Below are 72,089 nucleotides of genomic sequence, written 5' to 3' on the forward strand. Positions count from 1 at the left end.
AATTAATTCTTTATTAGATTTTACCTAGATAAGGCCAGGGAAGTAATGAGAAGATTGGGTTTTACTCCCAAAATTGGGGTAGGTCAATTAACTATCCAGAAAAAGCTAGGGTATACTATTTTTCAAAATAAATGGACTATTGTGGACAAAGGAAAATAAATAGTTGAGTCCACCAATGATGTTTTGGAGGAGAGACCTTTTGAACCCTCCCTAAAAAGGAAAAAAATAATAAGGGAAGAGAATCCTCATGTTGAGGAATACTCACCCTCACAGACCCCTATGAGAATTGAAGAGGAACAACTCACTGAAGAGCAAATTGAACAATTGGGATCACAAGCAGGAGCTTTTGTTACACAATTAGAAATAGATTAAGGAGATCCCCAGGAGCCTCTAGTGCCAAGTTTTGAGTTGATAGTTGCAGATTACAGAGGAAAGAAATTAGACCCTATATTGGAACAAGCAAGTCAACAATTTTTATCAGATGACAATTTTGTTAAATCTAGGGCTTTTTGCCAATTTGCGTGGAGAGCTAACATGAGAAAATTTGAAGAAAGATGCAACAAGCCGAGGACAAAGCATCCTAAGCTAGAAGAGGTAGCCCTACAAAATCAAATAAAGGAACAGATGATTCAAGAGTTCCAGAACATAACCCTTGAAGAGAGGAGGCAGATGGTCAAGGCCTCAAACATTTTAATGTTACCCAATTGGAATATTGCAAATGCATTAATTTTTAATTCTATTTCAAACTAGTTGGATTTCCAAGATCCAAATAGGAAGGAATTCAAAGGCACTACATTTAGTGAGGACTAGGCTACTCTAGTTATATGGTCTTTAAGGAAGGGGTCAAGAGCCACCTCATCAGAACCAGATGATTCTAGTTTGATGGGAAATATAGTTGTAAGAAGAGTGGATAAAACCTCTCATGTGCAAGCTGCACACTAGAATGTAGATTCACTCAATTTTTTTTTGCCACTGCTACAAATGAAGAAAGTGCCATGTTTGAATTATAGAGAAAATATGAAAGTGTCCTAGAAGCTTATAATAAGGAAGTTCAAAAGAGTATTGAACTTGAGAATAAATTAATGGGGAGGTCTACAAGACCAAGAATAACATATCCCCATCCCCTAGTGGAGCCTTTTAAATCCACTCCTCTCATAGAGATGCTAGATACCCCATAGAGGCCATAGTATTACACTACTTAAGACTTTGAAGAAGAAAAGAGCAAGCAGTGGACCTTACATGTAGAGTTGAATGTAAAATATGAAGATAAATTGAGAAAGGCTCTCACATATTTGGGGGACAAAATTGAATGGGCATTAGTTTATGATTAGGTGGCTAGAGTGATAAGCATCTGGGAAGAACTAAAAGAAAGTGATGATTGTGAATAAGTGGGTAGGAAGGAGGAAAGAAATAACATTTTTATGTTATTCTATCATAAAAGTCTCATATGATCAAATTGAAAAGACTTATGATATTGTTTTTGATCTTCCTAATTTTTATAATAAGAGAATTCATCTATAGAGAATAATAGTTGGCTATTTAAACAAATATAAGAGCCAAAATTTTAGTTTGTTTCCTCATGCCCTAGATAGAAGAAATAATTTGAAAAATAAAGATGAATGGGCTAAGGAACTTGATGATTTATTTTGTCTAAGGATGAATAAAATTATCAACGAAATAGGGCATGCATGGTGGGCTACCACAACTAAGGAAATAGTGAAAGCCCAAATATTCTTTGATTCTTTGAAACAAGAATTTGTTGATATTAACAGGGAAGTAGAATATGTTATCAAGAAACAATAGAATATTCTGCATTTTAACTAGAGAGATGATGCACTTTATGACAAGTGGATGGTGGATATTACTTCTGGTGAGCAGCTAGAAGAAGTTGAAAGTGATGATTATGAAATGCACAAGGATGAATTACAAATCATCGAACCACTTCCATCAGCACCTTAAAAAGAAGAAGGGTAGGCATCTCATGTTAAAGATGCAATGGATTAGTTAGATGATGCAACAAATATAGAATCAAGAGTAATTGTCAGATTGCTAACACATGATGATATGAGTGAAAATGCTAGAGTGGAGGTGAAGCTACATGAATCAAAACCTGACACATCACTGGCAATTCTAGTAGCCGCATATGCTGAGGATTCAAAATAGCAACCAATCAAAAAATTAACAATATAAAAGGATATAATAGAAAGGGACCCACAAAAGGAATGTTTAATGTACAAATATTTTTGTTAATTAGAAATTTGTCTTTTTGTGATAGGTGTATGTAAATATCTCTTGTAATAGACACCTGTTAGTTCTCTATGCCTGAAGCTTGTTGCATCTCACATTATACAAGTGAGATTTCAGGGATAGAGAATGGTCCAATTTCTAATGCATTTTAGTATTACACTTAGAATGTTTTTGGTCCAGTCTTTGAGAAACTTTATGATATGTCTTCTTTGCATATTTTTTGAGAATACATCAATATGGAATGATCTTTGTGTCTCTTTCTAAAAGTCATTCTAAGTTTCTACAATTGTATACAATATTCAAAGAAATTAATACAAAGTTTGAGCTATCCCCATATCAGTTCTTTCTGAATGTTGTCTCCTTTATTGTTGCCTAGTTATTTTGAGATTGTATGAGTAAAGTTGGTGCAATTGAATGTAATTAATTTAGGTTATATGTCAATTCATTACTACTATTAATTTAATTAATTAAGTAAAAGCTTTGATGAATTTTATGAGATGGCTATGGTAATAGAAAGGATGTCTATAAGGATGAATTCAAGTGAGAATTGCTGATAAAAATTGTTGTAAGACAACAATCATATCCATAAATTTGTAGTAGACTACGAATCCCAATGGAATAGGAATTGATCTAATATATCTAGTCTGTAGAGAGAGATATCATAAATGAGTATCGAGTCTAAAGTCACAATCAATTTTACTTTCTTTTTATGAAGATTTTTAAAGATGGTCAATACTTGTTTGCATGTACTATTCTTTCTTTAGTCAGCCACTATTACTAAGAATACTTGCAAATCTATAGAAGAATTTATGACCAAATCTGCTATATGGGATGTATTTTATTGACAATGTCAAAATTAGGTATGTGTTTGAGGAGTGAAGATGAGAATCAGAGTGAAACTAATATAGTTCTCATACAACAATAGGAAAATTGAATCATCCCTTAGGTATACCCACCTTGGTTTTGTAGAGCCTAAATAGTAGAAAGCCAATTGTGGTTTTGTTGAAGTTGGTTCCAACTAGTTTACATACATAATTGTTGATAGGAAATAGCTAACCCTTAGACTATGTAAGTATTATCAGTTTGGTATTGAGCCTTTAGTGTCCAATAGTTTTAAAACACCAACAAGGTCATGATGGTGTAATAATGTAAAGTTTCTAGCTTCATAGTGTCACAGGTAAGATAAATGTCAAAGCCCTAACCATGGTGCCATTGCAAAATACCAGTTTCATGTTGTCACCTAGTTGTGAAAGTTAGGAGAAAATTTTAAGGGCAAGCTGGGAAGCATTGATAAAAACACAAGCGCATCATTGCATGGATAAGTAACAATGTTAGATGTTAAGTCATGATGTTGCAATGCTTTCAATTTTATAGTCAAGATAATATTTCACCCAATCATAGGCATTTCATGTTATGAAGATAATGTGATGTTAAGAAATGAAATGGTGATTAATAGCTAGTTTGATGGTGCCACAACTTTGCTAGGTTAAAATAGTTATTAAAGATGATGATGGCGAATCTATGGCTTAGGAAAGGTACAAGTCAATAAGTTTCAATACTGGGATAAGATGGAAAAATGATAAAATATGACTGGTTGATGTGGCAAAGCTTGAGGATTGACTCTAGTTGACTAATGACATGGATGACTTGGTGTGTTGAAAGAAAGAAAGAAACAACTCTTAAATGGAAAAATTTGATCTTCTTGACTATCCACAACCACTCTTCAACATTCTTCATGCCTAATAAATGAAAAGGGATATTCCTCTCACCATTTGATTATCCATATACTTGGTTAAGGCATTAATGGCAACCATTTCTATCTTCTCAAGGTTTTGTTGGCTATGAAGGATAAGATTTTCTCTTAGATTTGTAGTGATTTTTCTCTGCAACCTTAAATGTAGTTGTTGAGTCTTGCCTTAGGGTAGAAGCTATGTGAGTTATGGTTGAACTATAAAAGAATATTTATTAACCCTTCTTAGTTTCGATCTTTTCTCTGATTCTATAATGTTATATGTCTATGCCTTGCTACTATAATTTCCTTTTTTTTTGGTTAAAATATTCTTCTATTATATCTCTTTCTTCCATGAATATACTATGCAATAGCTTCTTGCCTTTGTGTTAATGTATTTTCTTTATTTTTCAACTATATTATTGTATCTACTTGGCTTTTATGAATGATATAAAGTGAAGTCTTTTCCTTATAATAGTCTTTTGGTTTCTGATCTAGATATAGTTGTTGGATTAAGAAAGGATTGAATCTATATACTTTGAGGTTACATTGATGAACTATGCATTTTTGGGTAGAGATAAGGTTGAACATACTATTTGGTGTATCACCTCCTCTTATATTAATTAGGTAGTTTTCTATCATACATTCCTTCTCCATTTTCCTCTCAAGAAATAGTTAGGTGTATCCTACTACTAAGGAATCTAGCCTTCTCTAGAGATTCAATCTCAAGTCACAAAGTCCCACACTTTAGAGATTGTTTCCATGTTACACAAGGCTATCTTTAGGTAAGACTTTAGGCAAGGGTGAAATCTTTTGTGTCAATAGTTTTTGGCACACCTGATGGGATTCTCATTTGAATCATTCTAAGTTCAATGGTGTCAAAGAAAGGAACTTCAAATACATGCTAAGGAGATAGTTCCATTCTCAATATTTTCAAGCCTTCAAAGGCTCATTTTCAAGTACTTGGTGAATCCAACTCTATATTCTTATTTCTAGACCAAATTTGTTGTGATTCATCCCTAGAGCTCATACAAGAGAATCTTCTAGAGGTAATTTTCAATACACTAAGCTCTCATTTTCAAACCCTAGAAGAAAGAGAAATAGATTATCTCTATCACCAATTAGGACTATAGAAGAAATACATAAACCTAAAAAATCCCTCTCCACTCATAATGTTGATATATCATACCCTAGGTTTCCATATTTTCATTTAAATAGAGAATTATTCCATATGGCACAACGTAGAGCACATACATTTGCCACCTTTAATGGTGGAAGTCCTCTCTTATTAGCTCAAAAACATGATATTCTAGTATCAACTCTCAAAAGTATACTTGATTTTATTGGTAAAACTTCCATCTCTACTATAGAGCATATTCAAGAGATTTCAAATGTCTATAATATACATGGTATTATAGAGGATGATGTTGTGGTTAGGCTTCTAGATTCCTCCTTAAAGGGAAAAGCATTACAATAGTATAGAGGTTTTCCTCACAACTCTATTACTAATTAGAATGGGTTAGGAGTAGGACTTTCCAAGAACTTTGAAGACAAAAGTGATCACCTATCACTTTTAGAGTAGCTAACAACTATCAAGAGAGCACCCCATGAATATATGACAAATTTTAATCACTAATTTTAGAAGATATGGGATAGAATACCTACTGCAATAAAGCCTTCCCCTGGTAATGCTTTCTTACATTATCTTAGAGAATTTAATAGTGAGGTAGCTACCATAATGCAAACTATGGGAGGGGATACTTTGCTAGATGCTTATGAAATTTCCATAAAGGAAGAGAATATCTTGATTCAAGGAGGGAAGTTATGTCCAAGGCCTCCAATGCCTTTCTTTCTTGACATGCCTAATCATCAACCTACAATAGCCCTTATTCCTACTTTCTCTACAAGTTAATCCCTTGTTGTAGTCCCAATAGCTTCCACACCTTCTAACAGAGTTGATAATATTGAGGACATGATGCAAACATTGATATCAAATATGGACAAGAAGGTGTAGGATCAAGAAAAGAAGATGGAGGACAATAGTGCAGTGATAAAAAAAAAGAGAGTAATGAGTTGATGAATATGAAGAGGCAACAAGATCAAAATAATAAGTCTCCCTAGCTCCATTATCAAGGTCCTATGTATAGTATGCTTCCAAATCAAAATAAGATTAATATTCCACATAACCAAAATATACCTATTGGTACCACCCCTATTGAAAATATAAACACAAATAGGGTTTTAGTCCCTCAAAAAAATCTTGCTCAAGAGCAAGATTTATGTCCTTGCTACTATCCATATGTTTTTTGTATGTGCCAAAAGACCAAATATATCCTCACCCTAGCTACACAAAATTAAATAGTAGGAGAAAAATTTAACTTTGGTTAGCCTACTGGTGCTTCCCATCTAAACAATAGGGTAATTGTTCTTTTATGAACCATTAACCAAAGGAGTATTTCCATACCAGCCAAGATGCTATAGCTCATAACACTAGAAGCAAGAGAAGAGCTATTGAAGATTCCATCCCTCGTCCACCTAATCAAACCTTAACATCAAAATTTTCTCCTTATGTTCCAGTGATGAATATACAATCAAATGATACACATCAATAGAGACATGACATATAAGGCAATAGGAAGTCTACTAAGCTTCAAACTTCTCAAACTCAACCACCAATCCATTCAGCTCCCAAGGTCTCAACCAAAGTAGTAGGTGCTTCTCTCAATATTGTAAACCAAATGAAGAAGACTATTGTTAATCTCTCCATTTTGAATTTTTTTGTTGCTATACCATCACAAAGGAAGTTTTTGCAACAAGAGTTAGAGCACGTAGAGATAAAAGGTCAGTTATCTAGAGAAGAAGATGCAACAAGCCTAATGCAGCCAAAAAAAGGAGAAACAAATAAGAAAATTAGACTCCCTCCCTTCTATGTCCTTTTAATCATAGGGGATAAACTAGTCCATAATTGCATGATTAATTCAAGGTCTAGTAGTTTTGTAATGCCTAGTTGTATAGCTAACCTCCTTGGCATCAAATATGAACCAATAGTGAGGGATGTGCTTTAGTTAGATGGTAGCTTTGTCAAGACTATATGAGTCTAAAAGAATGTAGAGCTGGCATTGTATGCTTTCCTTGGTTGTATTGTTAGACAAGATATATTAATAGTTGAGGTAAAACCACATTTTCTACCTACCTCTCTAGGGATTTCACTACAAAAATAGGTGGTTATATTGCATCTAACTAGTCATATGTTTTTTAGAACACGATATGAAACAAAAGCTTCCATAAGGGCAAAGCCCTTGTCCCTCAATCATATCAAAACCTACACCCCTATTCCCATAAACATGAACTATACTATTCATAAGATAGATGGGGACATAGAAACTGAGCTTGCTACTTCCCTAATAGAGGTGGTTGACTACCTTTTGGATGAATGGGCCACTGCCTATCAATTTGATCCAATATAAGAAGCTCTAGAGATAGGCCTTGGCACCTATTGTATATTTGAGAAAGAGGCCCCCGTTCCTAATCTCATGAAAAAAATATAAGTGGTTTGTATAGTTTTTCCTTTAATGGGTCAAGAAATAAAAATGGATCAGGGGATGGTGTCATGCTCATTCTACTAAATTGGAGAAATAATATTTCTCTTATAGGCTCCAATTCAGTTGCACTAGTAATGTAGCAGAGTATGAGGCTTTGATTTAGGGACTTCAACTGGCCTAAAGGAGAGGAATCAAATCCTTGAAGGTATATGGGGATAGTGAGTTGGTCATTTATCAAGTTAGAAATAAAAATATTACAAAGAAAAACCTCCTCAAATCATACAAACATAGGGTTTGGGATTTTCTTGAGGTCTTCTAAGCATTCAACATCCAAAGCATCCCTAGGAGAGAAAATAAATATGCTAATAGGCTTGTAGCAATTAGTGCTTCTTATGATATACCAAAGCATATTGTTGATGAAAGGGAGCAACACATCAGAAATGGTGTAAGCCTTCCATTCTTGATAATTGTACAAATTGGTAGGTTTTTGACTCTAATGTGTAGATTGTCAATTTCTCACAATATGAGGTAGAGTTATTTGCTAAAAATTAGTCTAAGCTCCAAAGTTAGTATGGGAACTAGATTTTGAGCCTAAACTCCAATAAATTGCCTAAAGGTCTAGTCACCTTGAAGGGCATTTTCAATCTAATAATCAAGATAAAAGAAAGGGTTCAAATCTAACTACAAGTATAGATGATCACCCACTTTTCACTCTTGTTAATGGAAGGACTCTCAACTTGGGAAAGGTATGCACTAATATTGAACAAGAGGTCTTCATTAAATTATGTCAAGAATTCATTGATGTTATTGCTTGGACATATGAAGATTTAAAGGGTTTTGACCCAAAATTATCTCAGCACACCATAGATTTAGATGATAATTCCAAGCTTGTTAGGGAGAGTTAGATGCTAGTTAACCCTAAGATTGAACCACTAATGAGAAAATAATTTTCAAGGCTCATAGAGGCCAAAATTATTTTCCTTATCAAGCACTCCTCATCGGTATCTAAGCTTGTTCCTATTAGGAAGAAGAGTGAAGAGATTAGACTATGTGTAAACTTTAGCAAACTTAATAGGGATTCTCTTAAAGACCACCATCCCCTCTCTTCCATGGAAAAAATCCTTTGCAAGGTTAGTGGTTTAGAGAGTTTTTTTTCTTAGATGGTCTTTTAGGCTATAATCAAGTGTTAGTATAGGAATTAGATAAAAAAAAGATAACATTCACCACCAAATTGGGAACCTATTCTTATTATAAGATGCCTTTTGGACTAACCAATGTAAATGCCACATTTTAGAAGGCAACGGAGATGGTCTTCAAGGGTGTATTAGAAAAATGTGTGCTAGTATATCTAGATAATATAACTATCTTTTCAAAGAATGTAGTAGATTATTTTGATCATATAAGATAAGTATTTGAAAGATGCAGAGAGTATGGTGTGTCCGTAAACTCCAAGAAGTGTGTATTTTCTACTAACCAAGGAAATATCTTAGGGCATATTGTGTCAAGAAATGGGTTAACAATAGATCCAGAGAGGGTAGAAGTAATTCTTTTTCTCCCACTTCTCATCAATAAGAAAGGATTGCAAAGCTTCCTTGGTAGGATCAACTTCATAAGGAGGTTCATCCCTAATCTTAATTTAGTAGTAAAGCCTCTCACAACTATGTTAAAAAGGAATTTGGTGTTCACTTGGACCAAAGAGGGAAAGGCTAGTTGTGATGAAATCAAGTAGTCAATTGCATCAAACCCTACTCTTGTCAACCCCAATTTTGATAGATATTTCATCCTCTACTCCTTTGGAGGAAAGTAAAGCATTTTAGTTGTTCTTACATAGTTAAATGATGCAAATTTGAAATAGGCCATTACTTTCTTCAGTGAAGGGCTTAATGATTATGAGGAAAGATATAATTATGTAGAGAAATAGGTCCTTACTATTGTGAGTGATCTCAAAAGGTTTATACATCTCTTGTCTCGTAGCAAAGTATAGCTTTTAGTTCCACATGAAAGTGTAAGGGATTTCCTCTTAAACAAGGATATCAATGAGAAGAGATCTAGATGGATTACCAGAGTCATGGAATATGACATTAATATTGAGATAACCAAGTTGATAAGAGGTATGGGACTATATGAGAAGATGACTTCATATTTTGAGACACATGAAGAGACCACCCTCTTGATCCAAAATGAGAAACTAGTGGAGAATGAAGATCAAATTGATTTGTTTCAGGACATGACTACCTTCTTCATAGAAGGAAGATGCCCCTAGGCCTAGACAGATCCAAGAGGAGATAGTTTAGATTGTAGGATTTTCCCTATGTCTTGGTGGATGGAGTATTATTTAGAAGGGAATCTAATGGATTCCTACTAAGGTGTATATAGATAGATTAGGTCATTAGGTTGCTGAAGGAATTCTATGATGGTCTTGTTAGTGGTCATTTCTCAACTAGTCACTATAATGAAGATAATGAGGGCTAGCAATTATTGGCCCACCCTATTTAATGACTACCATAAGTGGGCAAGGAAGTGTGAGAAATGTGATTTATTCTTAGGAATGTAAAGATTGGCTACCCTTCCCCTCCATCCCATTCAAGTTGATCAACCCTTTTCCTAATGGGGTTTGGATTTCATTGGTCCAAAAAATCCACCCTCTAGTGCTAGTCATAAATGGATCTTGGTAGCCATAGACTATTTCACAAGATGGACTGAGGTAGTTTCTTTGAAGTATGGATTAGAGGCCTCAGCAATTGAATTTCTTGATCAAATTGTGATAATATTTGGTGTTCCCTCAACTATCATATTTGATAACGCCAAATTTTTTGTTGGAGCTCACATATGTTCTTAGGCTCTAGAATATGGGATATATTTAAGCACTTTCTCAAATTATTATCCCCAAGACAATGGCTTGGCGAAATCCTCTACCATGAGCCTCATTAGGATCATGAGGAGGACAATTGAAGATAATCAGAGGAGTTGGAATGCCAAGTTGAAGACAACCATTTTGGCTAATAGAATTATACCCAAGATAGTAGTTGGGAATTCACCTTTTATGCTAGTTTATAGAAGGAAAGCTAGGCTTCCTATTTCATTGGAATTCCCCTCTCTTGAGCTATCTCATCAATTAGAGCTAGAGGAAAATGAATCCATGACAATTAGGTTAGTAGAACTGATTAAATTAGAAGAAAAAAGGCAACAAGTTATGCATACATTTGAGGCTCACCAACAAAATGTCAAAATAAGTTTTGATAGAAAGGCTACAAATAGAATTTTTAGGGAAGGATATCTTTCCCTCAAGTGGGATACAAACAAATCCAAACTAGGTAGGCACTCTAAATTTGATGCTATATGGAGTGGGCCTTATGTTATGACTAGTTGAAAATAGGCCAATACTTTGCAATTATCCAAGCCTAATGGTGATGTCCTACCAATTCTAGTAAATAAAATATACCTAAACCCTTCTTTTAGATTGGGTTAGGGTTTTTTGTATATATTAGGTTAGTTTATTATTTTCCAAGAAGTGCACAAACAAATATTATCTCTCTGTAACATAGCCAAGTTTTGAAATTTTGCAGTTGCAAGCAAGATAGAGGCAGAGTTATGGTTTCACAAAGCCTATGTTCCATTTTATGACTCCATATCCCAATGAATGCCTAAGGTTTCTAGTCATATACTTAGCAGGCTAGTATCCCCTTTGAGTTGCCAAAATTGTTAGCCATTTTTTCTCTCCTGCCAAAATTTGAGTTTTTCCTATCAAGCATGGCCGACAGTCATATCTTTTCAAATTTTCAAATTTTCAAGTTTTGCATGATATAGAGATATGCCAATACCTTGGTTTATCTACTATATTCCTAATTCTTCAACCCTTTATGTTTAAATGTCTCATGCTTTTGATTTCAAGTCACAACCAGGCGATGTTTCTTCATCTCTTGGTCGCAAAGTATCATGCCTCAACTATCAAATAAGCTTTGAAGGGGTGGAACAACTAAATGTATAGTCAACATGTCTTCATATAATTTCATGCTAGCTTGTGTTTCTTGGTCATGATGATGTAAAGTTAACTCTAGTAGATAGATTTCATAGCTTCATTACAGGGTTCACTAATACATTTGGTACCAAATTGCAACGGTAGTGCCATTGCAATTTTTCTATCACAACTTTGTCGTTGTCATAATTGTGATGGTCTACTATCACAATTGTGACAACGATAAGGTTGAGACAGAAAAACTGCAACAACACTACCATTGCAATTTGGTACCAAATGTATTAGTGGTTGCAATGAGTTAAGGGTTAACCATGATCAAGGTGATGACATTACATTTTCCTTTGCTCTACACATTCACAAGGTTAAAATCATTACATGGGGTTTAAGTGGTGATGGAGTGATATTCTCTTGTTCACATGGTCACACTAAGTTAAAGATAACCTTGGATTAGAGTTATAAAGTGGCAAAGAATTGCATGTTGCATTTTTACTGAGGTTAGTGACTAATCCTGGGTCAAAGTCATGGAGTTATGACATGGCACCATATGGATGAACTCTAGTGATGTGGTAGTTCCTAATTGGTCAAAGATATAAACTATGTATGAAGGGTCATAGTTGAATTTTGATTGTAGGATCCAAAAAAATTAATGGCTTTCATTATGTCACTTTCAAGATTTTCAATTCTACTAACCAAAGTGACATGATGACAATGCAACACATGCCTTAGTAGGCCTGAGTCATGACAAAATGTGGCAGTTAAGTTCATTTCTACATGGTCATAGACATTTAATGCTATTTGGATATTAATTCATGATAGTGTGATAAAGTAAAGGTTCTAGCTTTGTAGTGTCATAGGTAAGATAAATGTCAAAGCCCTAACCATGAAAATGCTGTGAAATGCTAGTTTTAGGTTGTTTCCTGGTCATGGTAGTTAGGAGAAAATGATAGGGGCAAGTTATGAGGTAGTAATAAACACACATGCCCGTCATCGCATGGATAAGTGACAAAGTTAGATATTATTTCATGATGTTGCAATGCTTTCAGTTTGGCAGTCAAGATCATATTTTTCCCAGTTGCATGCATTTCATGTTATGAAGACAAAGAGGTTGTGAGGATGTGACTAGGGCATTTCATTGATCACACATTATCACATGGTTAAAAGGATGTTAGGCCCAAACAGTGACAATGGTGTGAAGGATTGTAAACACATGTCCCCATGGTCATGACAGTCAAGGAGATAATGCAATTTTAAGTTGTGAAATGGTGATTAATGGATAGTTTGATAGTGTCATGGCTTCATAGGGTTAAAATAGTTATTAAAGATGAAAGTGGGAAAGATGAAACTTAGGAAAGGCATAGGTAAACAAGTTTAAACACTGGGATAAGGTGGAAAAATGATAAAATATGATTGGTCCATGTAGTAAAGCCTAAGGATTGATTCCAGTTGATTCATGAAATGGCTAACTTGGCATGCTAATAGTAAGAAATAAACACTCTTAAATGGAAAATCTAATCTTCTTGATCATGTACAACCACTCTTCAATGTTCCCCAAGCTTGATAAATGAAAACGAATATTCCTCTCACCGCTTGATTATCCATCTACTTGGTTAAGTCATTAATGGCCACCATTTCTATCTTCTCAAGGCTTTGTTAGCTATGAAGGATATGATTTTCCTACATTTAGATGTGTACCAAGATCAAATTTTCTCTCAGATCTATAGTGATTGTTCTCTACAACCTTAAATGTAGTTTTTGGAGTCTTGCCTTGAGGTAGAAGTTCTCTGAGTTATGCTTGAACTATAAAAGTAGATTTTTTAACCCTTCTTAGTGTCGATATTTTCTTTGATTTAGTAACATTGTATGTCTATGCCCTGCTACTATAATTTCCTTTGCCTCTAAGTTAATATACTCCTCTATTGTATCTCTTTCTTCCATTAATATACTATGAAATAACTTCTTGCCTTTATGTTAATGTATTGTCTCCATTTCTCAACTATATTGTTATATGTACTTGGATTTTTTGAATGATATAAAGTGAAGTCTCTTCCTTATAGAATTCTTTTGGTTCCTAACATACATATAGTTGTTTAATTAAGCAAGGATTGAATCTATATAGTTTGAGGTTACATTGATGAAATTTACATTCTTGTATAGAGATAAGGTTGAACATACTATTTGGTGTATCGCCTCCTCTTAGATTAGATTAGGTTGTTTTCTTTCATGCATTTATTGTCCCTTTTCCTCTCAAGAAATAGTTAGGTGCATCCTAATAGTGAGGAAGTCAGCCTTCTCCAAAGACTCAATCTCAAGTCACAAAGTCCCACACTTAAAAATTATTTCCATGTTATATAAGGCTACCTTTAGGTAAGACTTTAGGAAAGGGTGCAAGATTTTGTGTCAAAAATAACTTGCAAAACAACATATGATGCTAGTAATATAGCCCAGTATTCTTCAAGAATGTAGTCAAAATTCATGGATCCTTAATGGGTATATTATCAAATAGGAATTTCAAGTTTATGGGGCATTTTATGAAGACCCTATGGAAAATATTGGGAAAAAACCTAGCCTTTGGATCATCCTACAACCCAAAAATAGATGGTTAGACTAAGGTGATAAATAGAGTGCTAGGATACCTACTTAGATATTTGACTAAATTGTATGAGAAAGTATGATACCAATTTATTCCTCAAGTAAAAATTTCTTAAAATAATAGTGTAAATAGAACTATTGGTTAAATCCCATTTGAAGTGGTCTATGGTGTCCATCCTAGAGGTGTTTGTGAGATTAGAGAGTTGAAGAGTCAAGAAGGGATCAATGGGCATGCAGATGATTTTACATAATCAATAAAAGAGGTACATGAATAGGTTAAAAGATATTTATGGAAGTTAATCAAAAAATAAAGTCCAAGGTTAATGAGATAAGAAAGGAAATTTAGTTTGAATTAAATTATTGGGTGATGTTAAACCTAAATAAGGGTAGACTCCAAAAATATTTACCAAGAAAGTTGTATATGAGAAGAGTAGGACCATGCAAAATTCTAGCTAAATATGGGAAAAAAGCATACAAGGTGGACCTTCCAAAGGAGTTATCCATACCTCTTATTTTAATGTTCATGGCCTCATTGGATACAAATTATTTGAGATTAGGGAAGGAGAGAACAATAAATATGTAGAAGAGGATATGAAGAAGCTCAAAGGACTTTCACCAACCAAAACTCAAGTTGATCATATCTTTGATTCTAGAGTGAAGCAAAATACTAGGTATGGAGTACATATGGAGAATTTGATCAAATGTAAGTACCAACATGAATCTAAAGCAACTTGGGTAGAAAAGAGTGACTTCAAGAAGTTGGGAATCATCAAGGAATTCTTAACTCCAGATCCAAGTTGACTTCTTTGTTGCAAGGGGAGAATGGTTTAGAATTACTTAGAGACTTGGTTAAACTCTATCATAATTTTGGCTTGTAGTGTTATTGGTCAAACCACAAGTGAATGAGGGATGTTTCATAGTCTTAAGTGTGTGTGATTCATTTTTGTAGGTGTTCCATCAATCATTAGCACAAGGTTGCTTAGGAAGTTGCTAAGGTAAGCTTGTTATTGCAATAGTTGTCTAGGTGGTTCAAAGGTGGTCAAACATTGAATTAGAATCCAAAATTAGAGAAAAGATATTAAAAGGTGTTTAGTGGTTGATTTGAACTAAAAATGACTCATTAGAAGTGAATTTGAGTCTAGAGTGCATTGGAATGCAAAGGATATAAAAGATGGTCATGGCAACTCTGTAACTTTGCAAGTTGTCATGAAAATATTGAAAATATTGGAGAAACTTACCTAAAATAAGCTAGAGGGGCATACTAATGTTTTCCACATGTGTAATAGAGCTATACAAATTCATTTCAGACCTATGCGAAGGGTTGGAATGCCATTGTAGATATTTTTAAAGCTAAATGCAACAAATTGTCTTGGGTATTTTTATCACTAGTTTTCTTGCAACTCGATCCTCTCTATATGTTAGAAATATTCAAGACTAAGCTAAGTTACTGATAGGGGAGGGGTGAATTAGTAATTCTAAAACTTCAACAATTTTGAATCCTTAATCCAACCATTTAATTAGCATTTAATCCATCATATAAATTCTGATCTAATTGTATGCATAAGAAACTGAAAACATGAAAGCATTCATAACACTGAGACACAAAGATTTGGTGACCCATAAACCTTCCAAATAGAAATTAAAACTAGGGTGGGGATGATAGCCACAACTTTAGTGTTGCAGTATTAAGTTAGCCTCTTAAAGCTTACATTGATCACTTTTAATGATCTACCCTATTAGGAGCAATAAGGACTGCTAGGTCCACCTTGTGAAAGGATTTACAAACATACAATTAAGTATGCACTTGGTAAAGAGAAATATTAAAGATTGTTAGGTCTACCTTGTGAAAGGATCTGACTAATTCACCTATTAGGATGAAATAGTAGATGATCTCTAATTTACAACTTGGCTTTCTGAATGAGATTCCTTTGTGTATTGATCACCTTTCTATGATAGATATGTCTCTGCTGCTCCTTATGTTGTTATGGCCTTTACAATTCTCTCTTCTTCTACTTTTCTTTGATTTAGTTCATATTCACATCTTCATATTTTTCACATACATACATGTTTTGGATATGATACAATACATTACATATATATCAATCTAGTCATAAAAATTACAAAGTCATCCACAATACAAGTTACCACAAATATTACAAAGTTAGCCAACATAAAAGAAACTTGGGTTCTAAAGATCGACTTGCTGAGGTTTTGATACTCATCGTCCACTATCACTGCTTGGCATCATCATGTACTTGGTAGATGTAGAAGCTCAGTCCATACTGATCACTTCCAAGTAGTCCTAAACTTGGTCTACACTGGTGACTCGATAGACATTGTGAAACTCATCATATAAAATGAGTTTTTTGATTTATATTGTATGACTCAGTAAAAATTATCACCTTGAGCTCAGTATAAACTAAGTCACTTGGTTATTACTAGGAAGCTTGGTTAACACTGGACTCTCATCACATACACTATGAACTCAGTGAACACTACATTGCTCGATAACCACTAATAAACTTGACATCAACTAAAATGCATAGTTTACACTACTAGTCTTCACATTAACTAAATATGCTCGATAACCACTGATATTTTTCCAAAGGACTCGATAGCAACTAAATTACATGGAAAACACTGTGAACTATACAATGAGCTTAGTAACCATATACAATCTGAATAAGTGTGTGTCACTAATAAAAAACTTGATTAATATGTTAAAAATCTCCCCTTTGGCATTAGTGGCAAAAACACTTATTAGCCAAAACTGAATACCTTATATCCATCACCATGTGATATTGGCTTAGTAGAGTATACTATTTTTGAAATTTTTCAAAATTGATTTTGTAAGGTATATACAACATACTATATATCTTCTTGATGTATACAACATGTCTTTCTATTCATTTCTTACTTATTGCAAGTTCTTCCCCATAGAATATTTCTCCTCATACTATGTGTGTCTCTCGCCCATACTATGTGTCTCTCGCCCATACTATGTGTCTCTCTCCCCCTTTTTGACAGTAATACCAAAGATTTATTCTATTTTATTTACATAGAGGCACCAAAATAAGATAAAAAATTAGAATGTACCTTTAGAATGATTGCCAATGTTTTATCTTGATTTTCCTGTAGGACATTACATGTATGAAGTGAAATTTGTACCCATGCTAACAATTATATCATATGGTCCACAGTAGAGAAGTTATTGTCATGGATTACAATATTTGAATGTGTAATATGTTTTTGCAGTGCATCCATGTTTGAAAGGATCATGTTTTGTATGTCAGTCAATGTACATCTAATCCTTGCTTCTTATCTTAGCAATTCTAATTGCATATCTTACAAAAGTCTTATTTTATTGAAGTGTCCAAAGCTTGAACTAGGGTCAAGTTACATCTATTAAGCACTAGCCTTTATCATCTATTTTGGACAATTTGTCCTTTATTTTCTTTGTAAAACTAGAAACATCACATATCTTCCCAAAAAGTGATGACACATTTGAATATTATGTTTCTAAATTGCCCAAAATTGTAGAGAGCTCTACTTGATGAATGGAAATCTATTGAGAAATGTGCTCCAACGCTTTATTGTCAAACTTATTTTTAGCCTTCTACACTAGCTTATCTTGTCAATTAGTATCTTCATTAAATTTTTGGACTGCTTCTACTAGCTGATACAAAATTGGTTAAGAAAAATCAACCTCAATTCTTGTAGCTTCTGCCAAAATGTTCTTAGCATCTTCAATTATCTTATACTCTTTATCTCTCTCCTCTCTTAGCCTTTGTTGTTTAGCCTTCTTCAGGAGGAGTTCACCAAATGTCTACATTTGGTCTAAAGTAAGCTTGTAAATATCCCAATTGGGGATTACTATATCCTTATCTAAATCAATATCTTTGTCTATCTCCTTTCCTTTCCCCAAAAATTTTGTGCTCGATTGAACTTTGGGCTCAATTGTCCTTACACTTATTGCTTTCATATCTAGAATAGAAAAAATGGTAGAGATACTAGGGCTTACAGTAAAAATTGATACTATACTAATTGAAGGAATACTTATAGAAATATTTGAGGAACCCAAAATCGATGTGCTTAAAACTAAAGAAGTCAAAATTGGAGAAGTCAAAACTGAAGTACTCAACTCGGTAGATGAAGGAGGAATATATAGCTCGATAGATGAAGTGGAAGCCACTTCTTTCAGTGGTGTGCTAAGCTAAGTAGGGGCAAAGAGTGATTGGATATTTGATATGTCACTAGTGGTCATAATTAAACTTCCTAATGTTGTCTCCACACTTGATGTTGACACTGGCTTGCTTGGAGAGTGAGGAAGTGAGGCAATGAATACTATAGCTATCTTGACTAGGTTAGTCTCTTGATCATCTTGCTTTTCTTCCTTAGCAGCCTCTTGTCCTTGATCCTCTTCATCTTCTTCATTGTCAAAGTGAGTTACTTCTTCAACATTCTCTTCTTCATCTTTCTCCTTATCTTCTTTATCATCATCATCCTTGATATTGACTAGAAAATCACTTAGTTTATGTAATAAATAAATATTCTTCCAAGAATTTGTTGCATTCTTAACAACATGCTCAATGTCCTTAATCAAAACTAGACAAGCATTAAACTTTAGAGTCAAATTTTCTTCATTTTTCTTCAATTACTCTTTCACCTTAGCATCTGATATGCTCGGTAATAACTACCTCAAGGTTTGCCCATATATATGTCCTTGAAAATTTTCATAGAAAAATCCCATCTTGGCTTTATCTTTTCCAATAATTCACTAGGAACTTGAGAAGCGAGCTGATTTGGTGAGTATTTCCACACCCATTTTATTCAACATCAGGTCTTCAATCTACTTCTGCTCCTCTACTATTCTAATCTCATAGTTTAATGATTTGAATTTTTTTATGCCTACCCCTACTTCTAGATCTTTTAGTCTATCTTGGAAGGTGGGTGGAGGTTTTCTAAATACAATGTCTCCTCCTTCCTTGTCAAACTTCTTCCTTGAAGATCTCCTTGTAAAGACTGCAGTGGATGGTTTTGCTAGCTTGGTGATGATCACCTTGCCTTTCTTCTTTAGTAGCTCTTCTTCCTCAAATACTTCCTCATCCTCTAACTTTTCACCTTTCTCATCCTTGCCTTTTCCCTCAGTTAACAAAAGGGGTGAACTTTATTTGAATTTTGCAATCCTTCTTTTCCCTTTGTTGACCACTCGAGGGAGCTTTTTTACAAGTTCAATCCTGACCTTTTCTTCATCATATGTTCCAAAGTATGCAACTTTAGGATCAATTGGTTCATTGATAAGAGCTTCAATGATAGCCTTTGTTTCATTAATGTTGACCTCATAACGAAGAGGTTTTACCCACACAATTCTAGGCTTAGCTGCCTGAATATACACTTTATCACTATCCACTATGAAATATATGTCATCTTTATAGTCATCAACTAGCTTCTTGGGAATTCTAAACCTATTGTTCATTTTCTCCTTAAATACATCAAAGTAGTTGTCCATGGTACTATTACAATTTTCACCCATCTTAGCAATATACTCATTTATCTGATAAAGCATAGGCACATCTTTTCTACATACTACGGTGCCTTTAGAGGGACAAAATTTCTATACATAAAAGAATAAACAAGTCAACAAGGAACCAAATTTACATGGGTTGTTCTTTGATGCTCTTATACTTTCCATGTTCTTGTTGAACTGTCTCAACAATAGCTTGGCAAGGTCATATGATAAATTGTTCTTAACCACCTTGTATGCCAAGTCCGCAGCTTCACATGACACACAATTCAATTTTTGTGAACAATATATCTTGTGTGCAATGACATGAATACGAAACTTTAATTTTGCATTAGTGATACTTTTGATTTTCATTCATCTTTCATCACATTCAGCTAGGGTTTTTGTCATTTTGGCTTTGGCTAGCATTGGTAGGCCAATGATTCAATGAATCATCTTCTTAGTTAATAGAATTGGTTGTTCTAACCATAGCTGCCCATGATGCACCTGGCTAAGGATAAACCTAATCCATTTGATTTGAAATTCACAGGGTATGTGAGGGATGTGTGTCAACCCTTTGGTTTCTAGATGTTGATGCTTAGGTTTTAGGACTCCATTCACACATATCTGACCTAGGGAATGATCCATTTCTAGTGTACCAATCTCTTGAATAACACATTTGAAATGAGTGTGAATATCATTGATAAGAAGTACCTTTGGAGGAATTTAGGATTGTGTATCACTTGGATATAGGGTTTTGACATCCGTAGGAGTGAGCTTGAAATTTGGCACCTTCTACTCAACTCCATGAACCAACATGTTAGATCCCCACTTAACCTTATTGCTATTGGATGCCATTTTCACTTGGTAGGGTTTGAGGGAATTTAAAATTTTTGCTAGAAATTTTCTCAAATTGCTTTAGTCGCACTGAAAATCACTCTTCACAATATCACTTGAAATTTCATGATAAGAAATGATTTCAATTCCATGCCTTTTGATGAAATTTTTCCATTGATGCTTGGTACAAAATTAGATATGTTGATAGACCATCATCCACTACTTGGAATTGAACACTCAGTGAAGTCTTTGTGACTTAGTAACCATGAACATCTTTATCACTCCTGACCTTCCTTGGTAGAGTCTATGACCCGACCTCACTCTGTAGAAAATGTAACTCGATAATAGCTGATACCAATCTTACTCAGTGATCCATTTTTATCCTAGATACATATTTGGATCTTTGTCACCTTTCAACTAGAATTGATTTGGCTATCATCTTTGATAGCATATTTCTAGTTCTCCCTTGAGAAATTAATTAGGAATGGTGGAGTCACCCAATTCTTGAGTGACTTGACCATCATTGCTTGGACTTGTATCCTTAGTAGACTTAGGAACCCATTGTTGTCTCATCTATTTTTGAATGTTATCATCTTTTGCCTTCTTTTCATCTTCAATTCTACTAGTATTCATGCAGTTCTTAGCAAGATGACCAAGTTCTGTACAAATGAAACATCTTTTGGTAGTATCTCTTTTCCTCATATGATGTTTAACACAATTCATACCAATGCATCCAAATTATCCATAGTAATTACGTCTGCACCAGGTGTTATAGTCCCACCCAAATATTGCTTTCATAATTTTCTCTACTAGATTCAATACTTTGGTTTTTCATTCTGATGACTTGTGTCCATGTTTCTTTCATTTGTGACATTTTCCTTCCAATCTTGGTTTCTCTTTGAATTCACTAGCCTTATGACCATGCTGATTGCAATTGTAGCATTTTCCATTGAATTTTTCTTTCCCATTGCTTCCACATTTGTTTGATGTATGACCTATCTTACCACAGTGATTACAAGTAGGTCTTTGGTTCTTTTGAGCTCGTTTCTTGGATGATTATCCTTCTTCTGTATATCCAATTCCTAATTTTCCTTTTTACCTATAGAGTTTCTACTTATATAATTGATTCATGTACACTTGAGATTTCATCATTCTTTCATTGATTTGCTTCTCAAAGTGTAGATCATTCCTCAATCTTTCATTGATTTGTCTTTCAAATTTTAGATCATTTCTTATTCTTTCATTTATTTTCCTTTTAGAATTTATATCATTTATCATTCTTTCATTTTCATTGGAGAGCTGATCAATAAGGTCCACTTGATGAAGGGATTCGTTCTAGCTATAGATTTTATTGTTTCTTCCATCTATCTCTTCTTTTATCTTATTTCTCTATTCCAAGACTTCACATAACCTTATCAACTAAATTTCTTGTTATCTTCTTAGCTTTATTAATTCTTCTTACAAGGAACCATTCTTTTCTAAGAGTTATTTGATTGCTTCATTGGCTTCATCTGAGCTAATTGAATGAAGGTTTTTAATTCTTTCTTCAATGTAGAGATGACCATTCATTTGAATTGCAAGTTCTTTTCTTATTTTCAAGGATTGAGAGAGTTACTCCTTTGATTTCTTGAGTTGGGCAATGGCCATTTGTAAATCCATCTTTTCATTGTCAATGGCTTTTTTGAGTCTGAATATCTCCATGACCTTGATCTTTGCTCAAGCTATTAAACTTCCTCCTAAGACCCACAAAGCTATGATATCAATTGTTGGAAATATTCAAGACTAAGCTAAGTTACTAAGAGGGAAGGGTGAATCAATAATTTCTAAAACTTCAACAATTCCAATCCTTAATCCAACCATTCAATTAACATTTAATCCATCATATAAATTTTGATCTACTTGCATACATAAGAAACTAAAAACATGAAAGCATTCATAACACTGAGACATAAAGATTTGGTGACCTAGAAACCTTCCAAATAGAAAGTAAAACTAGGGTGGGGATGATACCACAACTTTAGTACTATAGTATAAAGTTAGCCTATTAAAGCTTACATTGATCACTTTTGATGATCTGCCCTATTAGGAGCAATAAGGACTACTAGGTCCACCTTGTGAAAGGATTTACAAACATACGATTAAGTATGTACTCGACAAAGAGATTTATGAAAGACTATTAGGTCTACCTTGTGAAAGGATTTGACTAATCCGCCTATTAGGATGAAATAGGAGATGATCTCTGATTTGCAACTTGGCTTGCTGAATGCAATTCCTTTGTGTACTAATCACCTTTCTATGATAGATATGTCTCTGTTGCTCCTTTTGTTGTTATGGCCTTTGCAATTCACTCTTCTTCTACTTTTCTTTGATTTAGTTCGTATTCACATATTCATATTTTTTACATACATACATGTTTGGTATATGATACAATGCATCACACATATATCAATCAAATTATACAAATCACAAAGTTGGCATTAATACAAGTTACCACAAATATTACAAAGTTGGCCCACATGAAGACACTCAATTTTTGAAGACTGACTTGGTGAGGTTTTGATACTCAGCATCCATAGTCACTACTCAACATTGTCATGCACTTAGTAGACATAGAAACTCAGTCCATACTGATCACTTCCAAGTAATCTTGAACTTGGTCTTCATTGGTGACTTGGTAGATATTGTGAAACTCATAATGTAAATCGAGCCTCTTGATTTACATTGTATGACTCGATAAACATTATCACCTCAAGCTCAGTATAAATTGAGTCACTTGGTTATCACTGGGAAGCTCAATTAACACTAGAATTTCATTACATACACTATGAACTTGGTGAACACTACACTACTTGGTAACCACTAATAAACTCGACATCAACTAAAATGCATGGTTTATACTGCTGGTCTTCACATTAACTAAATCTGCTTGGTAACCACTAAGATTTTTCCAAAGGACTCAATAGCAACTAAATCACATGGAAAACACTATAAATTGTAGAATTAGCTCGGTAATAATATATAATCTGAATAAGTGTGTGTCACTAATAACAAACTTGATGGGTATGTCAACACTATATTCATGGATTAATCTAAGAAGCTTTACTAAATATTTGGAAATTAATTATTGGTTGTTAACTTAGTGTGATATTTGGTAATTCCAAGATTTTTTTGACATGAGTAATAAATTCATTTTTCATAGCCCTGTATACTAGTTTTGATGGAGTAGATTGTACAAAAATTGCTCTAGATTGAATTCCACTAGATGAACCATCATAGAACTTTCAAACCAAATAGGTAATAGTATATATATTATAAATATGGGTTTTCGAGATTTTTGTTTTTTTTACTATCAATTCCTAGGCAAGACATGGTGTGCCCAGCTAGGAGACTTGATGCTTGTAGAGTTCAAAAGAGGAAAGAATCTAATTGGTTTGAGAAATTAAAGCTATTGAATTTGTAGTGCAAAAGTTAAGCCCGTATGAATATAGATCAAAGAATTTGGAGGTCACTTGAATGCCTCTTGAAACCAAGAAATATAAGATAGCAAGGGTAAACTTGAAACCCTTACAAAAAGGAAAATTTCTAGGAAAGTACTATATGGACACCTTGAGGCTCCAAGACATAGAAAATATTCAAGTAGATTGAAAAGGGTATCTAGAACATAGATTGGTTTGGGTCTTTTCTAATAATATTTAGGAGATATTTTCATAAAATCCTAATAGGAGACATACTTAGGGGCTCAACAGATAATAGCCTTATTAAGATTATTTGATGATATTAAAAGAAGAACCTATCATCCATTCATGGTCATGGGAAGAACCTTGTTGAGTATAAAGGGAAGTTGTTCACCCTTTAAGTGAAGGGTATCTTGTGTGAAGAAGTTTTTAGGAGATCCTACAAGGGAGAAGGGAATTCTACTAAGCATTATCTTAGTAAGGGGTCTAGAGTGAGCCCTATGAAGGATAAGATAGAGCCTTAAAGAGTCCTAGAAGAGAATAGGACAATATTTTAGTGAATCTTCCCTATCCTATCAATATTACAAAATAAAAGTATATCAAGGAGATACTAAAAAATTTTGGAATGGAAGATTCAAAACCAGTTGGAAGAACCATGGTTGTTGGACATAAAATTTCAAGGAATGATGATTATACTGATGTGAACCAAACCTTGTATAGATAATTAATTGGAAAATAACAATGTGTTGCACATAGAAACCAATATATTACTCTAGTAGTTGGGATAGTTGTTATATTTTCTACAAATCTTAATGAAAATCACATGATGGATGTCAAAAGAATACTGAGATATCTAAAAGGAACAAAGGATTATCAACTGTATTACGAGAAAAATGACAAGTTTGAACTAGAAGTCTATACTAATGCAGATTGGGCTAGAAATGTTGATGATAGAAAGAATACAAGTGGAGGATATTTATTTCTAGGAAAGAGATTAGGTTTTTGGACAAGAAAGAAGCATAATTACATCTCCCAATCCATACTAGAAGTTGAATTTGTAGCAAAAATATTTAATTGAACATAGAGGGAGTTTATTAATGTCATTGATATCGAACCTTACTAGTGAGATAATTTCTACCTAAGTAAAGTGTCATATCAAGATAATTGATCAAGAGGATTTTAGAAGATGATATAACAAGAAGACCTAGTCAAAAGGTTAAAGTTTTGTGAAACTACAATGGGAACTTAATCAGTTGGACCTTGACATGATAATGTGATTCTTAATCATAACACTAAGTAGAGAAGATAAATGAGTTCAAACCTATTAGAGATGATCAATTAAGGACCAAATGCATAGGCTCAACTAAGCTAAAAGACAAAAGATTAAGGAACATATAGTTGAAGCCGAGTTGTGCTAGTTTTGATTGAGTGAATAGTAGAAGATGATAAAATATAGTGTCCACTGAGCATCCTTAAAGAATGTGTATAAAAAGGTCAAACCAATAAAAGATATTGTAATCTATTTAAGAAATCTTAGTGATAACCAAGTTAGCTAATGTTGACCAAGGCTAAGGAACACAATACTGACTGAGTGACATAATTTATTATTTGGTGAAGGAATTGAGATTCCTAGCTAACATAGTTGAATTTTTTAATTGGTCAAAGTGTGTGAAGGATAAGTATTGATGAGATGGAGAATTTAATGCAAGAGAACTTGTGTTTGAGTATTCTTAGGCATGGATTCAAAGAGAATTTTTGAGAAGTATCTAGAAGGTGAAGGAGAGACAAATTGATGGAAGGATTTGATGAATCTAACATAACCCTAAGATCAACAGTGATGTGTAAGTGAAAAAATATAAAAGATACCTATTTAAGGATGCATAAGGATTAACCAAGAGAGATTAACAATTTCTTATTTCGTTGACTAGAAAATTAGAGTAGAAGGCTAAAAAGGAGAAGAGAAGAGGTGAAGAGTTATTTCTTGAAGGATTTTCCAAGCATATCAAAGATAGTGATAGATACATGAATGGAGTTCAGTCAATAAATTAGAAGATGAGCTACATTGTGATCTATGTTTATAAAAATGAGTTTTATTTATTAGATCAACCCGTTGTTACTTTCCAAACATTATATTAGTTAAAATCCTTTAATCAAGGTTCACCTAATAGTCATTTTTAAAACCTTTAACCAAGGTAAAATTCTAATGGAATGTTCTTAAGTCCTCTAACAAGGCCACTCTTAACAAAGTGATTAAATCATTTAATAAGGTCACACCTAATATTGTGTATTATAAACTTTAATAGGGTTGGCTCCTACTAGAGCTAACTTCAAAAGATTGAAACATTGGTGACATGTTATTGGTGGATTTTTCTAGATTGGTTTTGTACATTAAATCGTAGTATTATACATGTTTTAATGATATTTGAGATGTTTTATTGTTTAATATTTTACATTTGACAAGAAAGTTATTAGTGGGATACTAGACTACAAGTTCATGCTACTAATAAGTTTTTATAGAGACTAGGCTATTTAAAGAATAAATCTAAGTTTTTTGAAGTATTCAAAGTTAAATTGGTACATTTGAACCTAAGGATAACTGATTCCCCTCCTCCTCTTAATTATTCTAAATCATTATAACATTTGGACCTCACATCATAGTTTTGGCCTCTTAGGATGTTATTAGCCCTTATTACAACATTTTGGTCCTAGGGTCCTTACAAGGAGCTTAGGAATTTTTCTCATTACATTATTGTAGTTTATCATCATAGGCCACACAATGTGCCAATTGAACTCCTAAGATGCATTCAAATATTTCTTCATGCTTTGATCCTTTCTATATTAAATCACATTCCTAAGTGCTCCAAGGACAATAGTGCAAATAAAATATTGTCTTTGTGCTTCACTAGATTCAAATAGATCGTTTACAATTGCCCCAATTTGTTGGTAGGGTATATCAACAAGAGATATAGGGTGGCCAAAGGAAGATAGAGACCATGCCTAGGGTAAAAATTCCTAATTATATATGATGAAACTATTGGTTGATGCCCCTAATGATAATAATGTAAAATTACTTATTTGGTCACTATTTACTAAGTGTATTTGATGAGTTTTGCATCAACATAAATTTTTTTTGCTTAAAAAATCAAATCTACTTTTGAAAAGTTAAGATAGGATATTTTAGGGGGTTGTAATATGAACCAATAGGTTCAAATAGATTCTATAAATGTGCCCTAGTTCATAAAAAATAGTATATCAAAGATTGGAATTTTTTCCCTTAAAGAACATAAGGGACATTGTCGATAGGGCATGTCAACAAGCATTTTAGGGTGGCTAGAGATAAAGAGGCACCACACCTAGTGTAAACCTTCCCAATCAAATATGTCAGTAGTGTTAGTTCATGCCTACAATGATAACAAAATTAAATGACTTAGTTGGTCACTATTTACTAAGGCTCACTAAGAAACATTGGGAAATGAACTTTGAGCAAGCATATCTTAGAGCTCATGAAAGGTATTGACAAATGGTCAGTACTATAGAATTGTGTTTTCAAGGTCTACAATAACATATGCCAATTTGAGAGATTCAACTCATTTTGATTTGGCATCCCAGTCTTGTTAAATGCTAAAAATTATAGTGTTACTCAGTTCAAATGAGCAAGGTTGGATATCTTTCAAACCATTCATCCTAGGATCAAGTTGTCTTCTTAGTTAGCTCCAGTTAGCTAGGTGTATGCTAGGACCAACCTTTTTTGGCAATAGATTCCCTCAAATGTGTTAGCTCCTGATTTAATAGTGATTTTAACTACCAGGAAGCTAAAACAAAATACATCTAAGGGAAACTAACTCCTATGATAGATGCACTCTAATTCTAACTTGGGCCAACTATAAGGCTATTCTACTTCTACACTTTAGGCTCTGCAAAACCTAGGAAGGTATACCTTAGATTCATCTATATCACCAGTGCTAAAATATAGATATGAATTTAGACAATGCAGATTAACCCTTTATTCTTCTTCGCTTATGAAATAACAAAGGCATGAAATCGATAGTAACATAAGCTATGCATTCACAAGCTAAGTGAGGGTTCTCCTTTCAACTCTACAAAATAAAAGGAAAACATTTTTTTGATTAAAGATTGAAATTAGAAAGCACTCAATTATGAAACAACAAAGTATGCAATCTTCTAGCTGAGATTAGTGCATTATCCATTGGGTTTTTATCAAACTAAAGCACACATCAAAATCCTTATGATCCATCTATTAACTTTTTGAAAAAGACATCATCCTTTACAATGAATATTCTACTTATCAAAATCCTTCCATGAAATTTGCAACCCTATTCACATACATCAAATATTTAATTGATTCCTTAAGTTAACAAAAAAAACATATTATGGAATACAACCCTAAAGAAGTTTTAATTGAGACACATGATCTTTGTTCACATATCACAAAAGATTGCCAAAATCAAAGATAGGAGAGAAGACTAAGAATGAAACTAATTCTATTGATGATTTATATTAATTTCTTTGAAGTAAATAAATAAAGTTGCATGAAATAACCCATGAAAACACAAAATAGACATGAAATATGACTTAAAACTTCTTATTTGTTGTTCATACAAAGAGAAAATACTAAGAATAGTTAGAATCACAGCTTGACACTTGCTCAAATACGTTGGAACCAATGTTGTACAATGAGGAAGAAAGAAAAGATATAGAAGAGGAAAAAAATCTTGGATCTGACATGATGATGCCACTTATGTTGACTGATGGAGCTATAAATAGGATAAAAAAGATATTGAGAGGCAGGGGGTGGGGCGTGAATCATAATCTTTAACACTTTAAATTTTTTTCCAATTCATTCACATCTATCAGTAAAATTGTAATGTAAATCTAATCTATATCACATGCATAAAAATATACACATAACACAATATTTGTTACCCAGAACCTCTCCAAGGTGAAGGTAAAATTGGAGTGGGGATGACACCCACACATCTTCACTATTGCAGTGATAAAGTTAACCTGTTATGGTTATGATGTTTGATCATAAAATATGATCTACCCTATGAGGGGTCTTCCTTATTAAAAGCTTAAGAGACTTATAGGTCTCACCTAGTTAGAGGATTTTGCACTTACAACAAATTAAGGAATTTGTTAGGATATTTAGAAAGATCTATTAAGACCACTCTATTAAGAGATTCACCCTAATTCAAATACTCTCAATTTTATCGATAAGATGATTTTGAATCTTCTCCTTACTAACTGATCCTCTCCTCTAATCTGATAAACTTGTCTTCTTTAATTTAATGCTTTGAATAGGTCACTTGGTCTATTAATTGATAACATAACCCTTTCATTGACTTTTGATCTAATCTCGATCCTTCACTTGCACTTTACTCCTTATTTACATGCATACACTTCTCTCATCTCTTGCTCACTCTCACACATGGTCTAATCTAGGTTAAGATCTTCTCTGTTTAAAGAGTTTTGTAAAGATTTTTCTAGATTCTTCCATAATAGCATCTTCATTTGAATTGTTGATGACACAACATAGGGATATGTAATCCACATTATTTACTCATAAAATAACCTCTGCAAAAATTAAATGTTCTATCAAAACCTCTAAATATATTAAATGTTCCTTCCATGTCAACTTGAAAAACATTTCACCTTATAATCTATTCCATTTTTGACTTTTATGTAAATTTTGCATTGCTCAGTCTTTACTATTTTCTGATGTTGGATATTGTTGTTGCATAGTCTATATTGTACTTGGTACACACCATGCAACTTGACACTTGTATGCTTGAAACTTTCTTAGTTTATGTTGAGCTTGACTCATATAGGAAATACTTGTTGACCATAAACTTACTTAGCTCTTATAGAGATCAATATATACTACCTTATGTATATGACTTAGCCTATATAGAGTAGCTTGATCATAGTGAGGACCACCTAACTCTGCCTTGTAAATGACTAAGTGGTTAACACTAATCTACAAAAATGGTTAGATATAGCAACACATTTGTACACTTTAACCTCTCCCATCTATTGAAACAAAAATCCTCTCCTCTATCCTGAACTAAAAACATAATAATATCTCATCATTTGGAAAAGCAAGCTTGCAAATATCTTTCCCCCAAATGATAGGAAAACCCCTTTGAAAGAAAATCGTATCTACAAATAAAAACATTGTTAAAAGTTTTAGAATTCTTTAGAATAACTGAGAGGGAGGGGGGGTTGGGGGTGAATCAGTTATTCAAGGTCCAATAAAGCTTTCTAATAAAATAGAGGTGAATCAGAAGTAATATCCTTTTTACTTTCTTATCATGCATGCAAATAAACATTTAACAATCATGAAAAGTAATCATGCATCACCACATAACACAAAGGACTTTGGTAACCCAGAAACCCTCTAGGAATAAGAAGGTAAAACTAGAGTGAGGTTGACACCCACAAAATAACTGCACAATTGATTTCAACCACTTCTAATAGTTTGCCCTTTTAAAGGCTTTACACACTGTCAGATGTGACCCTATTAAAGGATTTATACACCCTATTAGTGTAGACACCTAAATATGATTACATTAATAAGTAATCATATTTAGTCATCTCCTAGGACATTATTGATTAAATATTTACTATTTAATTAATTAATCATCATCCCCTAGTTAATTAATTAATTTAATTAACTATAGTCCAATTGATAAAATCAAATGATCACCCAAAATCAATTTATCAATTAAATCCCAATTCCTCTATTAATTGAATAAATCATCAAATCTATTCAATTTAATATTCCCCATTTTATTAAATAAATCATTTAATAAAATATCTAAAATCCTAAAACCCTATCCTAACCCCTAATACAACCCATTCACCCATACTAACCTCACTTAGCCTCCTAACTAACCCATCCCATTAAAGCCAAATCACTCAACACCTAACCCCCCTTCTAAGCTAATCCTAAACCTCTTCTAATCATGTGTACAATCATAAACATGGGTTCAGACTTGCTAACCCAAGCCAAAGTCAAAAAATATCTTCTCCCCTCACCCTCCAACATTTATGACTCTTACACCTCTCCCATCCTCACTCATGACTCTTACATACTCAACCACCCTCATCAAGCCTTTGACCAACCCTTATCCTATCCTCTCACACTCATCTGCCTTGTGACAAGTGTCACCTCCCCATTGGTGCTAAACTAGCACAATCTTTGTGCTTCCTTTTGAGTGCATCCTGACCCTCCCTCACCATTTCATCATCTTGGCATCTTGGTCCTCCATTCCTCCAACCCTTGGCCTATAAATTGAACCTCCTCCCTTCACAAAAGAAATCCATCCTCCATGCAAAGTTATAATGATATTTTGAAAGCAGTTATAATGATATTTTGAAAGCACACATACTACCAAAATACCATTATAATGGTAAAATCACTCCATGACTCTATTGTTGCAACCTTAACTCACTCACCCCATCCATCCATTTGAAGCTTGAGCTATATTTGTGAGCACACATACCTTAAATTTGGGACAAATCTATTGTATCACTGTGTTATACCATTTGGAGCTTACCATTCTTGGTTTGCCTCCATTTGTGGTGATAAAAAATTAGTCCTATCTTAAGTGTTTACTCATTTTAGTATTTTTAATGCTTTCCTTAATAGCTAGTATTCATGTTACACTACTAATCATGTTTTTGGGTTTTTTAATGATAAACTAACTAAATTAACCTTGTTTGCTTGTGTGTTTTTGTGATAAGATTGCTGATCTTGTTGCAGGTACGCAGGTCATCCTTTGAAAATCACACTCTCAGTGATCTAACCATTTTTTATTTTTGAACACCTCAAAAATTAGCTTGTTTTGTGATCCCATGACCCTAAGAACATGATCCCATGACCTCAGGAATGTGGCAATTGGCTGGTGAGAAAGTGAACCCATGACTGTGAGTTCGTAGTTCATGCTCATCCAGTCGTTGCCACATGTTATAGAGTAGTCCTACATCCCCGTCGAACTTTTTTTTGTGGGAATGCTATAATAACCTATGGGATCGCATATATTTTCTTACAGGAATGCTACCTTTAGCCAGTAAATTTTTTTTCTCATTTCTATCATTGACCTCTCAAACTCGTAGAAGAATTCCCCGTGGGAATGCTGATAAATCTTCCTGTGAGATCACTATTTTGTGGGATCGCTCTGCTACCTTTTCACCTGCAGCCTCATTTCCTGCACTTTTTTTAAACCAATCCTATGTTACATTCCCATGACTTTTTACTACGTTCCCGTGCCTATGGGATCATTGCTTAAACCCACAGGTGCGCTATGCTAAGTGCTTTTGCTCAAAATTCTGATAGTTTTTCATTGCAGGTTTCATGCTAACATGTTTTCTACAAGTTTTATCATCATATCTTTAAGCTCATAATCAAAATTTGACTTTTAGTGGTTCTATAGGATATGGAATATTCTGAGTTGATTTACGCATATCAAAAATAACAAAAAAAGTTATAAAAAAAAATTTCACCATAGTTAAGCTTTCATTTTGGAAGATTTTGGGTGACTAATCAAATTGCTTTTTTTGTAGCATTGCAGGTTGGAGCATCTTACAAACCTAATCATATTTTTTGTAGGTTTTTCTTAGAATGAACTTGCATGTTTAAACACATCTTTAATTGAATGAATTTCGCTCAATTCACTCTTGAATGCCATGGACTAAAATCAAGCTCTTATTGGAATGCATGATTAAAACAATAAATACAATATTGAATGCCAAGGATCAAATAATCATTGCAATACCTCACACTTCAAATTTGGGCATAAAATACTTAAACACAATCTTTAATGCCTAAAAATCAATGAACATCACATTGTTTTGACACACTTCAATGATGCTCGAATTTCTTATGTTGACAATCTCTCAATTTCCATTATGTTGATGATGTTGTCAAGTTGGAATGAACATTGTATGACATAATCACAAGTGTCTTCAATCATAGCTTACAAAATCTAAATCATAAATTGGAATGAACATGTGTCTTTTGAACCCAAGATCACATATGTGGTCTTGTTTTACACTTTTTAGGAGACCTTCTTGGGAATTTAATCACCCCTTGGGATGACCTCAACTCTAGCGTTCTGGTAGAGTATAAATATCAGGAGGTGAATCGAAAGACACCTCTCTTGGAAGTATAATCTTGTCACTCTTGGCTAAGCCCCAAAGAACTTTATACCTTTGGGAAGTGAAGGTGGAGATTTGGGTTACCATCTCCTCCTGGATGAGTGGCATTATTTTCTTTCATCTATAGATTTGGGCCTCACGTACCTTGCATATATCGAGGTCACCCCTAGCTAATCTTGTATATCCTAGAAAGCATCTTATAGGGCTATTGATGTGTTTGATGTGTTGTCTATTCAACATCCTCCCCATGTTTCAGAAAAAATCAAATCATTTTGCTAAAGAGATCACTTGTCTATCCTTTGAAATAATTGTTAGCAAGTCCATTCACAACGACCCAACCATTAGTCAATCATTTAATCCAAATGAAGGGCATACTTAGCATAGTCACTACCTCATCCAAGATTCATCCAAGCTTCCAAGCTCTCCTTTAGTATCATCATTCCTGAGGTCTTCCATAGAATCTTCCTTTTTCTCTCCATGTCTTAACTATGCAACATCCCATCCCTACCCAACTCATCATCCAAACCCAAATCTGAGGTTCCCAACTTATCCTAATCTGCATTTCCATATTCATCCTTCATCCCCACCTAACTCATCATTAAATCATAATGTCACAATCCTATTATGATGAGTTTGGTTATCCCACCTTTTCTCCCACTCCATCCTATTCCAATGTTGATGCTAATCTTGTCGACTATGATGGGTATATTGAAAGCCTTAGAGATATTCCTCCAAAGATCCTCCAAAATCCAAACATTCCTCCCAACTACTCCATCCCTCCTCCAAACATATCCACTAGTACTCCCTACCCTACCTTTGACAAGGGAAATCCATTATTATCCTCATATTTACCACCTTCCTATATTGTGCCCAGATATTCCTCTTATACATCAATCATATCTCCATCTTCCTCTACCTTCATCTCCCAGCCTCCACCATTCTAGAACAATTCTAGTAGCTACATCCTTAGTCCAAATCCACCATCCCAATATCTTCCAAACCCCTTTCAAAATCCTCCAACCAATCCTAGTTCTACAATGCATCCCCTCAATCCCCTTACTCCTCCTAGTCCAACACACTCGTCTCCAAGGAATTTTACAAGGAAGCCCAAAGCAACTCCCTCTCCCACCCCCATCACTCCTCTTACATCATCCTATCGCTACCATCCCTATTGCATCCACCCCACTAATCAAACCCCTTCCATATCCTACCTCCCATCCATCGAATCCCTCCAAATCCCATCCACATCCTGTCCTCCTAGAATTATCCAAATCCCATGTAATGAACTTAATGAGTCCCTCCCCCATTAACTCATCCCCATTGAAGAAACTCCTACCCATCCATCTACCTCACTTAAAAATACCATCCATACTTCTCCTATCATACCATCCACTCCCACCCATTCCTATCAAGATCTTGTCCAAAAGCATGTTGAAATATCCCTTGACACAATAGAAGATCTCGACATCCCACCTATTTCCCTACATGATCCACTTTTACCATCCCTTCCTTATCTGAATCCCACCATCACACCTACTCCATCTCAAGATCCATTCCCATCAACCCATCCAACTCAAGATCCTATCCTTCCATCCCCTCTACTTCATGCTCATGAAAATCCCATTATCCATGATGATAGATCCATCGAAGAAGAACTAACTATCATATGTGAAGCTTCAACTCCTTTAGCTAGTAATGGACTCACATCTTTGTTCCAAATAATGAACATCATACTAAAGAAAGAAATAAAAATGTATCTCTAGATGTTGGTATCCCCACTATGCCTACATGGTCACAAGTCCTTCCATCTCCACCCCAAAGTTCCCATCCATCTTATTCTGTATCTATTTTGGGCCCTTATCCTACTCCTTATCTCCAACCCTCCATTTTGGGTCCATATATCCCTTATCTAAATCTCACACCCTTTCCTTCCATTTTGGGTCCTTACATACCTAATATGAATAATTTATCTCCCCCATCTATTTTGGGTCCTACACCTTCCCTGTTTCCATCTATTTTGGGCCCATATCCTTCATTCCCTCCATCCATTCTAGGAAATTATATCCATCCATATCCTATGTTCCAATCTATCCTTCCATCCCCTCAAATCCACCAACTAGATCATCGAAGGCACTCACCCTTGATTCCCTTCCAACCTTTAAACCCTATCACTCCATCCAATATCCCTCCATCTCATCCATGCTCTTGTTCCCATCCCATGGCTAATAAAAGCATATTGGATGCCAAAATCAAAAAGCATAAATCCAAAAATCCACAAAAATCCAAGCCTCAACATGTCCCTTCTAAAATACATGTTCAAAACAAGAAACATTTGATCCAAATCAAAGAAAAAGTCAAGCGGCCATAAAGGCTCAAGCTGAAAAAGTCAAAAATCAGGTGGATACCCAAAATGCTCATAAAAGAATTGCATCTTAAAGAAAAATCTGAATTGGCATCCATTCCTGCTACTCAAAAAGCTTCATCCATTCATCCTTTATCCAAATCCCCATATATTCATCCTTCATCCCCCCAACCCACTATTAGTCCATATGCTTCTTATCCTAAATTTCCCATCCTGCATCTTCCAACTTTACTTGTAGTTCTTATCTTTCTCTTCCTCCATTTTCTCCTCACCCTCGATCAATACCATCTTTCCCACTACTTTGTCACCTTTCAAGGTGTGTGCCAGTGATGATCTTTCCAAATTCCTCATCCATTTACCCACAAGCCTTATGTCTTCACATCCATTATCTATCAAACTCCCACCTACCATTCCACTTGTTCAATCCAATCCTTTTCCATCCATCCTACCAACATCTATGAGTAAAAATGCATCAAAAAAGTCAAAAAAGTCTTAAAAAACAAAAAAAAACAAAAAATTGTCCAATGGTGAAAACTTGGCAATTCAAGTGCCTTAGACAAGTACCATGGTGAAAAATTGGCAAACAAGCATCATGCATAATCCCTCCATCCAAATGCTCTCTACACTTGGGGGCACTTTCCATCACCCACCATACCCATCTCATCCCACCCTCCCCACCACATCTTATCCATTTCATCCTCCATTCTCCTTCAAATCTTGATACCATTCTTAGAGTAAATAATTAATTATAAATTATTTATTCTATTACTTAAGCTTACTTAGGTTAATGCAATAATTTAATATTTTATTATTTAATAGTTGTAGTGGTTAGTTGTTGACAACACGAGAGTTTGTTCCCTTCTAGCATGTTCCACCTTTTGTGGATATGTGCTGAGTTGTCATACTTATCTTCAACCACCTTCTAGCTTGTTCTACAAGCTTCCATGAGCTCTTTATAAGTGAGCTCTCTCTCATTGTATTATCATCACAATATCACTTCTCATTGTAAATACATTTCTTCTTGTGTTTGCATACTTGTGGTCTCTTATGTTTGTTTAGGGTTTTACCCTTGCTCCATGCTCTTCCTCTCCTTGGCTTCTCTTTAATAGGTTCTCGCATGTAGGTGATCTTGAGAATCTTCAAATTTGGCTTTAATCAACTCCAACATGGTATCAGAGCCTTCCTTCTGCTGCTTCATTGAATATTTTTGAAGCCATGACTTGAAGTCACAAACCCTAGTTTGTTTGTGCATTTTTTCTTCAAATTAGGGGATCAACAATTTTTTGGAGCACATTGGGGCCAAATGGACATCACCATTGGATCCAAAAGGACATTTTCAGTCAGGATTCATATAAAACTTGTCAATTTTGGAGACAAAGCTCCGAGAGGCAAAAAAAATTTCATTCTAGGGCTTTTGTATAGACTGTACGGATGATTTTGAGCAAAAAAAATTTTAAATAGAAAAAATGAGGATGTAGAGTGCACTGTCACAAGGCTGCCTATGCCTCCCACATGCCTTGCCTACCCTCTTTACTCCATCGACGATTCTTCCACTGCCCGAGCTACTCCCTACTCCATCGGTGGCTCGGCCGCTGCTCGGCCTCCGTTGCAGCCCGGGAATTGCTAGTTCTGCCACCCCTGCCACCATAACATTTTTCCACGTGGCATATTTTTTGCCATGATAGCCTAGATACCATCAAATTCAATCGCATGACTTGCTGACATTAGCATGATGTCATCAACCTTGCATGCACCTCTCCTAGTTCTATTTTGGACCTACTTGTGGTTTTTTGGCCATAACTTTTGCATACGGAGGTATTTTTTCGATCTGAAAGAAGCATCAAAAAGCTGGTTCCAAGATGAAGATTTTGGTGTAGGTATTTTTAGGTTTTGATTCTTTTTTATTGCCCATTTTTCAGTTGAAGTCCAAAGTCCTATTTTTGACTCCAGCAAGCATATCTTTTGCGTCCCATGCCTATTTTTTGAAAACTTTATATTTTTGGAAATCTGGTTCTGTCACCTTTTTAGAAATGTGGTCCTTTTTCTAAGTTTTTGGCCCATGTTCTTTCTATCATATTTTTGGCATTTTTGCTATATGGTGGATATTTTGAGTGTTTTAGGCTTGAGGATCGTTTTCCTGGCATGGTTTTCTTTGTTTTAGGCTGTAGTTTGTTTTTTATTAGCTGATTTTCAATTTTGATCATTGTACCTATCATTTTGAAGCACTTTTTGTATCACACTGAGATAAAGTGCCACTTTTGCATTTCGGGGGTCATGAACATTGTTTTGAGTCAGTTGTAGATGCACTATTTTAATAAAGCACCATGGGGGGGATAGTTTTTTTCTATTTTAGGCATTCTCCCTTTGTTAAGTGAGTGTCCCTTCCATGACATTAGCCCCATGCAGAGTTAGTTTGACCATGTCTTTATAGGTGTCTATACCTCTTTTCCTCTCTCGTCATTCTTGGTTCGTCTGCAGGAGACTTTGGCCCACCTTCTCAGTTGCCTATCATCACACCTCGTCTACATTAAGGGGGGTGTTATGATGTTTTTCTAATGCATCCATGGTTTGATGGTTCGATAGTGTGAACTATGTATTTAGTGGTTGATCCTATATACAAGGCAATTGCAGCGGCTGGCTGCCTATGCATTTTGGTGAGATGGATCATCTACCATATAGACATGCTTGATTCATGCCTTCTTCTTCCATGGAGGTTCTTCAGATTAGCAGTTTGGTAGATTTGTGACTTCTTCATGCTTCAGTGATGCTCTTCATGATCACTCCTTGTTCCTTTTTAGGGGACATTTCCCTAGTTGGAGGCTTCTTCAGTTCTTCACTAGGTTCTTACCTCTTTTTGGGGGAGGGTTTTTCCCACATGGTTTTCTCTCTTTTCCTATTTATAGAGGTTGTATTTTCTTGCATTTTTCATTGGTACCTAAAATGGCCTCATTGTTGAGACCTACTATGCATTCATCTTAGTTTGTGAGCTTAAGGAATTTCCCTAAGTTGCACTTAAGCGGGGGTGTTAGAGTAAATAATTAATAATTAATTATTTATTCTATTACTTAAGCTTACTTAGGTTAATGCATTTATTTAATATTTTATTATTTAATTGTTTTAGTGGTTAGTTGTTGACAACACGGGAGTTTGTTCCCTTCTAGCATGTTCCACTTTTTGTGGATATGTGCTAAGTTGTCATCCTTATCTTCTACCACCTTCCAGCTTGTTCTACAAGCTTCCATGAGCTCTTTATAACCGGGCTCTCTCTCATTGTATTATCATCACAATATCACTTCTCATTGTAAATACATTTCTTCTTGTGTTTGCATACTTGTGGTCTCTTATGTCCTTTTATGGTTTTACCCTTGCTCCATGCTCTTCCTCTCCTTGGCTTCTCTTTGACAGGTTCTTGCATGCAGGTGATCTTGGGCATCTTCGAAGTTGGATTTCATCAACTCCATCAACCATTAAGTCCACCACTAGATACATGCTTTTTGTCATCCCTTTGTCATCCATATTTTGTATCCACCTTTTCTCTATCTAGCCATCCTTTCATCCATATAAATCCTCCATCATCCTCATCTAACACACTTTATTATCCCCTATCTTCCTTGCTCATTCACCTTTCCTATCCTAGTTTCCATCTCTCTCACTCATCCTCTTGTTGACCAAGCCTCTATCCTATCACACCCCTTATAACACCTCCTCTTGAATAAATGTAACTGGGGGCACTATATTCCTTGGAGACCATGTTGTATCCATCTTCCCCCTCCCCCCTCCTAGCCCTATTTTCTTTTTCTCATCCCCAACACTAGTCATCCCCCTTTTTATCTATCCTTGCATCTCCTAGCATTACCTCCATCTTTCCATCACCTAGTACATCCCTTGTCATTGGTATCTAGCCCACATCTATCCCTCATCCTGAGCTTCCATTCACTATCCTCTCATCCTAAGCTTTTCATCCACTCTCTTCTCATCCTAAGCCTTCTTACTCCCACTATCTTAATATTTTCACAAACCATCTTCTCCTCTTGAGCTTTTCATCCCCTTTATCTCCTTATCCCACACTTTTCCACTATCTTCTCATCCCAAACCTTTCATCCACTATCTTCTCATCTTTATCTTTCTCACCGCTATCCTATCATGCTGAGCTTTTGTATGGTAATCCCCCATAAATCCTTTGATCTATCAACTATATGTTCCTTGCATGTTAGTCCTTATCTTAGTCTTATTGTATACCTCTCACCTCTTTGCATTAGTTCCTGCTTGATCACAAATTGCAATTCTCTTGGTTAGGTGCTTTAGTGAATCCTTGTCTGCGATCCCTAGTCATCAAAATGTTGTCCTAAAGAGTTCTACTTGCCTAGCTCATCCTAGTCCTTGATATTACCAATAGATCCTTTCCAGATGCATACTTCCTCTCATTTGATCTTGGTCCATCAGTATCTAGTCCTAGCGATCTCTTTGGCAAAACGTTATCTTTTTCATGGATTTACATTTTCTTTCGATTTGTTTTCTTTTTGGGATTTCAAATTTGGTTCTTAAAGTATCTCTTCCAAGCGATTTGGGTTGTTCCCTCCTTTGGGTTGCCATGATCTTTTATATCATGGCATGCTTTGAATGGGGAAATTTGAAGGCAATGTCTTGATCAAGTCTTTCATCTTTTCTTTTTCCTGCTTGTGGGTTTTCTAGTCTCATTTCCACTCTGCTTCTTTTGGGATTCATGTGTGATACTAGGGCAATCCTTGCATGGTTGTTTCATGTCAATCCTTTGTAATATTGGTATAAAAAACTTGATGTTCTTAGTAACCTTGGCATATCCCCAATATTACTATATCAAAATAAGTGCTCAAATGGTGCTTCCCTTTGGAACACCCCCATGCTTAAGCTTTAATCGATTACTTCACACTCCCATCCTATCAAAGCCTCATATCCAATCCAAACATCCCATCCTATTAGTGCAAGCCATTCTATCCAAGCATCCCATCCAATGAATCCTACCATCATGATCCAACCAATCTCTCAATCCCATCATATCTAATCTTGCATCAATCATAATCATGTCTCCTACATCAATCATAATCATAGCTCTAGTATCAATCATAATCATAGCTTTGGCATCAAATCATAATCATAGCTCTAGCATATAATCATAATCATAGTTCCTGCATCAATCATAATCATATCTCTTGCATCAATCATAATCATAGCTTTGGCATCAAATCATAATCATAGCTCTTGCATCAATCATAATCATAGCTCCTGCATCAATCATAATCATATCTCCTGCATCAATCATAATCATTGCTCTGACATCAATCATAATCATTGTCATCACCAATCCTAATCCTAGAATCATAATCTCCCCAATCTTACCATCTTCTAAATCACTTCCCTGGGTTTAATTTCAATAGCCAATCACCCTCCCCCCTCTCACTTAATCCCTATCCTTAAGCATCGCTTGTCCTTGTGTATGCGGTTTTCCTTTGTATCATTCTCCCCATGGGAGAGTATGAGCTTTCTCAAACCCCCTCTCTTAGCAACTCTTCGTCCTCTCACTCGTCCTTGATTCTTGTACTTTTCAAGAAGTTTTCAGGTCTCACCTTCTCTCCCCACCACCTTCTTGTGGGGGCATCATGTAGTCAATTCTCTCCTCTCCTACTCAAATATGGGGCAACCATGTTGCTTCAAAAAGTTTTCTTCACGTCATTTATGTTTGAACTTCTTTGAAATAGTGTTGTTCCAACACTATGTCAAAGAGGGGCAAAATATAGACACCTAAATTTGATTACATCAATAAGTAATCATATTTAGTCATCTCCTAGGACATTATTGATTAAATATTTACTATTTAATTAATTAATTGTCATCCCCTAGTTAATTTATTTATTTAATTAACTATAGTCCAATTGATAAAATCAAATGATCACCCAAAATCAATTTATCAATTAAATCCCAATTCCTCTATTAAATTGAATAAATCATCAAATCTATTCAATTTATTACTCCCCATTTTATTAAATAAATTATTTAATAAAATATCTAAAATCCTAAAACCCTATCCTAATCCCTAATCTAACCCATTCACCCATACTAACTTCACTTAGCCTCCTAACTAACTCATCCCATTAAAGCCAAATCACTCAACACGTAACCCCCCTTCTAAGCTAATCCTAAACCCCTTCTAATCATGTGCACAATCATAAACATGGGTTAAGACTTGCTAACCCAAGCCAAAGTCAACAAATATCTTCTCCCCTCACCCTCCAACATTTATGACTCTTACACCTCTCCCATCCTCACTCATGACTCTTACATACTCAACCACCCTCATCAAGCCTTTGACCAACCCTTATCTTATCCTCTCACACTCATCCACCTTGTGACAAGTGTCACCTCCCCATTGGTGCTAAACTAGCACAATCCTTGTGCTCCCTTTTGAGTGCATCCTGACCCTCCCTCACCATTTCATCATCTTGGCATCTTGGCCCTCCATTCCTCCAACCCTTGGCCTATAAATTGAACTTCCTCCCTTCACAAAAAGAATCCATCCTCTGTGCAAAGTTATAATGATATTTTGAGAGCACACATACTACCAAAATACCATTATAATGGGAAAATCACTCCATGACTCCATTATTGCAACCTTATCTCACTCACCCCATCCATCCATTCAAAGCTTGAGCTATGCTTGTCAGCACACATACCTTAAATTGGAGACAAATCTATTGTATAATTGTGTTATACTATTTGGAGCTTACCATTCTTGATTTGCCTCCATTTGTAGTGATAAAAAATCAGTCCTATCTTAAATGTTTACTCATTTTAGTATTGTTAATGCTTTCCTTAATAGCTAGTATTCACGTTACACTACTAAACTAGGTGATACAGTTAGGAGTTTTCCCTGTTAGAGTACCTAAGTACATTCAAATTAGAATGTGACCATGTTAAAGGATTTACATAGAGCTATGAGGCTCACCCAAGTCCATGGGATTTATAGTCACCTTCTCAAAAGAATCTTTTATCCCTCTCTAAGGATCTCCTAGCCTTCTCCTAAGGATCTCTTATCCTTCTCCTGGGGATCTACTATCTTTTTCCTGAGGCTTATCCACCTAGCTATTAAGATAACTTAGCAATGTAGGATTTCAATATCTAATACAATGGTAAGAAAGTATTAGAAGGGTTTTGACCTAATAAAAATTGCACCCCTAACCTTACAGATTTCAAATCATTCTTTAGTTCCTTTCCTTGCTTGGCTTTTCTTCCTTGTAGTGTTGACAGCTTGTTCACCCTTCAAGATCTATCTCCTTGAGTTCTTCTACTCATTATGCCAATGAATGTTATGGCCACTTGATTAACTCAGAGTCTTGATGCTCTATACTTACTCCTCACTATGTCCTCTTCTTGACACTTCACACTAGCCTTCTCTTGCCATCTTCTCATGATCACAGTTATGACCAACTCCCTCTCACACATATTTGATCTCTAACCTACAGCTCCTTATAAAGAAGTACTATTCTTTATTTCCCACTCAAATCTTGATTTGATCTTGAGAAAATGGTATTGTTTTCCCTCCAAATTGCTTCTTCTAGAAACTTCATGATAAGTCCACCAGCATTCACCTTGAATTGGTTTGCATGGTTTACATAGAATTCTATGACATCTACTCATCATCCTTATCATCCAACTAATTCACAAAATTCAATGCAACAAACTTATCATTACTAATCTAGCGAATCTTTTGACTTAACAAATAATGTAGCAACTCAACATCCATGGTTTACTAATGCTCGGCTCCTTCTATGTTACTTGACTTCTACTACATTACTGATGCTCATCACCCATTACCTTTTTTTCTAATGCTCAACACCTGAATACTTTTCCTAAGTTAATTGGCACTTGAACATTCCTATGTTACTTGACATCTGAAGGATTGCTTGGCACACACTGAAGTTGAAACTTTCTCGACTTCAACTATGAATTCACTCAGCTCTAACTAGCTTGCTCAGCTCTCTAAAATAACTTAGTTAAACCTTACGTCTTTGATGTGTCTTAATGTGTCCATTCTTTGTATTTTAGAGTATGTCATCAATACACTATTTCATCAATGGCTTAGTTGATCCTTATACTTCTTTTCAACATTATAACTTCAACCTTTCTCTAGGTGCCCTAGTTACATCTTATTGATTGCCTCCTCCTTATCAATCAACCAATTGATAGTACTTGGATCACTTAAGCAATTGTCATTCCTACAAGTAGCAAGTTTGACATCTTCCTCTTGACTGTTGTATCCTTACTACTAGTCTCATACATCTCCATATCTTTACATTTCATTGATCAATTTCTCATAAATCTCCCTCTTTGACATAAATTCCAAAGATATAACATCTTCAACATGCTAAATATAAGCTTTACATCTTCATGTTTTCTCCCTCTATCACCATGCTTGTGACTGATCTAGAATTTTTGTTCCTATTGTCATCCTCTGCATCATTCTTCTGATATTTCAATGATCTACTCCTGTTGATGCAAGGCAGCTTCTTTGTTCCTTTAGACTACTTGAGTTAGGGGCATTACCCCCAACTTGCCTCTAAGATATTCATAAGTATCCTTGGGCAATGGTTTGGTGAAGATATCTGCCATTTGTTCCTTTATGTGAATGTACTCCATCTTCACTTGTTTTTCTTCCACTAATTCTCTTACATAGTAATACTTGATTGCAATATGCTTGGTTTTTGCATGCATTACTGGATTCTTGGATATGTTTATAGCACTTGTATTATCACTATACACTATCACAGGTTTGGTTACATCTTCTTTCATTCCCTTCAATAGATGTTTAAGCCATACAATGTTTGTGCAAGTGACTGTTGCTGCCACATATTCTATTTCTGTAGTGGACTGAGATGTGCATGTTTGTTTCTTGCTAGTCCAAGTAACTAGCCTTCTTCCTAAGAATAGTGCTCCTCCACTTGTGCTTTTCCTGTCATCAATGTTGCCTCTCCAATTTGCATATGTGTATGCATTGAGCTCAAACTTTTCATTCTTTTTGTAATATAGGCCAAAATCATTAGTTCCTTTGAGATACCTCATTATCCTTTTTACTACCATGAGATGATTTTCCTTAGGATTAGAAGAGAATCTAGCCACTATTCCAACTACTCATGCTATGTCTGGTCTTCTATATACATCATATTGTAGTTTTTCAATCATGGATCTGTACATTGTTTGATTGACTTCAGCTTATTCATCATTTTTGGATAGCTTATGTCCTATTGCCATTGGTGTGCTGACTAGTTTGGAGTCTTCCAATCCAAACGTCCTGAGTATCTCTTTGATGTACTTTGATTGTGTTATGAATATACCATGTTTTAGTTGATGTACTTGAAATCCAACATAGAACTTGATTTCTCCAAACATAGACATTTCAAAGTCATGTTTCATTTTGTCAACAAAACTTTTGCAAAGTGCTTTGTTTCCTCCAAAAACTATGTCATCCAAAAAGATTTCAGATACAAGGATATCCTTACCTTCTTCTGATTTGATGTACATGTTTCTATTATCATTAGTTCTTTCAAATCCTATTTGAACTAGATACTTGTGAAGTCTCTCATACCATGCTCTAGGGGCTTGCTTTAATCCATATAGAGCCTTGTGCAATTTGCATACCTTATTTTTGTTATTTTCATCAACAAATCCTTCTGGTTACTCTATGTAGACTTCCTCTTCAAGTATACCATTCAGAAATGTAGACTTAACATCCATTTGATAGACTTTAAATCCTTTGAAGGTTGCATATGCTAGTAAAGTCCTTACTCCTTCCATTCTAGCAACTGGAGAAAATGTTTCTCCATAGTCTAGTCCTTCTTCTTGTGCATACCCCTTACAGATTAGTCTTGCCTTGTTCCTTATGATTTCACCATTCTCATCTAACTTGTTTCTAAACACCCACTTAGTTCCAATTACATTTTTGTCAGTTGGTCTTGAGACTAAGGTCCATGTCTTGTTCTTCTTAATTTGTTCTATTTTTTCTTTTATAACATTGTACTAGTCATCATCTTATATGGCTTCACTTACTATTTTTGGTTCCATTTTGCTGAGCAGACATGTTTCACTTCTAAGTATATTCCTTGTCATTGGTCTTACCTCTTTTGTATGGAAACTCAAGTGTGGAAATAGCTTCCTACTAGTCTCTTAAGGAAAGTATGGTGCAAATCCTTTTAAAAATTTTAAACTTGCAAATTCGATATTATATAAACAACAATATTGTAGCCAACCATGCATACAAAAAATAGATAGAGAAAAAAACACATAACACAAAGATTTTTCGGTGGGGAAAAACCTTTCGGTAAAACAACCCAACCCCTCTAGAACCTACACAATGTATTATATTCAACACAAGGTTACAATACACTTGTAGTGCAAGTTCAATAGCAACAATAGAAGACTCCAGTAGTACCTCAGTACTTGCACACTCTCCTCTTCCTCTCTCTTGCATTTTTCATGGCTCAACCACAAAGCTCCTGCACAAAGGAGTTGGGAATTTTTCATGGCTCAACCACCAAAATCCATGCACAATGCCACATGTACATGCAATACCAAGAAAAGCGTGTCCATCCCTTGAATAGGCAATGACAGCTTGTCATAGAATCTGCCAAAAATAGCGGTCACACGAGAAGTGTAAGGGAATCCATCATACCAACCTATTTTTGGCATATTCTCTTACACACACCAACCACTTATTCTTGGGCACCCAAATAGGCCCCATGTCATAAGATTCTCTTACACCTATCATAGCTCATTCCTTAAATAGCTCTTATGCATCATAGGAATCCATCATAACCATTTTAGCGATGATCTCCTTCACACACTTCAAGATGCTGACACATGTAAGTGATCAACATGCCAACTAGACATGTACACTCACATTTACATATTATTTTCAAAAATACATTTAAAAAACAAATAATAAAAAGAATAGGAATTATACAAGGTTGAGACACCTTATTCCTAACATTCTCCCACTTGTCGAACACCTTGTAAGAGGAACAACAACATAATAGGAACTAACTGCTATAGGCCAAAAGCCCCATAGACTCTGAACACCATCTAAACTTCTCAGAGCCCACTGGTTTCGTTAATGCATCTGCAACATTCTTTGTGGTATCCACCTTCTCCAAATTTACCTTTCCATCTTCCACCATATCTCTCACAAAGTGAAACTGCACATCAATGTGCTTTGTTTTGGCATGGAAAGTTGGATTCTTTGCAAGGCAGATAGCACTCTAACTATCACACCAAATAGTAATCTATCCTACATCAACACCAACATTAGAACACAATCTCTTAAGCCAAATGGATTCCTTACAAGCATGAGTAGCAGCCATGTACTCAGCTTCTATAGTGGACAAAGCAACCATAGGTTGTCGCTTGCTCATCCAACTGATGGCACCACCAAACATAGTGAACACATAAGCACCGGTGGATCTCTTGCGGTAAATATCACCGACCCAGTCTAAATCCACAAACCCATGAATACAAACTGAATGCGGAGATCAAAAGATGGATGAATAGGCCTTTCAAATTTAAAATAATTTGAATTTATTATAAAGTATCAACTTTATAATAAAACCCATTTTAAATCTCTATGCTCAGTCTCTTTTTTATTTTAATATTCCCTTTTTAATCTAATTTTCCAAATCTATCTTACATGTGGACCCCATCACTCTTTATTCCATTTGATATTCAACTTCTAACCTTTAGCATTCAAATATTTCCCTTTGTCTTGAATGCATGATCAATTCACATATGATATTGTTAATATTTTATTAAGTCAATTTCCCCCCAAATTCAAGAATGGTCAATCTCCATGTGACATGTGGTGAGATCCCATTAGTTGTTCATGTCCTATCATATGCCCTATCATCTCCCCTATTAGTTCCATCTTAGTGCTCTACTAATGAAGTGATAACCATTGATTTCCTACCAGATGGAAAAATTTTGTTGTATCTTATCTAATCTTTCCCTTCCACATGTCATTACATTTCTTTTCACATGCCATCTCCCCACTTTCCATATCATCAATGATGAAGCAATATATTTCCATGTGTTAATTTTGTCCACCTCGTTATGTGTGCAAGTGTCATGCTTGGATTCACTGCTGAGTTATCTAGGTCATCATCCACATCAATGCCAAATCATTGCATGATTCATTCAAAATATATGCACCTCAAACTAGATCCCATCATGCACAAGCTCTTGTCCCAAAAGTGCTTTGACTTTGGATACCTACATATCAAGTTTTCTTTTATAAAAAGAATATATCTCTTCATATCCTTGCAAATGTGGGATAAAGAAAAGGGATTTCTAGCAAAGGAAAATCACTATGAAAATGAGTAAACATTTTTCACATGTTGTGACAACTTACAACCATAGGTATAACTTTGACATTTAATTCAGTTCTTGAGTTATCTTGTGATCATATTATGAGAGATTACTCAAAGAAATCATAAGATTCTTGTTTGTGCCATCTTTGATCTCTCTCTCTCTCTCTCTCTCTCTCTCTAGTAGATTAGGAGATAGATTCAATGGTCATCATCTATATTATATGACTATATGCACTTTTGATTTAAAAGATCCCATTAACACATCCCCATGGTTTACGTATCATATTATTGGCATAAGGATAGGGTGGAGAAAAACTTAATTTTCATAGCCACTTTATCTTAACACTCATGTTGGAAGTCAACACAATGTTTCTTGCCCAATCCATATTAGGATTGGACATAATTTATAAGGTGCAAGAAAAATCAAGCAGGGATATCATAGCCTATATGGTAGAATATAGTTAGAATGACTTTTTATCTACCTTGTATTTCAGTGAGAAGGCTGTGAAGACATTTCAATAATAGAGGGACTTAACTTCACAACATTATCGCCAATCAAACCATGACTATAAAATATCTCTTGTTCAAGATATCCCTGTAGCAATATGTCTCATTTTTCATGAGACCATGTAGGCACCTAACAATCTGGCATGGGATGAGAGGACAATTGGAAAAGTCAATTCATTCATTTGTGCCTTTGTGAGTAGCTAGAATGAGGATTTAATCATGGAAGATCTCAATGCTAGTTTCAATCACAATTGGGGTGATGTGAAAACACCTCCTTTTCTATTTGGGTTCATCCCATCAATGAAGAATTTGTATTATCATAGGAGGTAAGTTTTAGATCACAATTTGATTAGGCTGATATGTTAAAGTAGTGATCAACAAGTGTAAGCCATGGAGAATCCCTAACATGTTCAATTTTTCTCTTATTATCATTGGTGCATGATCCCATATGCCCCTATAGGAAACTATTTTCTATGCACATGATTGGTTTGTATTCCTTAGAAAACATTGGTATTGGCCAGTGTGATCACCTTCTTTCTATGTGTGTATAACTATAACTACACTCATAATTATTCATTGGTTTTATTAAAGAATTGGATATTATCTTCCACAAACCTTATTATTTCTTTAACTACATTGGAGCACGAGAGCACCACTCTATCATTTAAGATCCCATCTAGATGCATTCATTGGTATCACAAGCACAACAATACTACACCTCCCAACCATATAAGAAATTAAAGACCATCTACTAATCAATTTGTGCACCCATATAAGGAATCCAACACAATACTTTTCACAATTCACATTACATATTTGTAAATTCAGTACACATTAGTTGAAATGGGACAGCTCTATCATAGGAAAATTTGAAACAACCTATTTACCTATTGCAATATTGAGAAAAATTGGAAGCAAATTAAAAAATGATGTCAATTGTAGTCATTGCAATATATACACACCTCAAGTAAAATGCATCTTCTTATAATATATCCTCTATTAGAGGATCCACTATTTCTTTAAACTTGGTACAATTTATCACACCTTCCATCGCATTTATGAAAACCTTAAAACATATTATCCTATGATAAAAGTTTTGAGATGACATTTTCAAAATAAATAGGATTTTTGAAGAGTTGAAATGGATTGTAAATAGTGTGAACCATTAGACCTTCGTAGCATGCTCAATTCTTTCCTTTATTGTTCACTATATGTATAAAGCCACCTCCCCATTTGATCTTGATAGATATTGCACTTTAAAATAATTTAGTTATAATCAGAATCATTATAACCTATCTTAGACACTTTTACACCCCACATTGTCCCATTAGCCTGGTAAGATCAGTTGGGCCCCAAAGTGGGCCAACTTTTTTTTTGAACTCAAACACTTGATCCCTCAAACAAGTCTATTGATCTTATCATACTTATTGGATTAAATTGATCACTAATTGGTCAATTAAAATTTTTCTCTAACCTTTCCTAACAAGTGTCACATTTGTCTCAAGAGGTCATCAAACTTAGCCTTAAAAACTTACAAAATACTTGACCAAGCATTAGCACATGTCACAATTTCTCTTTGGTCTACAAACTCCCAGTCTAAAAATTTTCATCTCATGATGACATTTAGGGAAAAATATATTGATAGTCAAATTTTCTCATTCAAAACTGATCTTGCATACATTTTAGAAAAAAATGCATTTATTTTTTACTTCACAAATCAGTCAAATGGTCACTTAAGAAAATTAAACTTGGGACATTGGTAAAATTCATATGGAGGGTAGGAATATTCAACTTGGGCTCATGACAATAATGTAGGTGCATTTGGAAAGCATGTAAAGATGACTCCTAGGAATTACAGAATTGGATACACTAGCAACATAGAGTTTTTTGCAAACAAAATGGACCTAGGAAAGTGTGCAAATAGACTTTTGGAAACTTGCAATCTAGTGTGGGGAAACTATTATTAGTATAAAATATAGTAGTGAAAACTATTTAGGATCAGTTATTATGGATTCAACTTTATAATGTCCCAAACAAGCCTTCTAATTAATTTGCACATTAGGTTACTAACAAAGGTTTAGAAGTTGCATATGGAATCATGTTTGAAAACTAGTCAAATGGATTTTTCATAGGCTCAAATTTGGAACATAACATGTATTTGACCACTAGAATACAATAGAAAAATAATTTTCTTAATAGGGTCATCTGGGTCAAAGTTACAATCTGTCAAACAAGGCTATTGATTAATCGTCATAAAAAGATAACATGGTAGTCTCAAGTTTTTTGCAAATGGAATTAGCTTGGAAAACTTATCAAATGGATTCATTAGGAATTCAAATTTCAAACATATGGTTTCATTTATAACTACAATGCATAGGTATGACCAGTTCTTCAAAATAATCAATTTGTCACAAAATATTCACTTTCAAATAAGGCTTCCCAGATTAATTTGCCAAATGCAAAATCATGATAGAGATGAAAAACCAACTTTGAGGAGGTCAAAAAACTATTAGAAATTATCAAAATGTCTCAAAATATAAAATAAAAGTTCTTTGATATGTGTACTAAATACTTGCAAAGTGGTAGTCATGACACTTTACTAGGTGCAAGATATTCAAATGCAAACTAGTCCTCTTAACTCTGCTTGTTACTTATGCAAAAATGTAGATTTGAGAAGTGTTCCAAATGACACCTCATCAGATGATTTGAAACTTCAAAGTAATGACCCAAGGTGGATTATTATGCTAAATTAAAGACAATGAGAAATTAAAACACATCAAAGGCTTCAAAATGATAATTAGCCACATATTCATGAAAAATATTTATAGGGGTTCACTTTAGCAAAGTTCAAAAATAGGTACTCAAACTCTTCTTGCAATTTTCAGTCCCAACAATAGATATATCTAGGGATGCATGCAACTTGTGAGTATGGAAATAATTTAGATATCTTGAGGAAGAAGACCACTCCAAAAAGCTCACTTGAACAACTCTTTTTTGAAAGAAAGAAATCTAGTCTAATTATACAATGACAGCCTCGGGCCATTGAGACTTCAAAAAAACTTCTAACCTCAATCAAACATTTGATTTTCATTTTCACTTTCATGAAGGAAGCTAAAAATATCATTCTTATCAATTTCATCCATCACATCAGCATTTTCAATCAACTCATTAGGCAAAAAAAAATCAATCTATTCATCTTCATAGTGCATGTAAAAAATAGAATTAACCTCAACAAAGTGTTCACTATGAGAGTATGGGTCATTATTCCTTGAATCTCAAAACTAATCTAAAGCTCCTCTTCATTATACTATTTATGCATGCTATCCAATTGAAAAGTAAAAGATTCATACTCAACTTCATGAATGAAATCATATGTACAGTGAGCATGTGAAACTTTTTATGCAACCAACTAGCATGTGAATGTTCAAAAATATCCTCAACATCAAAATCTAAAACCACCTCAATATGTTCCAATAAATATTCATATTTAAGCAATGGATTAGAAATCTAATCAAAATATTCATCATGAAACTTATGGAAAAGTGATAGCTGATTCACAATAATAATTTCATCAAGTACATCATTATCAAGTTCACAAAATGCAACATCATCATCATTATCACTATTAATCTTAGAAGAAAAAAAATCTGATTTTTTACAGCATCATGGTAATGTATCATTGTTTAAATTGGAGCTACCCATATCTAAACCATGAATGTTCTCTTCAAAAAATGGGTTAATAACTATATGTAATGCTTCCTTATGAACATTATGAAAAATAACGAGTTGATCATTATCAAAATCTAAATCATATAAAGTGCTATTAAACACCTTAAACTCACTACCTATATGGATGAATTTGTGGGTCTCTATTTAACACACACACTTCAACATGGTCCTTACCTGTGGATTCATTCTGGAATGAACATGAGATAGTTCATCCAAGAGGTTTGATAGAGCAACCCGTTTCCTTCTATCTAGAAGGATTTTACATGTTTATGCTCTAAGATTTTGAGATGCAGGCAACCAAACCTTTTTACAATGAAGCATTTAAATGCAATTATATGATTATGCAAATTAATCTATATGTTATGCAAGCGTTAATCTAAGAAGTAACAAAAGAAATTAAGCTACATGTATACATTTTTTAATCTAAATGATACTAAGATATTAAGAAAAAGAACATATAAAGCTATGGAAGTGGGTATTCAATCTGATAGCAATTCAATAGCATGAAAATTCAACCCCTATAATGAAGAATTATGAGTCCCTTAAATAGAATCCAGGAATGAGTCAATGGTTAGGATCCACCTTGATGAATGGTTAGGATTGAAGCAAAGATTCAGTCAAAGTGGAAGATTCCAAATACAAATGTAGTTAATTGACTCAGATCCTAAGTGCAAGAAATAGTTAACTCAGATTCACTTTAGTTGAGAGTAAGTGATTTGAATCACTTCTAATTCGAGAAATAGTTAACTAGGAATTTCCATTTTGAACTGAGAAATAGAATTTGGGGAAGATATTTAATTTAATAAAATGAGATAGTTACCTCATAAATACCTTTTTCATTTAATTGAATAATTACATTCAATTAATTAAAATAAGTATAGTTATTAAATTAAATAAATTTAATTCCTTAGTACATTAGCCTTAAGTGATAATTTAATTTAATTAAAGTATAAATACTTTAAATTAAATTAAATATTAATCAATAGGTTTAATGTGACTAATATGAGTCAATACTATAGGAATTAAATAAAGAGTATGATTAACATAGATTTAGGGTTATCTGCATTTGACACTTAGGTCAAGTAGTGAAAATCAGAACTAGAATTGCTTAGTGACTTAGGACTTAGGATTGATTGAAATAGACTAGAATTGGTTGAGATGGCAATGAGCCAATTTTGGGGTATTAAATTTTTCCCCTCTTTGAATGAATGTGTGAGTAGCATGTTTAATTCAAAGAAAATTAGAAAGCATGATGCGATGATCAAGAAGTAAGATTGGTTCTAAAATTGATGACATAGAGAACAATTGATAAGCTTTTAAGGACCATATCCAGAATGTTGCTTAATCCTAATGAATCCAAGAAAAGCACCTAGATACATAAATTGATAAGCATTTTAAAGGTTTCCTTCAAAACAAAGTTTTAACCTTTAAGGATCCAAACAGAACATCTAGACACCCAAGATTGATAGCATTTAAAATATTATCTCTAGAATGGAGCTTAACCTTTAAGGATCTAGATAGAACACCTAGATACCTAAAATTGATAGCATTTAAAGGATTATCTCTAGAACAGAGCTTAATCTTTAAGGATCTAGACTAAACATCTAGATACCCAAGATTGATAGCATTTAAAAGATTATCTCTAGAATGGAGCTTAACCTTTAAGGATCCAGATAGAACACCTAGATACCTAAAATTGATAGCATATAAAAGATTGTCTCTAGAATAGAGCTTAATGTTTAAGGATCTAGATAGAACATCTAGATACTTGAGACTGATAATAGATAGCAATATTGAATAATGAGTCATAGAATCATCCTTAGAACAAGGTTTGATCCTTAGGAGTCGAGGTTTAGATTGTCTCGATACCTATCCATAGAACTCTTTATAAGATGCAACAGATGAAAAAAATGCCAGAAAAGAGGGGAACAAAATGCCCCTAGCAATGAGATACCCGAAGTGATAAGTTTATATGAGAAATATGTTAGCAAGTAATACTAATCTATTAAGAGAACAAAGCATTAACTAGCATAAAAATCATAACATATATGAGAGACAAAGTGAAACCCTCAAATGAGAATATGAGCCATAGAATGGCTCTCTCAATGAGGATGGTCATTTGATTTAGGGATGAGTCTATTTGATAGGATTTGGTATGTATGCTCAAGGTTCTCAAAACTAGCTTCAATGGAGATGGAAAATGGAAAATTGGTAGCTTTGTGAGCTCTCAATTTGGCATCATAAGGGTATGGTTGATGGCTTTTGATTCTCAAACTAGCATTATAACTTTGGCTTAAAGGTTGTGATGAAATGGCTTGGGAGGGGATTCAATTTATAGGCTAAGGGCTTGAGGGATGGAGGGTTAAGATGCAAGGAGAGATGAAAGCTTAAGGAGGGCTAGGATGCACTCAAAGGGGAGCACATGGATTGTGCTTGTTTAGCACCAATCAGGGAGTGACACATGTCACAAGGTGAGTGGATGGAGGCAAGGGGAGGGATGAGTCAACAAAAGAGGCTCAAGGGATAATATCTTCATAAAGACCCTTCATTATGGCTTGTAAGAGCAATGAATGGGTTTGTAAGAGTCTTTATGGCCTTTGTAAGATCATTCATGGTTTGGTGGTTCGAATATTTTGGAGGGAGTTGAGATTGTTGACTTTGCTTGGCTTAGGAAAGTCTTAAGCTTACTTAGGGAATGTGACAAGGTTAGGGGGGGATTAGAGGTGATTTAAGATTAGACTAATCTTGTTAGAGATTTGCAAGTGGATGGCATTCATGAGGGTGGGTGAGTTAGTAGCTAAGCTTGGTTAGTATGGGTGGATGGGGTGGATTAGGCTAAAAAAGGGGGTTTAGGAGAGTTTAGGGGTTATTAGATTTGAGGGCTTTATTTATCAAATAGATTTGTTTAATAAATGAGGATTTTGGAAATAGATAGAAGAATAGGATTAATTGATAAATAATAGGTTATTTGATTTATCAATTAGGACTATGGATAATTAATTAAATTAATCAGCTAGGGGATGGCAAATGATTAATTAAATAAGAATTTAATTAATGATGCCTTTAGAGATAACTAAATAGGATTACCAAAGTGGTGTAATCAAATTTAGGTGTCTACATTTTGCCCCTCTTTGACATAGTGTTGAGACAACACTATTTCAAAGAAGTTTAAATGAAGAAGACACAAGGAAGATGTTTTAGCAACAAGGTTGCCTCAGTCTCGGATAAGAAGAGGAGAGACTAGATGTAGAGATGCCCCCTCAAGAAGGCAGCGGGGAGAGAAAATGAGGCTTGACAACTTCTTGAAAAATACAAGAATCCAGGATGGGAGGACGAAGAGTGGCTTAAGAGAAGAGGCTAAATTAGCTCAAACTCTCACTATAGGAGAATGATAAAGGGGAAAATCAGAGTCACAAGAGTAAATAAGCTTAAGACTTTCAGGATTAGGGGGAGGATGAAGGAGTAGAGCACTATAAAAGGAATCTAGGATAGGGAGATGGATGAGGGGATTATAAAGCTAATGCAACAAGATTTCAAAGAGTCAGATTGGTGGAAGATGGGTTTCACAGATCCCTAGGACTAGGATTGTTGATCTTGAAAGATGAGGCTTGGTGGATTGATTGGATTGGTGGATCCCTAAGACTAGAATTGTAGATCCCTAAAGCTAAAAGTGAAGATTGATTCAAAGAGATACTGATGCATAAGCAGGGGTAGGAGAGACGGATGTTGGATATGGATGGGGAAAATTGGAAATGAAGGGAAACCATTGAAGCTTTTTGAGTGGGGGGATACTTCAAAGAGAAGTACCACCATGTAGTTGAGAACTACATTTTCTATAGGACTATTGGTTAATTGCCAAGGTTACCAAGAACATAAAGGCCTTTTCACCAACTATCTAGAGGATTGACAAACTGACTCAAAACAAACACACAAGGATTGCCCCAGCATCACACATGAATCTCGGAAGAATCAGAGTGGAACCGACACTGGGTAACCCACAAGCAAAAAAGAAAAACAAACAAAAGACCTGATCAAGACCTTACACTTAGATTGCCCTATTCGTAGCATACCATGATATGGAAGATCATGGCAACCTTGAGGAGGGAACAAAAAGATTGCTTGGAAAAGATACTTCAAGACCCAAAAGGGAAGATTCCAAATCAAAAGAAAGAAAAAATCCAAAAGAGAACCATTTTCCAACGAGATGGGTGGGACGAGGTATTAACGGACCAAGATCAGACATGAGGAAAGCTATATCCTGCAAGGATCTATCGAAGAACACCTAAGCTAATGGATCTGGATGAGTGATGCATCTGGCAAGTAGAACTAAGAAGAATAACACTTTGGTGATAGGAGATCTAGCTAAAGGATGCATTGGAATAGCTAACCAAGATTTGTACGATGTGTGCAAGATGCTGATCAAGGAGGAACTGACACGAAAGCTAGATAGATACAATGGTACTAAGCTAAAGAGGATGTACAAGCTGATGGACCAAGATATGTTACAAATGTACAAGGTTGTTCATGTTTGGGTTTTGTGAGATGGAAATGCTTGTGAAGGGTGGGATGTCTGCAATAGTTGATAGGTGGATAGGTAGATGGTTTGTGAAAAGCTTAAGTGAAAATGGGATTCTTTGTGTGCATGTGATAGGATACAAAATAGGATACAAGATTTGGACAAGATTTGGATATACAAGGTATGGTACAAGATTTACAAGGTATAATAAAAGCTTTGGTACAAGATTTACAAGCTGTACAGGAGGTATTTACAAGCTCCATTAGATTTTGGATATTTGGTTGGAACACCAAGAGAACAAGCAGGTGTTTTATGGGATGGTGGGTGAATGGATGAGGGATATGATAGTGATAGATAATGGATTAGCCTTAGCACACAAGGTGCCTGAATTACCAGGTTTTCACCAAGGTACCTAACCAAGGTGCTTGAATTGCCAAGTTTTCACCATTGGATGCTTATTTCTCTTTACATTTTTTTTTTTGTATTTTTCAAAAGCTGGGTATACCAAGGATCTTCAAGCATAGAACCTCTTGAGATGAATGATGTTAGTAGGATCATTCAAGACTTCTCCCTCTAGTGTAGATAGCTGTGTTGCATAAAAATGTAACTAAGGAAATAACACTAAGAAACTAATGCACATTCCTACATTATCATGCAAAACCTCAAAATATGAAAGAAGACATGTAAATGAACAACAAAATAGCACTATGCAAACCTCATGAAATCATCAAGTGTAGATGATTTCATTGCTCATGGGATGTGGTTGCTCACAAGTCCAGTAGCATAACAATAAGGTAGATAGTTCTTTTTTTGAGAATGAGGAGAGGGCTCTCCTTTTATAAGAAAATGGATGGCTGAGATCAAATGCAAGATGGATGGCTAGGATCCCTTAGGATTGATGAGGTGTCAATGAGGTGGAGGACAAGTAGACTCCACATGGATTAGGGTTTTGACCATTCAAAGGGGGCAATATGCTCACACATGTGTGAGACAACTTGAAAGTGATGTGATCAATGAGGTGTGAGAAGCATGGATTCTCACATATGTGTGAGACAAATTGATTCTCATGCAAGAGGCATGAAAGATATGAGGGATGAGGAAAGTGTAAACATCTCTCACACATGTGTGAGAACACACTTAGGATCAAGAGGGGATTAGCTAGGATGATTAGGAAAAGAAAGCATGATTAGGAAGTGGGTAGGTTTAGCATGATGGGTTAGGTAGGCTAATGCGGTTAGGTGAAGATTAAAAGTAGGAGCCATGTGCTCAAATAAAATTAAATTCAATATTTAATTCCCAGTGGGATTAGGAAAAGAATTAATTAAGTAAACGAAGTACTTAATTAAAGGGGATGGGTTAGGATGCTAATGGGAAAGCTAGGATTTAAATAAACCTTAGTTTATTTAAATCAAGGAAAGGCAAACATAATTAAATAAATGTAAAATTTATTTAATTAAGGTAGGGGAATTAAATAAATAATGAATATTTATTTAATTGGCTAGGAACGGGTTTTGGAAAAATTTAGGTGTCTACATCTTGCCCCTCTTTGATATAGCATTAGTAATGTTATATCAAAGAAGAATAAAATATAGTGGCTAGGAGGATAAGACTAGTAGCATGATGCCCCAGTCATGGAAGGATGAGGAAGGATGACGAGGGTAGAAAGGTATGCCCCCTCGAGAGGACATGCGGGTTAGGAGGACACAGATGTTCTCTCGAAATGGAAAGGAAGAGGATGGAAGGGAGTTATGCTGCAATGGCGTGAACAACCTAAGTTTGATATTATACTCAACACTGTGCACCAAGGTATGAGGAACCAAGATGACAATGGGTCAAGTACATGAAAATAGGGGTCTAATACAACCATATGCCTTATGGAACCATGATATGGAAGACCATGATTCCTGAGACAATAGGATGCAAAGACCACGATACATGCAAAAAATGCTAATGCAGACAAGTAACAAGCAATCATGCACAAGAAACCAAGAGCAAACCAACATTTTGCCCCTAGTCAAGCTGAAAATCCAGTAATGGATCGATTGATGATGATTGATTAAGGATGGCAAAGCTAATGCTAAGTGTAATGCACATCCAAGGATTGGGAAGGATTCATCCCATGATAATGATTGTTAAATATAATAAATGGATTATTAGCTGATCGGGTCAAAGTGGTGAATTGATTAAAGATTGATGGAAAAGATTGCAAGATTAGATTAATTGAATTAGTATTGATTGCACAAGTGATTGAGATTTTTTGATTTTTTGATTTTATGGTGGATAGAAGAATGAACGTGGATGAGATTGGAAGAATGATGGTGATAGGATGAAGAATGATGAGAGTAGAATTGATTTGATGTGAAAGAATTAGAAGAATTGAAAATTGATTGAATTAGAGGATAAATGAATTTGATTGAAGTGATTGGAAGATTTATATTGAATGTGATATAAATGAATAGAATGGATAGAAATGAATTGATTGGAAGAAGATGGGATAGAATGGATTGGGACCAATGACAAGGGAGGGTCAAGGTATGGTAAATGGAGGAACAACAATGTGATGTTGGTGGATGTAAGGAATAGTGAAAGGATATGAGGGGCCAAATGATATGGTGTCAAAAAATGTAGAACCAAGGACCATGTTTCAAAGGAGTCCAAATGCCCCATACAAAGGATAGGAAAATGGAAAGAGATATGGTGGGAAAGGATGCATGAAAAGGGAAGATGGCATGAAGGCTAGCGTGTGGAGGAAGAGAAGGCATGTGCTCTTCCAAAGCATGTATGAACATTTTGTTATTTTGCCTCTAATGGTGAACACGAGAATGGGTATGAAAGGGGAATGGAGAGAGAAGATGTGAGGGAGGGTATGAAAAAGGGATAATGATATGGATAAAAAGTGTAATATGAAGTGGATGAAATGAAAGGGATAACCAAGATCAAGGAAAAATGAAAAAAAGATGGAAGCATGTAGGATTATGGATGGAAGAGGGATGCACATGACAAGGACTATGGAATGCAAGAGATGGATGGTATATCAAGATCAAATATATGGAAGAATTATGGATGTATATAGGATAATGTATGGATAATGTGCAAGGGATATGGAAAGTGAGTGTATGGATGGATGAAAGGAAAGTGAAAGTCAAGATCAAAGATGGAAAAGGATGATGAACAGGAGATGAAAGTATGGAAGATATGTATGGAAGCTTGGTATGGATGGGGCTTGCCCCCAGTGTAGAGTGCATGTGGAAGAGGAAAAGTGAATAGATGGAAGGATAAATGGAAGTGGAAGGCAATGGATACATGATAGGAGAGTGAATGGAGGACTCAAGCATCTATTTTCATGGATGGTATCCCTTGATATTTTTTTCTTTGCTTTTTTATTTTTAAGGAATTTTGATTATTTGCTCATAGATGTTGATAGGGTAGTGAACGGAGGAAAATGGCTTATGAAAAAGGTTGGATTAAGGGGGTGGAGTGGGTGGGAAGAAGACATGGTTGATGGATGCTAGGTTGGAAGACTTGTGAAGGAAGCGAAAAGATCTTCATTGGCACACACCTTGAAGGGTGATGGAAAGAAGGGAATTGCGGAGGATATGTAAGTTTGGATTTTGGGATATAGGGACCCAAAATAGATGAAGGAGATGACAGATTGGGAAAGGTGGATTTGGGTACATAAGGACCCAAAATGGAGATGGAAGATGGAAGCGTGGATGGATTATAAATGTGAGAAGCCTTTGGATTAGCAGAATTGGATGTCAATGTGAATCTTTCTTTGAGATTCATTGCTACATTAAGTAGCTTTGGTATCCACAAAATTTTTGCATTTTTGATTTTCAGCCTTTGTGGCTTTTTTATTTTGCTTTGGATCATATTTGTATTTTCTTGAACATGTCCTTTAGAGGGGACATGTTGATCCTTGGATTTTTGTGGATTTTTGGCATTATTTGTTTTTTCTTTAGCATCCAATTTGCTTCCATTAGCTATGGTATGGGTGCATGAAAGTAAAGGAGATGGAGAGCGTATGGATGGTGAACGGTGGATAGAATTCAAGGATGTGTGCCTTTGTTGATCTTTAGTAGGGCCATGAGGGGATGAAGGGGAAAACATGGATATGGTGGATGGATGTATGTAGGGACCCAAAATGGATGGAAGGGGTAAAGGGTTTAGCGGTGGAATATAAGGACCTAGAATGGATGGAAGTGAGGAAGGCAAGGGAATATGGATATAAGGTACTAAAATGGACTTGGAAGATGAATGATGGAAGTTTTTAGGTTTGTATGGAGGAATTGTGGAAGGTATACCAACATCTTGAGACATTATTGCTTTAATTGGATATTTATCATTTTCAACACAAGATGCCAGTCCATGTCGATGGGGTTTGTGAGTGGATTGGATAGGTGTAATAGGATCATGAGGGCTAATGGTATCTTGAGATGGGGTAGGATAATGAAATGAAAATGGGGAGGTGGTTTGATCTTGACTTGAAAGAGGATCATGTGGCAGAATGCATGGATCATGAGATGGAATAGGTTCATGAGATGGAATAGGTTCATGAGATGGAGTGATTTGATCTTGACATGGAGGAATATTAGTGGATGGAGTGGAAGGAACGTCTTCATGAAGTGGAGGAGCTATGGAGGCTAACTCTTGAGATGGAGTGGAATTGGTAATGTGCGTGGTACGTGGAATGTCTTGATCTTGGTTAGGAATGGAATCATGAGATGGACTAGGGGGGGTAAATGGATCTTGAGGGATAGGGGAATGATGGTATGGAGAAATGCTCAGATCTAGAGGAGAAGAGGCATCTATAACGTCATGCTTTGGAGGAAGGTCATGAGATGGAACTAGGGGTATGACTGTGGGTGATTGGCTCTCTTCATTTTGTATTTTACACTTAGCCAAGAGTGATGTGAACAACCCCTTACAAGGTGGGGATGATTTTTTTGGAGGATTAGGATGATGGTTGTGGGAAGGTGTAACTATGGGTGGGGGATTGCATGGAGGGTTGGGGTTGGATGGGACATGAGGACTGGGATCTTCGAAACATGGGGGAAGAGGAAACATGGCATGGAAGGTGGCCTCTTGCTGTTGGCTTGCCAATAGATAATTCTTTAATTGTTCCATATTCATGGCAAGGGTATTTGTGTTGGAGGAAGTGTGTGGGCTATGAATGGAATCGTATGGGGATGAAGGATAATGAGTTGGATTTCCCTTGTCAAAGGTAGAAGAATAATGAACATGAGATGGATTAGAGTTGGATATGAAGTGTGAAGGATGGATTTGATATGTAGGTTGAACACAAGGTAGAACTTCATACTATCTTTGAAGATTGTCAACCATTTGATTAAGAAAATTCAAATCCATAGATGTTAGATGAAGAATGATGAAAGATTTGATGAAGGATGGGATACGAACTTAGGACTAGGAGCTTGTTGGACTTTGCATTGATTCGAATTGGATTTGATATTGATATTGATTTGATTGAATTTGATATTGATTTGATTGGATATGATATGGATAAGGGTTTGATTTGATTTGATAAAAAACCCTATCAAATTGCAAACAAGTGAATGGGAGATTTGAATTAAATTCCAATGTTTATGAAAATGCTCCTATGACCAAAGTAGAAAGATGTAATGCAAAGTTGAATTAGAGGAAGACGAATGAAATTAGGAAGATGGATTATGGAGGAATATGTAGATGGATTGAATTAGAGATTGATTAGAAATGCATGAATTTGAAAAGGGGTTGAATTAGAAGAATGATGACATGGAGGATTGAATTAAGAATGCATGATGAGATTGGCAGAGGAAATTGGATCTAGATGATGATGAAGCATGACTAGGATGAAGATTATGAAATTAGATTGAATGACAAGGATTTGATGTGGACAAATAGAGAGGATGAAGATGTCAAGGAATGATGTGAATGATGAGGACAAGAGATGTATGAGTGTGATGACTTGGATGGAAAGAAGATGTGATGTGGAAGTGATGTGGACAACTTGACTAAGGGGATTTGAACCAAGACTTGTTTTTGTTGTTTTTGAAATTGTTTTTGATTTTTTTTTTGGATTTTTGAAGTTTTACAATTTTTTTGGATTTTATGTTTTATGATTTTTTGGGTTTTTAGGTTTTAAGATGCAAAATATATACAATGAAATATGTACAAGGCAAGTGTGTTTCAAAAACTCAAGAATGTCAAACACACCAACAATCCTATAAAGTTTGCAACTAGGCTATACAAGGATCAACTAGAGGGTGTCCTTGATATACGCAAGGTACGTGAGGCCCAAATCTGTAGATGAAAGAAAATACTACCACATAGCCGGGGGGAGACAGTAACCCAAATCTCCTCCTTCACTTCCCAAAGGTGTAAAGTTATTTGGGGCTTAGCCAAGAGTGACAATATTTTGCTTCCAAGAGAGGTGTCTTTCGATTCACCTCCCAATTTTTATACTCCTCCAGAACACTAGAGTTGAGGTCATCCCAAGGGGTGATGAAATCCCCAAGTAGGCCTCCTAAAAAAGAAAAAAGAAGACCACTTATTTCTTGTGCACCCAAGATCACCCGAAGGTGCAAGGGGAGAGAATACGTAAGTGGCCCTGGGGTTCAAAAAGACATGCGTTCGTTCCCAATGAAACTTTAGGTTATGTAATCTATTTGAAGACACATGTGTTTAAAACATACAATGTTCTTTCCAACTTGAAATCATCATCAATGTAAATGAAATGCGGATTCCTCAACAAGAAAGTAAATCAGGCGTGTGCATAAGCAAGATTGTTGAAAATGAAATTAATTTCCCTTAAAGCATTCAAGATTGTGTGAGTTCATTTTAAGCACCAATTCAAAATGTTTGCTAACCTAGGCATATATGTCCATTCTCTTAAGGCATTCAAGATTGAATTTGATTGTTTTAGCATTTAACCATGCATTCAAAGATGAGTGTTTAGGCATACAAGTTCATTCCTAAAACAAAATTAAGGCAAAAACCTGCAAGCAATATGATTAGTGATAAGATATCCCTACAAAAAACATAAGTTAGTGCATCAAAAATGTAGAGCAAACGTGAAACAACCCTACAATGAAAAGGTTAGCACAAAGTTTTGTCTTTGATAGGGAAAAACAAAGCTATAAACAACATCAAAATCTCATGAAATGAACACCATGATGACAAGCTCGGAATCATCTTTCCGATGATATATCATTTTGCAAAAACAGAGCTCGTATGCTCAAGTTATGAGCAAAAACGTGAAGGCTGCTCCTTATGGCTTAGAAAGCATGTGGGTTGCTGATGCAGTGCTGACATCAGCGACCTATGAGCAAAAAATTGACAGTTAGGAGAAAGTCAAGCAAATTTTTTTTTGTTTTTTGATGTTTTGGGAAAAAAAGAAAAAAAAAAAAGAAGATAAGTTTTATTTAAAAATAAAATTGAAAATAACTCCAATATTTAGAAGGTCAAATAACATATCAAAATTTTTTTAAAAATGAAATGCAAAAACTGCAAATCCGAAGGGTTTTGTGGAGAGTTGAGGTGGCAAGTTTGGATGTCATGCGTAGAGCCACTGTGAGTTGAGTGGCAAAGGATGGGCGGAGGTAGTTGGCAATTGGAATGGTGGAAGAGCCACAGGTTGCGGGAATGAGGGTTTTGCAGGGAAGCGACGGAGGTGGCTGCATTCGGATCTCCACCGAGGCAGAGCTACAGGTGGGTTTCAGGTCGAGTGAGGGTGCAGGGCGCGGCAACGTTTCGGTAGAGAAACAGGCCGTGGTAGAGGTGGAGAGGCGGGGGTTTGCAATGGAGGCGGGAGGAGGTGGTGTCATGGCGGCAAGGGTTGTGGGGTAGCCGCGGTGGCGGCAATAGGAGTTATTTCAGCAGGGGGTGGCCGCGGGCAGCGGCAGTCATGGGAGTAGCAGAGTGGGGAGTGGGGATGCCGAGGAGGCAAATGCGGCCATGAGAGGACGGGAGTTAGGCGCAGGCAGAGGAAAATGGCAGTTGAAGGTTGCAGCGGAGCAGAGCGGGGAAACAATCGGGAGAAGGGGGTTGGACTGCTGCGGGCGGGCAGATGGCAACGGGGGCTACAGCGGTGGTGGCACCACTCGCAAGCGCTGCCGGGGGTGGCACCGCGGCGGCGGCTACCCTACGGTTTAAAAAAGGAAAAGCAAACACTTTTTAAAACGTTTTTTTTTTTTTTTTTTTTTTAAATTATTATTAATTTTTTTTTTTTTAAATTTTTGTATTTTTTTTGGAAGTTTTTTATTTTAAAATTTTTTTAATTTTTTTTTTGTATTTTGATATTTGAATATATATAAAAATGGTAAAAAAACCCTCTCACCCTTTTTTTTAAAATTAAACTAACCCCCCTTTTTTTTTTTTGAATTTTTTAAAACATAAATAACATAAAGCAAAAATAAAGAAAACACCCCCTACTATTTTTTTTTTTTTTCGCTTTTAATCTATTTATCTATGAACAAAGGAGTAATTTTTTTTCTTTTCTTTTAAATTTTTTCCTAATAATGAATATTTAATGCGTATTGTACCCTAGAACTTGGAAATAAAGCCATAAGAAATGAAACATAGAGTGTTATATGTCAAAAAACTTCCCTTAGGTCCTCCAAATGCAATGATGGGCTCTTTGACTTGATTAGAGGCTCCCCATGAAATTCAATTTCCAAATGCAAGCTTTCAACCTACAAACTTGAAAACTCACAAAACACTCAAAAACACATTAGATGGTTAGTTTGAACCCGTGAAGTGGGTCCCACCGGGCGTGCCAAAATGTGTTGCATAAAAGTGTAACTAAGGAAATAACACTAAGAAACTAATGCACATTCCTACATTATCATGCAAAACCTTAAAATATGAAAGAAGACATGTAAATGAACAACAAAATAGAACTATGCAAACCTCATGAAACCATCAAGTGTAGATGATTTCATTGCTCATGGGATGTGGTTGCTCACAAGTCCAGCAGCATAACAATAAGGTAGATAGTGCTTCTTTTGAGAATGAGGAGAGGGCTCTCCTTTTATAGGAAAATGGATGGCTGAGATCAAATGCAAGATGGATGGCTAGGATCCCTCAGGATTGATGAGGTGTCAATGAGGTGGAGGACAAGTAGACTCCACATGGATTAGGGTTTTGACCATTCAAAGGGGGCAATATGCTCACACATGTGTGAGCAACCTTTGATGGTGACATGATCAATGAGGTGTTAGAAGCATGGCTTCTCACACATGTGTGAGACAACTTGAAAGTGATGTGATCAATGATGTGTGAGAAGCATGGCTTCTCACACATGTGTGAGACAACTTGATTCTCGTGCAAGAGGACAAGTGTGCAAGAGGCATGCAAGATATGAGGGATGAGGAAAGTGTGAACATCTCTCACACATGTGTGAGGATTCCTCACACATGTGTGAGAACACACTTAGTATCAAGAGGGGATTAGCTAGGATGATTAGGAAAAGAAAGCATGATTAGGAAGTGGGTAAGTTTAGCATGATAGGTTAGGTAGGCTAATGAGGTTAGGTGAGGGTTAAAAGTAGGATCCATGTGGTCAAATAGGACTAAATGCAATATTTAATTCCTAGTGGGATTAGGAAATGAATTAATTAAGTAAACGAAGTACTTAATTAAACGGGATGGGTTAGGATGCTAGTGGGAAAGCTAGGATTTAAATAAACCTTAGTTTATTTAAATCAAGGAAAGGCAAACATAATTAAATAAATGTAAAATTTATTTAATTAAGGTAGGGGAATTAAATAAATAATGAATATTTATTTAATTGGCTAGGAACGGGTTTTGGACAAATTTAGGTGTCTACAATAGCTGATAGGCTCCAGAGCCAAAGGAAGCAGTGACAACATAAGGACCAAGCCATGTAGGTTCAAACTTGCCTTTCTTTTCTCGATTTGCTTGGACTTTCATGTTTTCTTTGAGGACCATGTCACCTAGTTGAAAGTGTTGTGGAAGCACCTTCTTGTTGAAATTCCTTTTGAGATGAGTTTGATAGACTGTGAGATGATCATAGGCTTCTTGTCGCTTCTTGTCTAAGAGATCTAGCTGGGTGAGCCGAGCTACTCTGTATTCTTCATCTAATATTTGCCCTTGCAAAGATATGTGCAAGGAGGGAAGTTCAACCTCTATAGGTAGTACCACTTTGGCACCATAGATTAATGAATATGGAGTTGTTCCTGTAGATGTAGGGAAGGAGGTTCGATAGGCCCATAGGGATGGATTTATATGTAGGTACCAATCACGACTGGAGTCATCGACAACTTTTTTTATGATTTTGAGGAGGGTTTTGTTAGTTGCCTCTGACTAGCCGTTACCTTGTGGGAAATATGGGCTAGAAAGGGGTGATGGATGCAGAGGTAAGTACATAATTCTTCCATGTTGATATTTTCAAAGTTACCTTTGTGGTCAGTGAAGATGGTGGATGGGATGCTGAAGCGACAAACAATGTGGTACAAGATGAACTTGGAGACCCAAACTCCTGTAGCTGAGACTAGGGGGACTGCTTCCACCCACTTAGTGAAATAGTCTGTAGCTGTTATTATCCATTTATGTCCATTAGATGAGAGGGGTGTGATAGTTCCAACTAGATCAAGGCCCTAATAAGCGAAAGGCCAAGGTGGTGCAATAGGCTGTAGATCCTATGCTAGAGCATGCATAAGATTTGCATGCTGCTGACATGGGAGACACTTTCTGAAAAAGTCACAGGAGTCTTCTTCAATGGTAGGCCAATAGTAGCCTGCTCTAAGGATTTGTCATGCTAGGACAATACCACTCGTGTGGGCACCACAAAGTCTAGAGTGTACTTCTTTTAACACCATTGCGACCTCATTTTGGTCTAAACATCGAGAGAGAGTATCGTGATAACCCCGATGATATAGGGTATTGGCTATGATAACATAGCGGGATGATTTTTGGATGAGGTTATGGCATTGGGTACGTGTGAGGTGAGAGGATATGATACCATCGTTAAGGTAAGCATGAATCTCATGGTACCAAGGGGATTGGGGACCAACCAAGATACAAACACGATTTGAATCCTCATTCACATAGGCGGGTGTGAGGAGCTGCTTGACTAAAAACTTATACTGTGTAACTGCTTGGGGAATTTCCAAGAGCAAGCTGATAGTAGCCATAGTATTTGCTACTTTGTTTTGTATTCGAGGCACTTGTGTAAATTGAAGCTTTGTAAAATGTTGGGTTAGCTGATCAACTAGCTCTTTGTAGGGTAATAGCTTTTCATCTTTGGTTTGATATTCATTTAGGGCTTGCTTGATGATGAGCTGAGAATTGCCAAAGATTTGTAACTCAGTGATTTTCCATTCTATAGCTATCTTTAATCCTGCTATGAGGGCCTCATATTCAAGTATATTGTTGGTACTAGGGAATTGTAGCTTGAAGGATTTTGGAATGTAATCTCCTTGAGGTGTGACCAACAATATTCCTGCCCCTGATCCATGAGATGTGTATGAGCCATCAAAATAAAGTTTCCATGGGGGTTGTTCTTCACTTAGACAGATATGCTCATCTGGAAATTCTGTGATCAAAGGATATGCATCTATTAGAGGTGCATTAGCTAGGTGATCTGCTATAGCATTCCCTTTGATTGACTTTCTATCCACATACTGGATGTCAAATTCACTAAGGAGCATAACCCATTTGGCCAAATGGCTTGTAAGTGTTGTTCTAGAGAGCATATACTTGAGAGGGTCGATCTTGGAGACTAGTTGGATGGTATGACTTAGCATGTAGTGGTGAAGCTTTTGAGTTGAGAAAATAACTGCCAAACAAGCTTTTTTCATAGGAGTGTAATTGAGTTCATAACCAACTAGGGTTCTACTGATGTAGTAGATGGCCTTTCTCTGCCATAGTCATCAAGTTGTGCTAGAAGTGCCCCTAGAGCAGTAGGCGTTGCTAATATGTACAAAATCAGGGGACGACCAAGAACTGGTAGAGCTAAGATAGGGGGATTGGTGAGATACTACTTGAGCTGATCAAAGCTACATTGACATAAAGGATCCCACTTGAAGTTCTCATCCTTCTTCAGTAAATGTGAAAATAGTGTACACTTATCTGCAATCTAGGAGATGAAGCGTCAGATAGGTTGAAGCTTTCCCTGAAGAGAGTGAAGCTATCGCAATGTTTGGGGAGGAGGCATGTCTAAGATAGCCTTGACCTTCTTGGGGTTGATCTCTATACCTTGTTTAGAGACTATAAAGCCTAGACGCTTGCCAGATGTGACCCCAAAGAGACATTTCTTGGGATTCAGCATGAGATGATATTTGGCTAACCTATCAAAGACTTTCTCCAGGTTAGCAAGATGATCCATGAAGGTGTGAGATTTAACCAAGATATCATCCACATAATCTTCCAAAATGATATGGATGAGATCATGAAAAATGGTTGTCATAGCTCTTTGATAGGTAGCCCCTGCATTCTTTAGGCCAAAAGGCGTCATGTTGTAACAAAAGGTTCTTTAAGGGGTAGTGAATGTTGTCTTATGCTGATCCTCTTCTACAATCTTGATTTGATTATACCCAAAAAATCCATCCATGAGGGACAAAATTTCATGTCTAGTTGTAAGATCTACAATCATATCTATGTTGGGCAAGGGAAAATCATATTTTGGACAAGCTTTGTTAAGATCTTTGAAATCAGTGCAGATTTTGATGTCACCATAAGGCTTCGTTGAATAGTTGATAGGTTGGATAACCTTAGCAGCTAACATTCTTTCTATTTTAGCTTTGACTAGTAATGCCACCTTGGGGTGCATTTTTCTAAGCTTTTGTCTGACGGGCTTGATCTTTGGATCGACGGCAAGATGATGAACTACAAGCTTTGGATCAAGTCCTGGCATGTCCTGATATGACCATGAAAATTAGCCAATGTTCTCTCTTAAGACCTTAAAGAGGAGGTTAGCTTGGTCTTGTGATAGGGATGCAGCAATGTGAACAAGTCTGGGGATCTCTGAAGAATCGATGTTGACTTCTCTAGTATCCTCAATTAGAATAGAAGACACCTCTGTTTGATTATCTTGTGGAGGTAATGCTAAATCCTCATGTTCTACTTGTAGCTTTGGATGTTCTTACTGAGGGGTTCTCTTTACTGCCTTAGCTAGTCTCAGATTCACCTTAGTTCTAGTTTTGGGTGTATCGAAACTAGGTTGGGGATTTTCTCCAAAATACCCCTTGGGATCTAGCTTATAGATATAGGTAGAATCTGGCTTTGTTTTCTTGTGAGGAGATTTGGCTCTCATGAATCTCAGAAGTGCTTTCTTTGATGTGAACTCATCAATGTGTATGATGCTTGGTTGGTCCCAATCTATGAGTTGTGGATGGGCGAGTGGTAGGTCGATGAGGTGGATGGATAGTTCTTGGAGGATAGAGTCTCCAAGGGAGATTTGGTCTGGGATATCGTTGTAGGCTCTCTTTTCAACTTCTTCAGGAATGTCTTCGATTTTGACAAGGTCAAGGTGAATGTTCAAAAAAGTATGACCATCCGTATTGGTGCCCCTAGTTGTGGGTATGCCAAAGTCGAGACCTAACTTTGATTCCCACTTGTGTGTGTCGATGGGGCACTGCATGCCTCTTTCTTCTTGTCCTAGACCACCACCTTGATAGTTCCATTTTTTAGTGATGAGCTTATGTTCTTGGGGATGCTTCTGGCTGAAGTGATCAAGGCGTGCTTGATTTCTTTGAGGTGCATCCTTATGTAACCAATTGTTGATATCTGGAGTGAGCTCCTCATGAAGAGGGATTTTCGAGGATACAAAGGTTGTTGGGCAAAATTGTTTGTATCGAGGAGGTGGAATCTCCTTAGCTTTGTGATATGTCAATCTTCCATGGGCATGTGGATCAAGTGGGAGTTCCTCGACAACAAATGCATCTGACAAACTATACTCTCCATAGCCTTTTTTATTGATCTTCACGGTCAACAGGGTGGAGGTGAGGATGGTTTCTGGGTCATTACAAGTGTGGGATGAGCTGGCAATGGATGTGCCAATAACAATTCTAGGGAAATGGTTTGTATATGAAGCTTCAACTACATTTTAGTAAGCAAAGGGTTCTAGATCGGCATGGATCGTTACCTCAGTGCCTTGATGTGGAAATTTGATGCACTGATGGTAAGCGGATGGAACGACTTTCATGGCATGAATCCATGGGCAACTGAGGAGGATGTTAAATGGTAGGTTTAGATCAATAACATGGTAGAGTGTCTCTTGGATGACTGGCCCAACCTTGATTGGAAGCAAAATAGTTCCTTCTGTGGTTCTTTCCAAATTTTCATAAGCTTTGATGGTGATAACGTCACTGATGATATTTGCCTCAGTATACCCAACTTTTTAAATGAATTTTAGGGTGAAAATATTCAAGGCTGGTCCATTATCTATCATTACTCTTTTCACAGAAAAATTGGATACCATGATGGCTATGTGAAGCAGAAGGGTGTGATCTAGCTCAACCACGGGTATGTCGGTGGGTTTGAATGATAGGGCACATGAGGAGGATAGGTTCCAACAAGATTATGAAAATTAGTAGCGTTGATATCTGAAGGGACATGGGATTCTATAAGAGCACTATCAAGGATGTTCTTGTACACAGGACTGGTGTGAAGAAGGTCTAAAATGGAGATTTGGGCTAGCATGTTCCCAAGGTGTTCCAAGATATTGTACTAGCTTTTTGATGGAGCTGATGGTGCTGGTGAAACTGGTGGGCCTGCGATGTTAAATTGCACTCTTCGAGTGGTGGTTGCACACTCATTGTTTGGTCCTTGGATATTGACAACATTGATAGAAGGCTCTTTCTCAGATATACAACCTATGAGGCTACCATAGTCTATGTAGGATGAAGTGTGGTCATTGTTCTTCCCATGTTGTTGGTTTGGCTGGTGGTTGTTGGTGTTGTTGTTGTTGGCTTGGATAGGTGCTTTTCCAAATTTTGGTTGTTGTGAGGAGGAAAAGAATTTTGATAGATCTATAAGCCTGCATTGGGAGAGGTTTGGGCACCAACGGTGATTTCTTTCTGATCAATGAGGTCCTGCACATAATCTTTCAGTTTCATGCATCTGAGGGTGGTGTGACCTTTTACCCTATGAAATTTGCAGTACTCATTATCTTTGTACCATGCAGCTTTGGATTGGCTTGGGTCAATTTTTTGGGTAGGAGGAAATTTGATGAGATTCTCCTTGACTAATTTCTGAAAAATGACATCCAAAGGTTCACCAAGGGGTGTATAATTTCTAGGTGCAGGTTGGAATCTGGGCTTTTGTCCTATAGCTACATTGATGGCATTAGCTTGATTGCTAGACCCTTGAAAGTTTGGTCTTGGATTGTGGTTTTGATAGCTTTGGTTATTCTGCTGTTGGTAGTTGATAGCTTGTTGATTGTTTGGTTGATATGGTGGGTTGGACTAGTTTTGAGAAGGACCAACAATATTCACATGTCTGGTGTTAGTGACGCCATCTGTTGCAATGTGCTTGTTTTTGTTCCAATACCTAGACTTGTCATTGGAATGTG

This window comes from Cupressus sempervirens, chromosome 8, assembly GCF_028749045.1.
Source record: "Cupressus sempervirens isolate cs-2001-9-10 chromosome 8, ASM2874904v1, whole genome shotgun sequence".
Classification (NCBI taxonomy): Eukaryota; Viridiplantae; Streptophyta; class Pinopsida; order Cupressales; family Cupressaceae; genus Cupressus; species Cupressus sempervirens.